Source organism: Aquarana catesbeiana, linkage group LG03 (genome assembly GCF_042186555.1).
Source record: "Aquarana catesbeiana isolate 2022-GZ linkage group LG03, ASM4218655v1, whole genome shotgun sequence".
NCBI lineage: Eukaryota > Metazoa > Chordata > Amphibia > Anura > Ranidae > Aquarana > Aquarana catesbeiana.
In genome coordinates, this window is record NC_133326.1 from 296154544 (window position 1) to 296226632 (window position 72089).

Genomic DNA, 72089 nt, shown 5'->3' on the forward strand with positions numbered 1-72089 from the left:
TATAGATTTTTTATAGAGAATTTTGCAGTTTAGAGATAGTAATGTCTCCATTATTAATTTATGGTTATTACGACATATAGATAACACACCATTAGTTGTTAGAATTGGTGATGTGCGCCCCTCGTGGATGGTGTGCGGGATCACCAATCAGTGAGTGTGTTATTTGTTAGAAATAATGTTGTAGTAATTTCGAGCTATTTTTCTGATCTTTGATGTCCCTCAATTCTGCTTAAAAGCAATGTAGACGTATGGTACGAACGGGGACACAGGGTACGCGCAAGCGCAGTGTCATTGACATTGCGCGTCATGCGGTGGGAGGGTATATAAGAAAGATTGCCAGTCCGTCTAGCCAATCCCATGAATAAGTCCGGTGTGACGAAACATGTCGGGGCGTGGCTATACGGCAATTGAGGAAGCTTGACGTAGGACGCTGTGACAGGCGGCGCCATACGAGTGAGCAGGGAAGTGGCTACGGGAAGCTCCAGGGAACGGGTGAGAGTGTCTGCATTCACCAAATCACCTGGGTCCGCCGTGACCACCATACGTCCAGGTTACCGTTTGAAGTGCTGTTGGTGATGACCATGTGTGCTGTGCTTATCTGCGTTATTGGAAATTGGAAAATGTGAGTTTTATGGTGAAGGAGAGTGTTATTTTTATTAAAGTGTGTTGCGTTACTGCACTATTGGTTCGCTTTTCCTTTTTTTCATGTGGAGAGAGCATTTGCTTATATACTGCGGTTAACTATACGGAAATTGATTGGAGGTTATCACTTTGCCCCTACTGTGTGGGAAAAGCCTGCAAGCCGAACACGAGAGTGTAAGGCAAAAAAAGCTGGTGAGTTTGCTCGCTGAAGGGGAGTGGAAGTCACATTCACAGCGGTGTGGTGGAAGATATCATCACTGAAGATCATACTTTTGATATTGTCACCATTATTTCACTACGTTATCACTTATCTTTTGGACTTTATATATTGAACTTTCTAATTTTAGATTATTACACAAATGGACTGCACGATGGATGTGTATTAGAAACACTTTTTGTTCATTTATTTTGGGCACATATTACTATTTTTAGGTATCACATTGAGCAATCACTAAAAAAATTTTTTTAATAATTTGTTTTAGGTTTTTAGCGCTGCTATTTGATCACACTATTGGTGAGGGCAATTGTATAGTGTATCATTTATTTGTCACATGAGTTTGTAATTTTAAGCAGCTGCTTAGAGTGAGGGGCTTATTCCATAAGCGCAGTGTTTGGCACACAGAAAGGGGCGGATCATCTGTGTACCTCATCAGTAATATATTTGACTACATTTTAAACGCTTGCAGCTATGGAGGTTTTCAATTTTCTCACCAATAGACAAATAAACCCAGATAACATTTTTTCAGCCAATCAAGAGATGGCTGAAATTGATGAAGATGTATCCGGCATGCTTAGAAGTTTAGAAAGTCTACTGGAGAAACAGATTAAGACGTGGTGGGATGTGTTTACTTTTACGCATTATCAGAAAGAAAAGCTAATTTTTAGGAGCCTTAGGTGGGACGTCCCACCGCAGGACGGTCTTGAGGACCAGTGTTTTATGATTGAATGGTTGGAATTTTTTAATAGAGTAGGGAGTGAGTTACAAGATCTGGTATTGACTAGAAAACAAGTGAAACTGGGGAAACTCAATGAACAAATCAGTGTGATTCGCAAGAAACTAGAACCTATGAGTGAGTCCAACCAGATGAAAGAGTTTAATACTAATATGAAGAAAAAACTTGAAAAGGTCGATCGAGACACACAAAAGAAAAAGGTCAGAAAGTATAATAGGGATGCGGCCGATTTTAAAAATAATAAGATTTATACATGGCAAAACCCTATCTCGAGCACTAATGAGGCCCCTGTACAGGTTAAGGGGAACGTCAAACCAAGGAATGGTTCTAAAATGGATCAAAACAAAAAAACTGGTAGTAAGAGGAGTGAAGAGAAGAATCAACAGGGTGCATCGGGACAGAGTAAGTATTACCCCCCTACACAATATAGAGAGGAACAACAGAGGGATTATTACTGCACTCCTAAACCGCCTCAACCAAAAAGAGATGAACAGTATCCTAACTTTAATCAGAGTGAGTGGAATGGCCCCCATATGGAGAATATGAACTATGGAGGAGATCAATATAGACAACAGAATTATGAGGGGTATCAACATTATTCACCATTTAAATATGGGGAAGGGAGAAGTCCCATTCCGGTCCACAACAGGTATCTCCCCTTGGATGGGGATTATTATACGCCCCAGCACCACCAACAAGGACCACCACCTTTTTTAGGTTGGCGAGGGAGGAGGGGGAGGGGAGGAGGAACACCGAGAGGAATGAGCCATCCAAGGAACAACAGGGAGGGGATGAAGGAGCCACAGCAATATGCAAACAAGGAATGGGACCATTCCCAAGAGGCGAAGGGGCTGCCGAGCAGGACGACGGCAACAACCCAAGAAAGAGAATGAGGGACAGGTAAACATGGGCATTTACAATTTGAGTAAAGTAACATTGAATGCTAAAGAGATGAATATTTTGAACTTGGGGCTTAAATGTGCCCCTAGGAAAGTCTTGAATAAGTTCGAAGTATTCATTGATACCCATAAATATATCAGAACTCTGAACATTAAAAAATATTTTTTAAGTCACCCAGTAAGTTCCACTAACAAAACCAGAACATCTGTGTGCAAAGTTGATAGTGGTTTGAGGAACAAATCCACCTTCAACCCCCAAAACTCCAACAACCATTATGTGGAGGTATTTAAGAATCTAGTTTTAAAGGATCTGGATGCTATTAGTGTTAAAGAGGAGGTGAATCCAAAATACATCAAGGAGGGCATTAGATCGCTAGAAAAGCAAAATAACATTATTGTGCGCCCGGCTGATAAGGGGGGAGGGGTGGTCATTTTAGATAAATCCTTTTATTACGGGCAACTGACAAGTATGCTGAATGATCGTTCTACGTATGAGAGACTGACCTGTGACCCTACAGTCAAATATAGGGAACAACTAAACTCACTCATTGAATGGGGATATGCCACCAATGCCCTGAACCTCAAAGAAAAAAGATATCTGGTCCCTAGTGCCTGTAGGATTCCGGTGATATACACACTCCCCAAAATCCACAAGGATGCTAAAACACCTCCAGCCCGCCCGATAGTCAACGGGATAGGGTCAGTTACAGCCAGGCTGGGGGAATATCTTGATAGGTTTCTCCAACCTCGTGTGAAAATCACTAGGGCCTACCTGAGAGACACCACGGACTTGCTTCAAAAGTTGGGGGAGGTATGCTTGGACCCCAATGTCGAAACTTTCTTGGTGACAGCAGACGTGTCCTCATTATACACGATCATTTCACATGAGGATGCGTCTCTATCATTAAATTGGGCTCTGAGCAAGAGGGAGGACATCCCCGGCATGCAGAAGAGATTTGTGGGGCAGGCCCTAAACTTCTGCATGTCGCACAATTATTTTTGGTGGAATGGACACTTCTTCTCCCAGCGGGTTGGCGTGGCTATGGGAGCTAAATTTGCCCCTAGCCTCGCCAACCTGTTCATGGCAGAGTGGGAGGACAGGTTTATTTTCAGCAGACCTCTCCCCCAACTTAAGTTCTATAGGCGGTTCATAGACGATCTCCTATTGATTTGGGAAGGTTCCAGGGATTCTGTTGAGGAGTTTCTTAGGTATCTTAACACTAATAATAACAACATTAAACTGGAGGCTCAAATTAGTGATACATACATTAATTTTTTGGATGTGACGATCCAAAGAAAGGATGATGCCCTGACAACCTGTGTGTACTTTAAACCGACGGACCGGAACAGTTTTTTATCCATCAGGAGTGGTCATCACCCTGTATGGATAAAAAACATCCCGAAGGGACAATTAATGAGAGTCCGTCGGAACTGCACGGAACAAGAGAAATATTATTCCCAGGCAAATGTGCTGAAGGAGAGGTTCCTCCAGAAGGGCTATGCAGAAAAATCTGTAGATGAGGTTATAGAGCAGGTAGCTAATCTACCAAGGGAGGAAATGTTGAAAAACAAAGAAAGAACTAAATCTAATGAGAAACAACAGTGGGGGTTCATATCCAACTATCATAATCAATATAGAGATATTGAGAGGATTTTTAAAAAATACTGGCATATTCTCCGGAGGGATCGCCACCTAGGAGAACTGTTACCTGAAACCCCTAAATTCATCTATAGGAGGGCCCCCAATTTTGGGGATAGGGTAGTGAAAAAAATCCTCGATCCACCAGGCCGACCATCCATTAAAATAAATCTTAATGGTTTCTACCCATGTAATAAATGCGTGTGCTGCAGGACAGTAAGGATTAGGAACAGAAACATGAAAAGCATCACTAATCAAGCGAATGAAACATTTGAAATTAAAGAATTTATAACGTGTAATTCATCATACGTAGTGTACTTGATGTGGTGCCCATGTGGTCTGTATTATGTAGGACGCACGAAAAGGCTATTAAGGGTCCGCATCTCTGAACATCTGACCAATATCAAAAATGGTTTCAAGTACCATAGCGTGTCCCTTCATTTTAGGGAGAAGCATAATCAAGACCCGAGTCTACTCCAGTTTTGTGGAATAGATATTGTATATCCATCGTGGAGGGGGTCTAATAGAATAAGGGACTTATCCCAACGTGAAACTCGATGGATATACTTATTGAAATGTCTTTTTCCCGGGGGTTTAAATATAGAACTGGACCTCAACTGTTTTATTAATGACTTTTGAGTTGACGGTTGGGGGTCCAGAGCTATATGGCACCCAGTCCCAGAAATTGTGATAGGTGGAATATCTATAACACCAACGCAACGGAGAGACCACCTATAGGGAGGGGAACTAGTAGGGGAAGCTATAGGTAGATGATAGTGTCTGTAAACTTTCTGATCCATATAGATGTAGGAGCTGACCTTCAAGATAGAGAAAGGATCTCATGGGAGTAACACGATAGACCCATGAGGTTTATGCACCTAGTCTGGATTTTAAATAATCAAGTTTAATATCTAGATTTCCAACCATTCAAGAATGTATTAATTTTATATTTTTTATATTTTTTATATAATTTTATATGATAAAAAAATTTTTATATATAGATTTTTTATAGAGAATTTTGCAGTTTAGCGATAGTAATGTCTCCATTATTAATTTATGGTTATTACAACATATAGATAACACACCATTAGTTGTTAGAATTGGTGATGTGCGCCCCTCGTGGATGGTGTGCGGGATCACCAATCAGTGAGTGTGTTATTTGTTAGAAATAATGTTGTAGTAATTTCGAGCTATTTTTCTGATCTTTGATGTCCCTCAATTCTGCTTAAAAGCAATGTAGACGTATGGTACGAACGGGGACACAGGGAACGCGCAAGCGCAGTGTCATTGACATCGCGCGTCATGCGGTGGGAGGGTATATAAGAAAGATTGCCAGTCCGTCTAGCCAATCCCATGAATAAGTCCGGTGTGACGAAACATGTCGGGGCGTGGCTATACGGCAATTGAGGAAGCTTGACGTAGGACGCTGTGACAGGCGGCGCCATACGAGTGAGCGGGGAAGTGGCTACGGGAAGCTCCAGGGAATGGGTGAGAGTGTCTGCATTCACCAAATCACCTGGGTCCGCCGTGACCACCATACGTCCAGGTTACCGTTTGAAGTGCTGTTGGTGATGACCATGTGTGCTGTGCTTATCTGCGTTATTGGAAATTGGAAAATGTGAGTTTTATGGTGAAGGAGAGTGTTATTTTTATTAAAGTGTGTTGCGTTACTGCACTATTGGTTCGCTTTTCCTTTTTTTCATGTGGAGAGAGCATTTGCTTATATACTGCGGTTAACTATACGGAAATTGATTGGAGGTTATCACTTTGCCCCTACTGTGTGGGAAAAGCCTGCAAGCCGAACACGAGAGTGTAAGGCAAAAAAAGCTGGTGAGTTTGCTCGCTGAAGGGGAGTGGAAGTCACATTCACAGCGGTGTGGTGGAAGATATCATCACTGAAGATCATACTTTTGATATTGTCACCATTATTTCACTACGTTATCACTTATCTTTTGGACTTTATATATTGAACTTTCTAATTTTAGATTATTACACAAATGGACTGCACGATGGATGTGTATTAGAAACACTTTTTGTTCATTTATTTTGGGCACATATTACTATTTTTAGGTATCACATTGAGCAATCACTAAAAAAATTTTTTTAATAATTTGTTTTAGGTTTTTAGCGCTGCTATTTGATCACACTATTGGTGAGGGCAATTATCTACTATTTACTTTGTCAGGTTAGGTCAAGTCAAAATGTCCATGTAATTTCCATAAACTATTTAGTAGGTAACATGATACAATATGGTCAGCAGTTTCTGACTTATATAACTTGACAATTTTTTACTAATGAATAATTCTCTGTTCTAAAATAGAGCTGCAAAGTTAAGATGGTGACTGTATAGTTAATCATATCCTTACCCCTCAAATGTGTGGTTTGAACACCGTTTTCATATGTGGGCGGGACTTACGTATGCGTTCGCTTCTGCGTGCGAGCTCACGGGAACAGGGGTGCTTAAAAACAATTTTTTTATTGTTAATTTTACTTTATTTATTTTAGCTTGACACTTTTTTTCCCAAAAAAAATGTTTTTGATCACTTTTAATCCTATTACAAGGAATGTAAACATCCCTTGTAATAGGAATATGGTATGACAGGTCCTCTTTACAGTGAGATATGGGGTCAATAAGACCCCACATCTCACCTCTAGGCTGGGAATCCTGAAATTAAAAAAAAAAACGATCTGGCTTCCCAGCTGAATTGGCACCATTCGTTTGAATGCAGAGGCCGGGCATGACGTCATAACATCGCGCCCAGCCTCCGACGAGCATAGAGACTCCGGCAACCATCTGGTCCACCGGAAATCTCTATGATGAACATCCGGGGGCGGTGGATGCTGTGTCCGACTCACCGATCGTAGCGGGGAGTCTGTAGAAGCACCGGAGGGCAGCGGGAGGGGGGGGAGTCCCCTCTCGCCTCCCGTAAGAACGATCAAGCGGCAGAACAGCTGCTATGATTGTAGCTACAAGCATCATTCAGATATGCCCGCTCAAAACTGAGGAGGTCATTTGGCATATGGCGGGCGGGAAGCGGTTAACAAGGTGGCTGGGCTTCACCTGGGCATGAATCCACTAGTATTCCTTCTGGGTATCACTGATAATCTGGCTACTACTAAACATACTAATTTGTTTGTATTTTATGAAGCTCCCTGACTCCCTATAGCTTCGGTCTGGAAGGCCCTGATTAACCATGTGCTACCTTTATATAAGCTTACCTATATGGGGTGTAACTGTCCACAGAAATTTGATAAAATCTGGGCTTCGTGGACAGAGGCTAAGCACATTATTGTATACATGATTACTGGATCTTTGTGTGTTGATCTGCGAGCCTGTGCTACTTTACCAAATCTGTACCCTCTCTCTAGGGTTTTGGCTACCCCTCATGGCTTCCATTGTGTCTTATGGGTGGTGGTACCCAGTTCCTTCCTCTTTTCTCCCTCCCCCCCTTCCTCCTCCTGAGTTTCCTGTGTGGCCATGATCCTGCTGGGTCGCAGTTACCCCCTCCCCACCCACCCCTTCCTCTTCCGTTCCCCCACCCCCCTGCCTTTCTACCTATAGGAAATCTTGGATGATAGTGTGATTTGAGATATCCTTATTCTCTGTTGTTCTGTGCCATATAGACTGCCCAATGTTTGTTGCAGAACCATGACACAGAGCTAGTTTACAAATAATCTGTCACCTGTGTGGTGTACCTTATCTTTCCCCAATGCTAACTAAGCTGTGATGATGTCTAATCAAGTACGATGTATTCTACCTATGCAGTTATTTACAAGTGTAATGTGCTATTATCTCAATAAACACTCCTTCCGTTAAAAAAAAAAGTGACCAGTGAGTGTATATGTGATTGTACTCTTGATACTAATAAATACTGTGTTTATTAGATCTGACTGGGAGCATCACCTGGATCACATCCTGATCAGCATGCCAACAGAGAAGGCTATGCAGCGTTACCACTGCTAGGTGACCGGCGGGGGGCTCAGCTGTCTACAACCAATAGTGCCAGCCCTCCCCCACATGTACCGATCAGCCCCATGATGTAACCAGCACTGGGCCCTAATAGACTGCTGCTGCTGCCATGGAGACCAGCACTGTCAATAGCAGGACATCAAGAGGAGGTTGGGGACACCCATGGTGGCGGAACATCAGGGCCAGTTGCAAGTGTGACCTTTGCAACCCTGGTAGTTCTGCTACTGCATTGGGCCATTAAATGTAGTTCCCTGGTATGCTGGTCACATATCTCTTGTTATCTGCAACCCGGAGTTGGGGCTCAAGATGGTTGGAAGGGGGCCCACTGCAGAACATGTGAAAGAGTCCCACTGCGGGACCATAATAAAGGGCCCCAGGATCAGTTGGGAGTCATGCGGGACCTGAGAAAAGGCCCCTGGGACAGATGAAGGGGGAGTCAGGGGGGCCATTCAAGGTTTCTGGCACCAGGGCCCTGAAGGTTCTAGTGATGCCCCTGAAAAGAATACAATGACAGATTCTGGATGATCTGAATGCTAGCTCAATGCTGATAACTCAGAAAATATAAAAGCTAGTGGTGGTCTAGCACAAGAGCCAGGCAAATAAAATTAGTATATGTATTTCTTTATTTTTCTGAACATCAACATGACAGTACAATTGTTACCCAGCATATAGACAAACAGGACTGTATTCATGACATTATTTCATCTGTCAGACAAATTTAAATCAATGAATATAGCCTAGTCAGACAGTCTGACGATTCAACATTTAAGCAAACAGATATAGCTGTATTTATTGCTTTAGTACAACTGTCCATCATAGTAAAACAATGAGCTTAGAAAATCAATTTGATAGTTTAAAATTGAACTTTATTGACAGGCCAATTGACTGAGTTTATAGAGTTAAAGGCAACACAAAAACATTAAAAAATTACAGTAACTTATACATAATCATAGTAACGTCACCCCCTACTAGTGTAGTGTAGTGTGAAGTAACAATTTCCCCGCTGAATAAAGATTGGAAAATTCCTGTGCACTAAGCATTTAGGTATATTGTCATAATGCTTCTAAGTATCCCAGTGCACCCGTCAGTTTGCGTTGTACCATTTTGTATGCCTACAAATGGCCATGACATCCTTAAGTTGATCTATTGATCACATATAACAAGACAAGTTAAGGTTAGAATTTCTTTTTAACATGGAGGGATTTATACCTCCTAGTGTTCCTTTTGTATAATAGCATTAGTCTAAACAATATTATTGCAATACATGTAAAATCGGACAGGTTGGCTGTACTCAAGTTGATCGATTGATCAACATGGGTACATTCAGCCTGACCATACTTGTTTCGAATCTCAGCCAGTCCCTACTGAACCAGCTGAGATTCGAAACATCTATGGTTGGCTTAATACGTAATGATCAGTTACAGGAAACAGTGTTTTCTTTTGAGATAAGGGTTTTACATAAGTAAATAAAAGCTAATCATTTTAAGCACCTCTGTCAGTGTTAAATGGTTTGTGTCATTCCTGTAACTGCACGAGACTCAAACTCAGGCAAAGGTGCACACTGATCCGACACAAAAGTCGCACGACTTTCATTCTGATTTTGGTCCGACTTCTATTCGACTTCAATGAACGGATGATTGCGACTTGTCTTTTGACCAATCAAAACAATTCCTTTGCTTCTGATCGAAAAGAATAATGTCCCCCATTGTAGCTCCAACGTCATTTACGATGTCTTCCTCTGTCACCGCCGCCAACCCAAAGAAAAACAAAAAACGCTCCTCCTACGATGCTGGCTGCCGCCGTTCTGTCAGCTCCAGTTCTGTCAGCTCCAGTGTCTGACAGTTCTTTTATAGCTATGGGGCAAGGTCATCAGGTGATGTCACCTGGAGACCTCGTCCCCTTGACAGAACAGCAGCAGCCAGCATCGGAGCATCGCAGTGGCAGCAGCAGTGGCAGCAGCGGTGGCAGCGGTGGCAGCGGCGGCGGCAGCAACGGAGGAAGACATTGTGATTGACGTTGGAGCTACAATGGGGGACATTATTCTATTTTAATAAAAGACTTGTCCAAAATCATATCATGTTTTTATTTACACTACACTGCTTTTTTGGGGGGTGAATGATTAGGGGTACAATGTACCCCGTACTCATTCACATGGGGGGCTGGGATCTGGGGGCCCCCTTTTTTAAAGGGGACTTCCAGATTCCAATAAGCCCCCTGCCCGCAGACCCCACAATCACTGGCCAGGGTTGTGGGGAAGAGGCCCTTGTCCCCATCAACATGGGCATGTTGAGGGCATGTGGCCTGGTATGGTTCCCAAGGGGAGGGCGCTTGCTTGTCCCCCCCCCTTTTCTGACCTGCAAGGCTGCATGTTCGGATAAGGGTCTGCTATGGACCCAAAGGGCTTAGTTTGGATTGGGGGGGATCCCTCACCATTTTTGGGGGGGGATTTTACATTTCTAACATTGCATACACTTGATCTCAGAGCACAAGTCGCATGTCACAAGTCAAATCAGTGAAGAGGGTCTTCTGACTTTGATGCGACTTTCATTCAAATCCATGGGCTGAAATTGTGCCCAAGCAAGATCAAAGTAGTGCACAAGTTGGACCAGTTAAGACGGCTCTCATAGGTAATAATTGTTTTTGGGATGTCATGCAACATGTGCTCTCAAAGTCAGAGTGCATGTCGGACCAGTGTGAACCAGTCCTCAGTGGTTGAATCACCAGATAAAAATAAAGGAAAGAAAGTCTAAAAATATTAAACTAACGCAGTGATCACATCTAAAAATTGGAAAACTGCAATATAATAAATGCTTGCTTTTGTGTTGAATACCGCTTTCAGGGATCAGGATGTGTGGTCTATTAGGGCTTGATTTACTAAAGACAAATAGGCTGTTCATTTTGCAAGAGAATTTTTCCTTAGCTTAGTGAAAGAGGTGAGAATATGCTGACTTCTATCATCCAAACATTTGCAAGAAGAAAATTATATACTTTTTTTTTATTTTCCTTGAACGCGATTGGATATTGTTTGCAAGGTGAATTTTCGCCACATTAAATAATCTAAGAAAAAATACCCATGTAAAATGAATTACCTTGCCTTTACTAATGCAGCCCCTTACTGTCCAAAGAGTGTTCACAAACCTAAAGCAGTAACATCTTTAGTGTTTGTCTCAGCTGTCACATAGTACAGACTGATATATTTATTTTATTCCTATATTTAAATAGATACTGTGTACATGAGTGCCTGATTTATTTATGCCTGTGTGACCGAGAGACACAATCAGTTCACGCTTACTGCAGCCTTTCAGCAAAAAAACAAATACAGAGAAAATTATCCCTGCTATATGAATTAGCCCTCCTATATAACAAAACAATTCCATTGTGCTATTATTTGTTTAAAAAATTGGATATGCTACAGTATTAGAATAAAGTTATGAGTTTGTATACTATAGTAGGTGCTGGTTTAACTTTGTTTGTTTCATAGTCCCAGGTGAACTATGGAAATATAATTAATAAATATATTAAGATCTTCATAAGTAGATTGCAGCAATGATGCATAGTTAATATTAGGGCACATTGTTGGAACATTTTCAAGCATTATTGATTTCTGATTTGTGGCTCTCCCTGCAGTTCTCTTTTAGAATTATGACCTTGACTGGCATCTCCCTGGTAAATGTATATGTCAGACTGATTATTCACTGTTGACAGGTCTCAGTGGCACAATAAGCAGTGATGCATTTCTAAAGGAAAATCAATTATTAACAACAGAATGTCCTACTTAATATTAATAGGAGTTAGATTTTTTATTCCAGCTAAAATGAATGCACACTGTATTCAGAGTTCTGATTTGTGGACCGAAGTCTTACTTTTCCTGTGAATTGTTCACTGTATATTTAACAACATAAAGTCCCCAAAGTCTAATAATAAATTTGTAAGAATACTCAGTGGAAGATTAAACAGAAAATTCAGTTGATCAATGACATAGCACAAAGTGAATTCGGGAAGATTACATATGGAAGCTTACAGAAGTGCAATATAATAAAAAAAATGTATGAAACATAATACTGTTAATAAGGATTCATCAAAACAAGAGAGATTATGGAATCAACAAACAAATCTTAGAAATTAGACTTCCTAAAACTTTTTCACTTTTACTGGATGTTGGCCCTCATCCAGCACTACAAGTGGGGTGGATTTTTATTACTGGAGCTTGTAGGCATTCAACAATTGGTGCCCAAATAAACATACCTCTGCTATAATCACCTCTTTTTTATAAAATATTTTCTTGGTATAGTAGTCCCTTTTATAATGATGATGGGAAAAAAATTAGCATCCAATCATTATACAGGAGAAAGCAAGCTCTCTCTAATGTTGCATATGCGGTTCAATCTGTATACCAAATTAGCAGTTAATCCCAGATTTAAAAAATCATCACATGAAATACTGGCAACAACTGAGGACTGGATCTGAGAAATACTGGGAAATCTATGTTTACTATACATACCCTAATCACGTGCTAACAAATATTCTGTTTTGTTTTTTAATTTCCTTCCTATCTGAGTGTTCAAAATGGACATAGGTTATTGACTGACATTCACGTTGCAAAGTAAACATATGCTTTCCTATGTGAACAACCTCAACCTCATTGTGTAAAACCAGTAGTTTTAATTATGTAGTAAATCTACCTTATGGGTACTCTTTTCACCTTCAAGGGTATTCCTTTCGATGTATTTTCATATACCTACAGTATCTCACAAAATTGAGTACACCCCTCACATTCTTGTAAATATTTTATTATATCTTTTCATGTAACAACACTTAAGACATGTTACTTTGCTACAATGTAAAGTAGTGAGTGTACAGCTAGTATAACAGTGTAAATTTGCTGTCCCCTCAAAATAACACAACACACAGCCATTAATGTCTAAACCGCTGGCAACAAAAGTGAGTATACCCCTAGGTGAAAATGTCCAAATTGGGCCCGAAGTGTCAATATTTTGTGTGGCCACCATTATTTTCCAGTACTGCCTCAATCCTCTTGGGCATGGAGTTCACCAGAGCTTCACAGGTTGCCAATGGAGTCCTCTTCCACTCCTCCATGATGACATCACGGAGCTGGTGGATGTTAGAAACCTTGGGTTAGAAACCCTCCTCCAGCTTCCATTTGAGGATGCCCCACAGATGCTCAATAGGGTTTCAGTTTAGAGACGTGCTTGGCCAGTCCATCACCTTTACCCTCAGCTTCTTTAGCAAGGCAGTGGTCGTCTTGGAGGTGTGTTTGTGGTCATTATCATGTTGGAATACTGCCCTGCGGCCCAGTCTCAGAAGGGAAGGAATCATGCTCTGTTTCAGTATGTCACAGTACACGTTGGCATTCATGGTTCCCTCAATGAACTGTAGCTCCTCAGTGTCGGCAGCACTCATGCAGCCCCAGACCATGACACTCCCACCACCATGCTTGACTGTAGGCAAGACACACTTGTCTTTGTACGCCTCACCTGGTTGCCATCACACACACTTGACATCATCTGAACCAAATACGTTTATCTTGGTTTTATCAGACCACAGGACATGGTTCCAGTAACCCATGTCCTTAGTCTGCTTGTCTTCAGCAAACTGTTTGCGGGCTTTCTTGTGCATCATCTTTAGAAGAGGCTTCCTTCTGGGATGACAGCCATGCAGACCAATTTGATGCAGTGTGCAGCGTATAGTCTGAGCACTGACAGGCTGACCCCCCTACCCCTTCAACCTCTGCAGTAATGCGGGCAGCACTCATATGTTTATTTCCCAAAGACAACCTCTGGATATGATGCTGAGCACGTGCACTCAACTTCTTTGGTCGACCATGGCGAGGCCTGTTCTGAGTGGAACCTGTCCTGTTTAACTGCTGTATAGTCTTGGCCACTGTGCTGCAGTTCAGTTTCAGGGTCTTGGCAATCTTCTTATAGACTAGGCCATCTTTATGTATAGCAACAATTCTTTTTTTCAGATCCTCAGAGAATTCTTTGCCCTGAGGTGCCATGTTGAACTTCCAGTGACCAGTATGAGAGAATGAGAACGATAACACCAAATTTAAGACACCTGCTCCACATTCACACCTAAGACCTTGTAACACCAATGAGTCATATAATCCCCGAGAGGGAAAATGGCTAATTGGTCCCAATTTGGACATTTTCACTTAGGGGTATACTCACTTTTGTTGCCAGCGGTTTAGACATTATTGGCTGTGTGTTGAGTTATTTTGAGGGGACAGCAAATTTACACTGTTATACAAGCTGGACACTTACTACTTTACATTGTAGCAAAGTGTCATTTCTTCAGTGTTGTCACATGAAAAGATATAATAAAATATATACAAAAATGTAAGGGGTATACTCACTTTTGTGAGATACTATATGTGAAAGGTTTATCAATACTTAATCTCATTCAAAACAAGGGAATATGCTTTTAAAAGCATCTGATATTGCTTGGAGTGCACTGATAAACTTTCAATGGGTATAGGCAATAACTGTGCATACTTTAGAGAGCAGCTGAAATAAACTGAGGTACTTAGTAGGTTTTTGTTGTAATGAAAAGGTATGCAATATAATAAAATCAAAAACTCTACATTGAAGCCCATACAAGACAGTGCGCTTTTTTGGGGCACATGCTGGTACTTTATTGACACACACTTAAGGGTAAGCCCAGTTTCACATTATATAATATTACATTACATGCCATTTCTATCTTGAGCTTATAGTTTGCATTATACATCACTATGTATTATGCATTTATGACTATTATGTTTTTTTTTCTTTACTGCGGCTCCACCCTTCTTGTTAGGGGGAGGTTTTGGTGTGTGTGCTTGTATTTATGCATTGGCATATTGTAGTGCTGGTTAGCACAGCTCTGAGGAAGGGAGTGCACCCCCAAAAAGTGTCAGTTGCTAGTACATGGGAGGTTGTGGAAGCATTTGAACCTTGCACCATATGGCATCTTCCGGCTTACATGTTTCTTTGCACTACACTTTTGTGAATATGCATTCTATTGGTTTTATTGTCTCTGAATAAAACATGTTTTTGGGTAATGTACAAGGTCTTTGCGTCTTCTTCGTTTGTTGTCTTTGTAGTTTCACATTGGTTTCCTCTATCTGTGGTGGGTTGTTTTCGCCAATCATTGGGCAGTTTTTGGACATCATCGTCTGTGTAGCCATTAACCTCTGTGGAGGACCTCTGTGCTCTGGGAGTGACTGCTTTTCTTTTCTTACGTTGAAGCCCATACTGGCTGTCAGAAGCCTGTTGTGGGGCCCTCTCTGATAGACTGTCACCTGCTCCTCATCTGTAATGAAGTTGGCTGGAAATAGTCTTTCATAATTGTGTTCTAATGTTGAGTTGTCTGTTGTTTCCTGCTGTTTTTCCTTTATAGGTAATGCTGCTGTTCCTTATGTCCTTCCTGCATTATGTTCTGGGCCTGTTTCTGCTTCTCTGACTGCTACCTTTACTGTAATCTTTTCTGGCTCAACCTCTAGAAATACCTTCCTGTCTCCAGACATGAACATGTCCTATTTAAACATTTGGGTGAACCTAGCACATGGAAGAGTATTGACGGGTATATAACTCCTGACTGGCCATACTCCCTCAAAAGGGCACCATGGTCCATATGCTGGCTACCTTTTTTTTACCATTTAGCCTTTACTCTTTTTCTTGCTTCTGTTTTCATTGCCCCATTTCTGTATTTCTGACTCCTAGGTCATATGAGCTCTGGTTCTTGACTGCTCTATATCTACAGTATCTGGATCCTGCTACCTGACTGCATCTAGGCTACTAGCACCTGATTTCTTCTGATCTTTGACCTACTGGATTACCAGAAATGACTACTTTTTTGTCTGGATTGTTAGTACTCTGCATTTCCTGTCCATTGCTTCAATATACAAGCATTTTTTTATCTACTACTACTGTACACACCCATGTGTATTTGAAACATGTCGCGCGAACGACAAAATTATTCTTTCACACCGTACAAGACAAAGGACAACAAGAGATACAGCAGTAAAAGGAAACTTGCCATCATGATGCTTGACATTGTGGCAATAGAGGAGGAGAAGGGTTCCATGTTACATACACAGTAGCCTCCAGACACTCTAGCTTCCTGTTGCAATACCAGAGAACAGCGCCCTGATTAGACTTCATTTGTCTTCTTCTTTTTACATGTAAACACCTTGCCTGTGTCACGTCACATTCGGCTACCCATACCACTTTTTGCTGGAGTGAACATGCGCAACGCCGCCATATGCGTTCCAACACTGTTGTAAGACCACTTTGCCACAGGGCCTCTCGCGGGCTCTCTTCACTCGCCACGCTTCGGGCATGGCATAATTTTAATCTAACTCTATGTCCACTTGGATGGTAGGGTTTGAACCTGGACTCAGGAGTGTGGCCATAAAATTCTGCGTGAGCACAGATCGCCACAGTGTTGGCACGCATATGGCGGCGTTGCGCATGTGCAATCCAGCAGGTAGCCAAATGTGATGGGTCGCCATATGTGACGCTACACCTGCATTGTTCCATTCAATTACCATCAAATTTGGATTCCACATAGAGGCAAGCTGATTACATCTTAAAAAATGAATATATATGTTTTAATATGACCATGCCATCCTATTCATAAATATATTTTCTTTGCAAGGGGATAGTGAATGGTGTTCACGAAATTTTGTAGCAGAGAACGTTCTTTGTATTTCACGTCACAACTTTTCTGGCTCATGCGCATTTCTTTTTCAATTTTTTTTTCCTCAAACAAATCTCCCATCAACTATTAGAAAATCGTTCATTCTCTAAAAAACTTCCAACGTGTTCGATCATTCATTTTCGATGGGCACACGAAAATTGTCGGCCGCTGTGGACACACTAATTATTTGAAAATTTAACAATCCTTTTGACATTAATTTTCATTTGTTTTTCGACCCATGTATTGCAGGCTTTGCAGTACATAATGATAATAAGTAATTTATTAAGTGTAAGTAATTTTTAAAAAGACCCAATTTAAGATAAAGGGGTAATTTATGTGATGCTGCCATATGTCATACTAACAGCAAATTTTTTTTATTTTCCTGTTCATCCCATAAAGTTAGGTGCAAATTTAGGGAAAGATTAGAGAAACATGAAAATCTTTTATTTAGCTGAGAAAATAAACATAAAAATTCCATGACTATCTGAACAGACTTTGATGTTGTATCTCCAGAGAATTCCATTGTTTGCTGCTTTTAATTAAAAAAAAAAATGAAGGCATCATCTATTGTGTAAATTGTCTGAATGCCAATTATGTACTTACTATTCATGGGTGGCATCATGCGCAGCTAAGATGGCACCCTATATTTTAATATGTAGCTTGTGGTATTCTTGAGTCTGTAGTACTACCTTTATAAAGTGCAAAGAAAAACTGTTCCAACTATTAATATTTAATCAGTTTTATTTTGCATTGATACATTTATAAATTCCATTTATTTAAAAATATTTTTAGAACTATTTTTTTAGACAGATACAGATATAGTATGCATATTTAGCCCACACAGTGAAAATATTGATATGTATTATAAACTTCCCTGCTTACTAATAACTAACCCTCATAGATCACTAAGATGACCTGTCATACATTACACTGATTACCTAAGCCACTTGTGCATTTGTTTGTCTAAATTTAAATAATAATATCTATAGGGGGAGCAGGAGGGAGTGTCTGTGCCCAGTTATTAACAGCACAAAGCTTTCTATTATTAGACCTTATCAACGTTTTTACTATAGCATAAAATCTTTAGCGCCAATTACCTTCAGGCTTAACAGAGCTGTTCTTCTAGAACCATAACTCAAAAATATTTCCTGCGGTGTCATTTTAATAATACACCTGGCTGAGACTACCCTGTCATTATCTGCTCAAGATAGCTATAAAATGTATGTCAATTATCTTCTAATGTATTCAACAAGTATGCTGGAAGTCTGATTTTCCTTGAGCATTATCACAAATCATTATAACTCGACATTATTCAGGAAACACTTGATGTATTTGCTCCTAACGTCATTCATGTGCAGATTATACTTTGGTGTTTTGGTAAAAAAAAAAACTGTAATGTTGGTGATGTCCATTTTCTGCAGAAGAAAATGTATTTATCACATTAGTTATTTTTCATAAGAAAAAGCTTTAAGTATTGTTTTACCTTTTTAGAAACAAAAAAAAATGTAATATTTAATCTTTTTACAATGGCATGCAATTCTCCAGAGTAATGAATTTTACAACAAAGCCAAATGCATATATTTCTGATAGCATCAGGAGCATGCATTCTTAAAAGGGACCTTCAGGCAAAACACAAAACTAAGTGATAAATATGAAATGAAAAACTATTTACCTGTGCCTGTTTTTTTTGGTTCAGGTTTGGAAATAAAAATATTGTATAAAGATTTGTGACTGTAGCATTGTAACATATCTACTGTAAAGCCAAAACTTGTTTTTATTTTTTTTTTTATTTAGGTTTTTAGATATACTAGAGAAGAATTTAACCCCTTACCAGGTTTTTATTGCTATCTGCATCCCGGGTAGTAAGATTCACCCTGTCTTTTTGATTAGACCATTGTCTATGGGACACACCGTGGTCTATTTATTAATGTTTTCTCCAAAGATTCACATAATCTTTACATAAGATTCACACATTTTTCAATTCAATTTGAAAAATATGGAAATCTCTGGTAAAAGTTGTTAGAATTTTAGGTAAAACTATAAATAAATAGACCTTGCTTTTTTAAAAAAAATGACACAATATTATAGTTTTTATCAGGACAAGAAAGGGGAAACTCCTCCAAAAAGCTTACTAATTACAGTGTCAACCCTACAAGGGAATATTCCCCTCACATTGATGATATCATTTCTGTCTCTATTGTAGGAAGCAGAGGGAAATAACTCTGATGGGAGACATTAAAAAAAACTGACAGGTTTAAACTATTTTCTACTGTATCAATAAAAAACAGGGTGTGAAAGAAAATGTTTTCACTATCGGTGAAGTAAATCCCTGCTTATGAAGCCATTTGCCAAAGAAGTTTGCTTTTTAAAATTGTACCGTGTACAAGTTTTCTTCACCAAGAAATAGTAAATCATTAAACTTGAAATTTAATGACATTCCAGTCTTAGTCCGTAGGGTTCAATATTGAGTTGGCCCACCCTTTGCAGCTATAACAGCTTCAATTCTTCTGGGAAGGCTGTCCACAAAGCTTAGGAGTGTGTCTTTGGGCATGTTTGACCATTCTTCCAGAAGTGCATTTGTGAGGTCAGGCACTGATGGTGGACAAGAAGGCCTGGCTCGCAGTCTTCGCTTTAATTCCTCCTAAAGTTGTTCTATAGGCTGGAGGTCAGGATTCTGTTCAGGCCAGTCAAGTTCCTCCACCCAGAACTCGCTCATCCATGTCTTCATGGACCTTGCTTTGTGCACTGGTCTAAATCATTTGGTGGAGGGGGGATTATGGTGTGGGGTTGTTTTTCAGTGGTTGGGCTTGGTCCCTTAGTTTCAATGAAGGGAACTCTTAAGGCGTCAGCATACCAAGACATTGTGGACAATTTCATGTTCCCAACTTTGTGGGAACAGTTTGGGGATGGCCCCTCCCTGTTCCAGCATGGTCCATAAAGACATGGATGAGCAAGTTTGGGGTGGAGGAACTTGACTGGCCTGCACAGAGTCCTGACCTCAACTCGATAGAACACCTTTGGGATGAATTGGAGTGGAGACTGAGAGTCAGGCCTTCTCATCCTTCTCGTTCACATCAGTGTCTCACAAATGCACTTCTGGAAGAATAGTCAAACATCCCCATAGACACACTCCTAAACCTTGTGGAATGCCTTCCCAGAAGAGTTGAAGCTGTTATAGCTGCAAAGGGTGGGCCAACTCAATATTGAACCCTACAGAGGAAGGATGGGATGCCATTAAAGTTCATGTGTGTGTAAAGGCAGGCATCCCAATACTTTGACTGAAGAAATTACACTTTGCTACAATGTAAATTAGTGAGTGTACAGCTTGTATATCAGTGTAAATTTGCTGTTCCCACAAAAAAAACTCAACACACAGCCATTAATGTTTAAACCGCTGGCAGCAAAAGTGAGTACACCCCTAAGTGAAAATGTCCAAATTGGGCCCAATTAGTCATTTTCCCTCCCCGATGTCACGTGACTCTTTAATATTACAAGGTCTCAGGTTTGAATGGGGAGCTTTGGTGTTATCGCTCTCACTCTCTCATACTGGTCACTGGAAGTTCAACATGGCACCTCATGGCAAAGAACTCTCTGAGGATCTAAAAAAAAGAATTGTTGCTCTACATAAAGATGGCCTAGGCTATAAGAAGATTGACAAGACCCTGAAACTGAGCTGCAGCACGGTGACCAAGACCATACAGCGGTTTAACAGGACAGGTTCCTCTCAAAACAGGCCTCACCATAGTCGACCAGACAAGTTGAGTACACATGCTCAGTATCATATCCAGAGGTTGTCTTTGGGAAATAGACGTATAAGTGCTGCCAGCATTGCTGCAGAGGTTGAAGAGGTGGGGGGTCAGCCTGTCAGTGCTCAGACCATACACAGGACACTGCATCAATTTGGTCTGCATGGCTGTCGTCCCAGAAGGAAGCCTCTTCTAAAGATGATGCACAAGAAAGCCTGCAAACAGTTGGCTGAAGACAAGCAGACTAAGGACATGGATTACTGGAACCATGTCCTGTGGTCTGATGAGACCAAGATAAACTTGATTGGTTTAGATGATGTCAAGCGTGTGTGGCAGCAACAAGGTAAGGATTACAAAGACAAGTGTGTCTTGCCTACAGTCAAGAATGATGGTGGGAGTGTCATGGTCTGGGACTGCATGAGTGCTGCCGGCACTGGGGAGTTACAGTTCATTGAGGGAACCATGAATGCCAACATATACTGTAACATATTGAAGCAGAGCATGATCCCCCCCTTCGGAGACTGGGCCGCAGGGCAGTATTCCCACATGATAATGACCCCAAACACACCTCCAAGAGGACCACTGCCTTGCTAAAGAAGCTGAGGGTAAAGGTGATGGACTGGCCAAGCTTGTCTCCAGACCTAAACCCTATTGAGCATCTGTGGGCCATCCTCAAAGGAAGGTGGGGGAGCGTAAGGTCTCTAACATCCACCAGCTCTGTGATGTCATCATGGAGGAGTGGAAGAGGACTCCAGTGGCAACCTGTGAAGCGCTGGTAAACTCCATGCCCAAGAGGGTTAAGGCAGTGCTGGAAAATAATGGTGGCCACACAAAATATTGACACTTTGGGCCCAATTTGGACATTTTCTCTTAGGGGTGTACTCACTTTTGTTGCCAGCAGTTTAGACATTAATGGCTGTGTGTTGAGTTATTTTGAGGGGACAGCAAATGTACACTGTTATACAAGATGTACACTCACTACTTTACTTTGTAGCAAAGTGTCATTTCTTCAGTGTTGTCACATGAAAAGATATAATAAAATATTTACAAAAATGTGAGGGGTGTACTCACTTTTGTGAGATACTGTATATATATATATATATATATATATATATATATATATATATATATATACTGTATATAAATATATTAGTTAAATTGTTAAACATTATAGATCAATCCCAAAATGCAGTTTGATTCAGCACTTAAATGTGTGGAATCTGTGTAAAAAACATTTATAAAAACACCCCTGAATGTTCCCAATGTTTGACTATAGAAACTTTCTTTTAGCAGCTCTAAACAGCATAAAACCCATATGCAGTATAATATTAAACCACTTCTGATCCAGCTTAATTGTGTGGACATGTGTCCTGATCAGAAGCCTTAGATTATACAATTTACTATAGTCACCATTGATAGATTTGTATATTGCAATCATATCCCTTATTAAGCTCCTCTTTTCCTGACAGAATATGTTAAAATTATTGTAGTCATTCCTTATTATTGTCATTATTATTATTACTTATTATCTAAGTTCCCTTAATCATTTTGTTGCCCTTCTCTGAACTCTGTGAATTCTCTGAACTTCGTGATCAAAACTGAACTACATACTTGAGTACTGTATATACTCTTGTTAACTCATGATAGTAGTCTGCTACCCTTGCTAGAAACAGCTTTGGATTGCAGATCATTTTCCATCCTCAATTTTGCAAGATGATTTCACCCTAATTGATATCTTACATACAGTAGTTTCTGCCAATTGATTGGTATCATTCCAATGAGTAATGTGTCAATAAAAATCATAAACAATGTCCTGGCTATAACATAGCTAAGTTCTTAGCACATTATAAAAGGCACACACTTCTGTTTTATATACAGTATTTATATACAGTATCTCACAAAAAGTGGGTACATCCCTCAATTTTTGTAAATATTTTATTCTATCTTTTCATATGACAACACTGAAGAAATGACACTTTGCTACAATGTAAAGTAGTGAGTGTACAGCTTGTATAACAGTGTAAATTTGCTGTCCCCTCGAAAAACTCAACACACAACCATTAATGTCTAAACCGCTGGCAACAAAAGTTAGTACACCCCTAAGTGAAAATGTACAAAATGGGCCCAAAGTGTCAATATTTTGTGTGGCCACCATTATTTTCCAGCACTGCCTTAACCCTCTTGGGCATGGAGTTCACCAGAGCTTCACAGGTTGCCACTGGAATCCTCTTCCACTCCTCCATGACGACATCACGGAGCTGGTGGGTGTTAAAGACCTTGCGCTCCTCCACCTTCCATTTAAGGATGGCCCACATATGCTCAATATGGTTTCGATCGATTCGTGCCTCTGTCATGGCAAACAGTTCATTCATTTCACTGTCACATACGATTTGAATCCAGTGGCATCCAAGATGCATCGATTCGTCTCGGCGTGCCCCAGTTGGCTTGGCCTCATTTCATTTTCATTTCATTTTCATGTTCCACAGTTTGATTACTTGTTTGTCGCAGTTGCGGCACCGGTTCGTGCCTACATCCAGGCAAAACATTTCACTCATTTAATTTCATGCAACAGTCGCATCAAGTCAAAAGACTCAAAACCACTCCAAATCGACAAAGTCGCATAAACACACTGCAAAGTTACACAAATCAGTCATTTAAGTCACCTTTTCAATTCAGATAGTCAAACCCCTCACCAGTTGTCATATGTCATTTCTCATTCCAGGTCAGTCAAGTTCAGTGCATAGGATGTATCCCCTTAAGTGCATAGGATGTATCCCCTTCAGTTCTCCCACATAGAGGAGTTTGGCTCCCATGGTTGAGACAAAGGATCTTCCATTCTATTACTAGAGTAGGACCCACTAATTCGGGGTACTTTGTCGCAGTAAGTGGGCTTAGCACTATATGACCATATAGTGTGACCAAACCCCCGTATTTTTTGAATATGTTCAGGTGTTTTTAACTAGCCTTGCAGGAAATGTCATTCTTGAATGTGTGCGCTCTAATATATTTTGTACTGTTTGTAGGTCTTATAGCAGCACCATCTTGAATTTAAACGCATTGTAGGGTGTGCCCCCCAAATATGTTTTTCTGTATTGTAAAAGACCTTGACCAGGTTTTTTGGGCTGGAGCACCCCTCCCCCTCCTCATTACCTCTTATTTAGTGGCCACCAGTGCATAGGATGTATCCCCTTCAGTTCTCCCACATAGAGGAGTTCAGCTCCCACGGCTGAGACAAAGGATCTTCCATTCTATTACTAGAGTAGGACCCACTAATTCGGGGTACTTTGTCGCAGTAAGTGGGCTTAGCACTATATGACCATATAGTGTGACCAAACCCCCATATTTTTTGAATATGTTCAGGTGTTTTTAACTAGCCTTGCAGGAAATGTCATTCTTGAATGTGTGCGCTGTAATATATTTTGTACTGTTTGTAGGTCTTATAGCAGCACCATCTTGAATTTAAACGCATTGTAGGGTGTGCCCGCCAAATATGTTTTAGTCCTTATGCACCGATTGGTCCCTGCGTGCCCCAGAGTTTTTTGGCCTCATTTCAGTACATGCTCCAGAGCCCATTTTCATCGTTAGTCGTAAAAATTCAGCTCGCCGATTCGAGTCTCTGTCATGGCAATCATTTCACTGTCACATATCACGTTCCGATTCGAATCCAGTCGCATCCGAGATGCACTGATTTGTCCCGGCGTGCCCCAAGGTTTTTGGCCTCATTTCAATACATGCTCCAGAGTCCGGTTCGTAGTCAGTCGCAGTTGCGGCCGACCGATTCGTGCCTCCGTCGAGGCAAATCATTTCATTCATTTCACTGTTACATACCGCACTCCGATTCGAATCCAATGTCATCCAAGATGCATCGATTCGTCTCGGCATGCCCCAGTTGGCTTGGCCTCATTTCATTTTCATTTCATTTTCATGTTCCACAGTTTGATTACTTGTTTGTCGCAGTCACGGCACCGATTCATGCCTATATCCAGGCATAAACATTTCACTCATTTCATTAGATGTAACAGTCGCATCAAGTCAAAAGACTCAATACCACTCCAAATCGACAAAGTCGCATAAACGCACTGCAAAGTTACACAAATCAGTAATTTAAGTCACCTTTTCAATTCAGATAGTCAAACCCCTCACCAGTTGTCATGTGTCATTTCTCTCTCCAGGTCAGTCAAGTTCAGTAGGTCCACCCTGCACCAGGTTGGACAGTATTCCCCCAGGTAAAAAAAAAAACACACCCCTCTAAAAAGGACAGGAGCTGGGTACGTATACTGATACAGAAAAAAGAAACAATCTAGACTTACGTCACCCTCAATAGGTTTGAGTCGACCATCTTGTGACCTCAAAAAGACAGGACATCACTTCCAGGGCAGCCACAGCTGGGCCCAGTACCCAACAGGCTTCCCTCCAAACAATTTCCGCTGCCATATCCCAACTTCACACCATGGTGTCATCTTTGTCTACAGTCATGGATGTCCAAGCCAGAGTAGCACTCTTGGAGGCTCGCCCGACCACGACCATCCCTGACCTAGCCACAGTGCAGGTTCTGACACCCCTTCCTGCAGGTATTACAGGGACAAGTCCTACTATCTGCCCAGCACATTTGGTTCCAGCCAGCATTAGGAAGGACATCCTCGACGGCAAGGATGTCAACCTCACCTCCCTCCTCATTTCAGTGCACGACCTGGCAGAGAACAAAGCCTATATCTGGGGAGATGTGTCAGTTGTCTTTAAGGCCAAAGATCCTAAACTCAACCGAAAGTTGATCGTCCCAGAGTTTGCGCTGGCTTTCAGCATGGTAAGGGATGTCTTATGCTCAGCCTCCCCCAGCAGAAGGGAAGAGCTGGATTTATATCTCCACACCATGGTGGACTTGGGCTACAAATACGGAGGTTTTTCGTTCTATGATTACCATCATTCCTTCTCCGCCAAAGCAGCAGCCAGGCTGGCACAATTTCAGACAGGCACGGATTGGAGCCTTATGGACACTGAATTGTTCTGCCGTCACTTTGCTGGCTTGTCCTCACCATTGGCCGCTATTTGCCAATCCTCCCCCAACACCGCTGCCTGGAGTGCCAACGCAGCAGTTACTCGCCCATTCGAGTTCCCCTCCACCAGAGAGAGTTCAAGGCCCATCGGCCCCGGTACAGACATCCCAAGTGGACAAGTTTGGACGCTCTGTTCGGACCATAGGAGGAGCAGCTATCTGCAACAACTACAACTATGACTCATGTAATTTTAGCCAATGCCGCCTGCTTCATATCTGTATCATATGCCAGAGGGCACATCCCAGAAATGTATGTGAGACAAGCAGCAGAAGAAGGCATGACTAGGCCAAGTTAATGTGCTATGGCTGGGGCTCTATCTAACTTCACACCCCACTCCTTCCCTGGCCACCTTCCTTATCCAAGGATTTACAGCAGGGTTCCATACCGGCCTAATCTCTCTGCACCACACAACCTATGAATGCAGGAACCTCCACTCAGCGGCCACCGACGAGCAGGCCATAGACCAACTATTACACGCCGAACTGGAGCGAGACTTCATCATAGGTCCCTTCACACAGCCCCCTTTCATCACTTGGAGAGTTAGCCAAATTGGGCTGGTCAAGGGCAAGTTCTCGAATAAAGCTTGCTTGGTGTACGACCTGTCTGCGCCTCATTCTTCTCACGTGCCCAGCCTCAATTTCCTATTTCCCTCTGAGGAGTTCTCCCTGAAGTATGCCTCTGTAGATATGGCAATTCAGGCCATTATCAAAGCAAGCACAGGCCCCTGGCTCTCCAAGGCCGACATCTCAGACGCCTTTAAGCTCTTGCCTAACCACCTGTCCCTCTGATGTTGGCATGGCATTAAGTGGAAAGAGGCATACTACTTTGCTACCAAGCCAATATATAGTGTGTAGCGCTACCCCTGCGTCCGAGAAGCTGGCCGTCGCACCTTAGCAACAAGTGAGTCATCAACTGTTAGCAGGGAAGTTTGCTGACAGCTGAAAGAAAAAAAGTCCTGGCAATACAAAATAAAAAGAATGGCATGGGGTCCCCCTCAAGGAAATGAGTGAGTGGCCTCCCTGCTCCTGAACCATACCAGGCCACATGCCCTCAACATGGGGGTTTGGGTTTTTTACCAAAAAATATAAAAATAAATACAAACAGTAGAAATGCTTTTGACAATTCCTTTATTAAAAAATAAACAAACATTGTCCCCAGATGTGGATCCATTGTGAATCACGACACCCGCCACACTGCCGGACCCAAAAAAAAATGCTCCTCTGTCAATGAAGGCTGACCGCCTACTGCAGGCTCTGCTGTTTGACAGTTCTCATCTAGAAAAGGGGCAGAGCCACCTGGCGACATCACCTGGTGGCACTGTCCCTTTGTGATGTCACCAACCTAGCATGCACTGGTCGGTGACAGTTTTTTTTTCTTTTTTTGGGTCCGGTGGTGCGGCAAGTGCCATGATTGACAATGGATCTACATCGGGGGGACATTGTTTGTTTATTTATTTTTTACTTTTTTAATACAGGACTTGTAGTGTTTTTATTTATTTATATATTTATTTATTTATTTATTCAGGTCAGGATCTGGGGGCCCCAGGCTTCCAGATTCCGATAAGCACCCTGCCTGCAGATCCCCACAACCACAGCCCAAGTTTGTTGGTAAGAGGCCCTTGTCCTGATCAACATGGGAATAAGGAGCCCCCCGCCCCAAAGCACCCACCACCCCTATGTTAAGGGCATGTGGCCTTCGCTCATCCCCCTCCCCTTTCCTGGCCTGCCAGGCTGTATGCTCAGATAAGAGTCTGGTATAAACTGGTAGGGGGGACCCCATGCCGTTTTTTTTTTTTTTAATAACCAGGTGCCGGCAATTGCTACCATGAGATTTAATGTGATTTGACTCATTTTTTTCTTTAGAAATGTCATTTGTGCTGCAGCATGTTCTATACATGCTACAGATGCACCACTTTGCAGGCTGACAAAGGGGACCCCCAGGCACTAAAAAGAAAAAAATTCATTTTCATTTTAACCACTTTCTACCCGGCCACTGCACATAAACGGCCGGGTGGGTGCTCTCTCCTTCTGAGTGGACCTGAGTGTCCGGGTGACACAAGCGCATTGGGATCATGCACAGCGGCATGATCCTAATGCGCTCGTGTCACCCAGACACCGCGCATCTCCGATCGACAGGAAGGCTCTGTGATTTGCCCTCCTGATCACATGACAGCCGTGTCCAATCACAGCTGTCATGTGATGTAAATACAGAGCCTGTTGCTAGGCAATCAGCTCTCCTCTCCTCACACAGAAGTTGTCAGTGAGGAGAGGAGAGCGGATCACTGCAGCCGGCTGGTCATCAGTGAGTATGAGCGGTTTTTTACAGCTTTTTACTCACTGATAACCAGTCTAGTGTCCCCACGATGTAAAAAACACAAAGTAAACACACATGTCCCCAACACACATGTCCCCACATAGTAAAAACACCTGTCCCCCACATATGTAAAAGTAAAATCACATGTCCCAATGATTACCTGCATACATATGTCCGTGATCACCTGCGCACATCTGTACACGATCATTTGCTTACATCTGTCCGTGATCACACGAACCAATTATTATACACTTAACGGGATTTTTTTTACCAAAAACATGTAGCAGAATACATTTTGGCTTAAATTTATGACAAAATTCAATTTTATAGGATTTCTTTTGAAATAGAAAGAAGAAAATATTGTTTTATTTTTCCAAATTTCCGCTCTTTTTTCACTTATATCGCAAAAAATAAAAAACAGAGTCATGAATAAATACCATCAAAAGAAATCTCTATTTGTGTGAACAAAATGATAAAAATGTCATTTGGGTACAGCATTGCATGACCGCGCAATTGTCATTGAAAGTGCGAGAGCGCTGAAAGCTGAAAATTGGTCTGGGAAGGAAGGGGGTGAAAGTGTCCATCACTGCATTAAAATCACTGCTCCTTTAAAACAATCATTTAAAAAAAATGCATTGATACATGTCCCCCAGGGCAGTACCTGGGCCCCCATACTCTGTTTATGGCCAATTACTTGCTTATAAGCCTTCAAGCCTTTGATTTCTCATGTTCGGCTCCTATAGACTTCAATGGAGTTCTTGGCTTGGGGCCGAACTTTTCCCCTGTTTGGGAGTTCTGCTGCGAACCGAACAGGGGGGTGTTCGGCCCATCTCTAATTGCAACATTACATTTGTGAACAGCGTATTACATTGATCCTTGATGGAAAAAGCCCCTTTACATTGACAGTCAGAAGTGACCCCTTAGTTCCCTTTCAGATGAGAAGCCGGAGAGGAGGTAGAAACAGGCAGCTGAGTGTCTTACCACCCTCACCCAAACGTCTGCCAGAACTTTAACCACTTGCTTACTGGGCACCTAAACCCCCCCCCCCCGCCCAGACCAATTTTCAGCTTTTAGCGCTGTCACTCTTTGAATGACAATTGCGCACAGTCATACAACACAATACCCACTATACCCAAATTCAATTTTTAGCATTTTTTACCACAAATAGAGCTTTCTGTTTCATATTTTGTTAATAAATTTAGCAAGAAGGTAATTTTTCTCCTTCATTGATGTACGCTGATGAAGCTACACTAATGGGCAATGATAGGCACTGATAGGCTGCATTGATGGGCACCGATAGGCTGCATTGATGGGCACTGATAAGGTCGACACTGATGGGCACTGATAAGGCGGCACCAATGGGCATTAATAGGCGGCACTGGTGGGCACTGATGAGGTGGCACAGGTGGGCACTGATAGGTGGCATTGGTGGGTGGCACTGATGGGTGGCACTGAAGGGCATTGATAGGTGGCACTGATAGGTGGCACTGATAGCTGGCACTGATGGGCACTGATGGGTGGCAGTGATGCGCACTGATCGGCACTGGTAGGTGACACTGATAGGAAATCCATACCAGACCCTTATCCAAGCATGCAGCCCAGCAGGTCAGGAAAGGGGGACAAACAAGCGCCCCCCATCCTGAACCATACCAGGCCACATGCCCTCAACATGGGGAGGGGGTGGGTGCTTTGGGGCAGGGGGCAACCACTGCCCCGGGTTGTCGGAAGTGGCCCTTGTCCCCATCAACATGGGGACTAGGTGCTTTCGGGTGGGGGGCACAGAGCCCCCCTGACCCAAAGCACCCACCCCCCCATGTTGAGGGCATGTGGCCTGGTATGGCCCATGAGAAGGGGCGTTCATTTGCCCCCCCCTTCCCTGACCTGCTGGGCTACATGCTCAAATAAGGGTCTGGTATAGATTTTGGGGACCCCATGCCGTTTTTTTCTACTTTTTGGCGTGGGGTTTCCCCTCAAAATCTGTATCAGACCGAAGGGTCTGGCATTGTATTGGAGGCCATGCCATTTTTTTTTTATTTTGGCGTGGGGCTTCCCTTTAAGATTCTCAGAGCACAAGCCGCATACCACATTTCAGATCAGTTAAGATGATGAACCGACTTGGATGCAACTTACATTCAAATGAATGGGCTGAAATCATGCCCAGGTCAAAACAGAGTAGTGCAGGAACCTTTTTTTAATGTTGGACCGACACAGTCAACAGTTAAGACAGCTCTCCAAGAGAACCATTCATTTTGACATGTCATGTGACTTGTGTTCTGGAAGTCAGAGATTATGTTGGACCAGTGTGAACTGGCCCTTATTTGTACGTCTCACAAGTCCACAGAGCAAAATTGTATCAGTGGGTCCCTCATACTTTCAAATTTCTTTTGGGGGTTGTAGAGTACACTGGTCAGTCTGTCATTGCATGTTGTTTTTTAAACAGGTTGTTTCACATAATTCATTTTCCGATATTTATTTTCCCCCATTACATGTCTCTTTATAATCAATACCAATCTTTTTTTCATTACTTGGCTCATTTGTCATTTGTTGCTTTTTTCTTTGTCTGTTACCAAGGGCCCTATTACTGCCATGCTCTGCTACAAGTCTGTTATCAATGACCGTGACATTGCCCCACTATGCTACATTTTACTGATCACTGCTCTGTTCCATACACATCTCCTGGCTGTGTTCTAGGTACTGAGGGAATCCTTTAGTAACATCTGAATGGCAGATCAGAATACCTGTTTTGTAACAGCTCTGTGTAGGCATGCAAATTGCAATACTACATAAATTATATTAGATTTTCATTTTTTGACTAAAGTTTCTCTTTAAGGCTGATCAGTTGGAGTCATAATATTGTCTTCTATGTGTGGTTATGATGGCTATTAATGCTGTACCCAGCTTCGGTGCTTAGCAAACACACCTCCTCTTTTCAAATAATCTCCCCTCAATCATATAACAGTGTTAGTTCTAAAGGGTACTAAAGTTAATGTATTATGCAGTTTTTGCTTGGTTTTCCATTTGTGCAGTAAGGATATTATCAGGAGAACAGCTTACACTACACAGGGAGTCATTTAAAAAAACTACATGTGTTATTTTCCTTGCAATTATGATGGCAAATATAGATCTAGCATACTGTAAGAAAGAGGTATATGATAATTTTGCTGTCTTTCAATAATGTAGTTTAGAATCAAGGGAAAAAAGCTAGGTCATTATTGTGTAAAGTGTACCATTAATAGGGCTTAGTATCAAGGAGAAAAATTGGAACCATTATCAGCTACAATAAAAAAATTTTAGTATTCAGTACAGTCCATATGTTAGTTTGCATGTAATTTCAAACACACTGGGGTTTGATTTACTAAAGGAACACTCTGCACTGTTTTTTTCGTATTAAATGTACTGTGGTGAAGCTTTACTTTGTAAAGATTTCCCAATCAGGTGCTAGAAAATTTTTTTTTGCTTGCACATGATTGGATGATGGAAATCAGCAGAGCTTTACCAAATGTACTAAGCTTTGGGGAAAAATTGCACTTGCAAAGTGTACAGTCTATTTGTCTTTAGTAAATCAACCCCACTGTTTTTTTGCACGTGCTAAAAGAGCCAAACAAAGGAGTCAGATGAATATTTTTAGTGAAAATCGTCTTACAACTTTTACCTTGGCTCTGCTTACATTATTGCTTACTTACTGAAAATATTTGTTCATTATGTTCTAAAATAGATTAACAAAATCACAAATCTTTGTGCACTTGTTTTAAATTCTATCATTCATTATTACTCTTGTTTACTGAACAAGAAAGCAAGTGAACTGGCATATTTGTTTAAATATTTGCAAGCATCGTATTTTCAGTCTACTTCGGCATTCTGTTATGACATGGATGGTTTATTTCCATATTTTGAGGCACAGAATATGTGCCAGACTTTACACATCTGCTTGAGATAGTGTTCCAGTCTTTCTTGAACATTGTGTACTCTTTTTGCAGTCTTGAGATTTTGCCAGTTCTATTTCAAAGCAATGCAGTGCAAATTATACACATTTTCCTGATACCAAGAAGAGAACAGATGGAAAAATAAGTAGCAATATTGTATCTCTGTTAACAAAACCTAAAAATTGTTTATTTCTAATTTCCAACTTTTACAAACATACCCTTTTGTGTGCATAAAATATGGGGATGGAATGAGTTGGGTCGCTAAGTATTTGTATAGTACAAGATAAGCAACCAGAATCAGAAGTGTGGCTCAAAGACAGACTACCCTACACTGGCCATCATTTTCAGACCATTTAACTTAAACATTGATGTTTCTCAGCTCTAATTGTGTGGTGCTGACCACCGATTCCGGTTTACCTACCTATCATTGAAAATGAGTTACAATGTAAATGGAGTGCACTGAATTTATCACTGCACATATTTTTATGTAGCTAAATCTTTACGTTGTATTTAGTTTGATATAGGACTTCAGGATGACTGTCTGAACTTGCTTCATCTCCTTATGCCACGTACACACGACCAGACTTTACGGCATACTTGGTCCTGTGGACGGGAGTCCGTCGGACAATTCGATCATGTGTGGGCTCCAGCAGAGTTTTTTTCCCCAAAAGTTTGAGGGACCTAGAAATGAAACATGTTTCAAATCTTTTCGATGGACTCGAGTCCGGTCGAAAAGTCTGCTCGTCTATATGCTAGTCCGATGGACAAAAACCGACGCTAGGGCAGCTATCGGCTACTGGCTATGAACTTCTTTGTTTTAGTCCGGTCGTATGTCATCACGTACGAATCCGTCGGACTTTGGTTGATCGTGTGTAGGCAAGTCCGTTCATTCGGAAAGTCCGTTGAAAAGTCCGCCGGACAAAGTCTGCCGCAGAGTCCGGTCGTGTGTACGCATTACATGTATAAAGATTTTTAGCTTATACATTCTATTTATCGGGCTTGTATTAATCAGCTTCTAGGGCTGTGACTGAGCTTTCGACCACACTCAGCTGGCCATCATTATCAGAACATACACCCTATGCATTTATGTTTCTCAGCTCATAATTGTGCAATAAAGATCTATGCTTCTAGACTTACCTACCCATGATTGAAAATTAGTTCATTGTGATACATGAATTTATCGCTGTCCATATTTTTTCTTGTTGCCAAATCTTTTTTTGATGCAGGACTTTAGGATAACTGAGCTTGCTCCAGTAGCATTTAACTTTCATTTTGTTAGATGTATAAAGACTTTTAGCTTATACATCCTATTTATTAGGCCTGTATTAACAAACTTTTAGGGTTGTGCCTAAAAGCTTAGTCACATTCAGCATATTAAAAAAAATGCACTTAGCTGACCCAAGCTCAATTCAAACTTTTGCTACAAGTCACAACTGGGTCTAAGCAGATTATAGCTTGGGCTTGGAGGATACCAAAACTTTGAAACTAAACTCCTTGAAACCAAAAACAGAATCACTGAAGCCATGATTCATAGCAAAATTAAGGTGACTTTATTAGATAAAGTACCCAAAGTTTGGCATTCATGGATGGACCAATTCTCTGTTGTGCTTTGACTCCTCACTATTCAAACTCTTAATAGGTAATGAATAAGCGCACCTGTGTGTGCGAAACGCGTCTACCATTTGAACTGTTTGTAACACTTGGGATGTTCATTTATTAACCGGTTCAATACAGGGCAATTTCACCCCCTTCCTTCCCAGGCCAATTTTTAGTTTTTAGCGCTGTCACACTTTAAACGTCAATTGCGAGGTCGTGCGACGTTGTACCCAAAAAAAATTGACGCCCTTTTTTCACCACAAATAGAGCTTTCTTTTGGTGGTATTTGATCGCCTCTGCGGTTTTTATTTTTTGCACTATAAACAAAAGAAGAGCGACAATTTTGAAAAAAACACAATATTTTTTAATTTTGCTATAATAAATATCCCAATTTTTTTTTTTAAAAACAAATTTTTTCCTCAGTTTTGGCCGATACGTATTCTTCTACATATTTTTGGTAAAAAAAAACGCAATAAGGGTATATTGATTGGTTTGCACAAAAGTTATAGCGTCTACAAAATACGGGATAGATTTATGGCATTTAAAAAATATATATATTTATTTATTTTTTTAGAGGCGATCGCGATTTTTTTTCATGACTGCGACATTATGGCGGACACATCGGACACTTTTGACACATTTTTGGGACCATTCACATTTATACAGCGATCAATGCTATAAAATTGCATTGATTACTGTGTAAATGTGACAGGCAGTGAAGGGGTTAACCACTAGGGGGCGGGGAGGGGTTAAGTATGTTTCCTAGGGAATGATTCTAACTGAAGGGGAGGGGACGCTCAAGGGGAGGAGACCGATCAGTGTTCCTCCATTCTGGGAACACAGATTGCTCTCCTCAGAGCTGACAGGCTGTGGATCTGTGTGTTTACACACACAGATCCACATGCCGGCCCGGTTAACGGGCAATTGCGGGTGCCCGGGGGACATCGCGGCTGCCGGGCACATGCACCGGGTCCCGAGCAACGCAGCGGGCGCGCGGGCACGCTCCCGGCGGCGCGCGCGCGCCCCCTAGATGGCCGGGAATCCCAGGACGTCATATTACGTCCACCCAGGATGGCAGATCCCATCTGTGGACGTCATATGTCTATAGCTGGGTAATGAAGTGGTTAAACAAGAATTTTGATGGATCTTGGAGTGCAGCCATTTCTTCAGTGTTGTCTGAATAGGTAGCTATCCTGATAGTCACTGGCTCTGCTACCTTGATATTTCATTTCCAACAGTTCGAGGGAGACCCTGTATCCCCAATACCCAACCTTTACCCCCTTTTCTTTCTTTTAAAATTCCCCTCCTTTTACTTCTTTGCTTCACAACTTGGACACCAGTTTCTAGGATATGTCACTTGATCTGAGAATATGAAGGCAATGTTCTACTTTTTTATATGTCCAAAGTTGATGTTTATTTAGAAAAATGTAATTTTAGTATGCCTCTGCCTATAAACTATGTATTCGAATTGTCTTGACTTTGCGGGTGATTTTGTATATGACCCAGTATAGTGAATAATGTAATTCTTTTCTCAATAAAAATCATTGAATGAGAAAAAAGATGCAATGTTTTATCATCATAATCTTTGCCTTTTATATCAACTGGTGAATAACATAACAGAAAAGGTTTTCCATCTTTATCTTTGGTTAATATTGTGACTATGTCCCAAACCTTTTTGTATACAAAGACTGATGTTGCGCAAACTCTGAAGTATATGTGCATCAACAAATCATAATAATTTCATAACCTGTGACATATATTATAAACAAAATAAATAGCATATAAAGTGCATAACAATATTGCAGTCCATTTCAAGTTGCATCTGTATATTAAGATGTAGAACAGTTAATTCTCCAGCGGCGATGTGACAACTATAATCACTTGCTTCCAAATAAAGTGCTTCTTGTGTGAATATGTGTAAACAAAATAGTGTACTTTCACCTCCTTGTGACACCTCTGTGCTCCCAGAACTCTCACCTTACTGAGTAATCAAAAGAGCCTTTTGATTACAATGCTCAGGGTGATGTTCCATCGATCCTAGCCTGGTTCCAGGTCACCAGATGTGTTTAGATAACACTAAGTAGTGGTCTCTTTAAGACTCCGTTCACCACGTAAAGCAAAGTAACCATAGTGTAGTAGTTCAAATCGCTATATTTAAAAAGAAAATAGTAACTCTTACATTCAAATTGATAAAAACACCTTGTAATGTTAACCATTTCAGCCCTGTAAGGATTTACCCCCTTAATGACCAGGTCACGTTATTTTAACTGACAATTGCATGGTCATGCAACGTTGTACCCAAACAAAATTGATGTCCTTTTTTCCCCACAAATAGTGCTTTCTTTTGGTGGTATTTAATCACCTCTGAGGTTTTTATTTTATAAACAAAAAAAGAGCAACAATTTTTAAAAAAATAATATTTTTTACTTTCTGCTATAAAACATATCCAATAAAAATATGTAAAAGATCTAATTTCTTCATCAGTTTAGGCCAATTTGTATTCTGCTACATATTTTTGTTAAAAAAATCCCAATTAGCATATATTGATTGGTTTGCACAAAATTTATTGCGTCTACAAGCTATGGGATAGATTTAGGGACTTTTTTCTTTTTTTTACTAGTAATGGCAGCGATCAGCGATTTTTTTTTTCTTTTGCGGGACTGCGAAATTGCGGTGGACAAATTGGACACTAAGTGACACTTTGGAGACCAGTGACACCAATACGGGGATCAGTGCTAAAAAAATGCACTGTCACAGTATACATGACACTGGCAGGGAAGGGGTTAACATCAGGGTCGCTCAAAGGGTTAAATGTGTTCCCTATGTGTGCTTTCTTACTGTGTGGGAGATGCTGACACTAGACAAAGATAGAGATCGGTGTTCCTGATTAGTAGGAATTTCAGATCTCTCTCTTCCTCTGTGACGGAATGACGGTCTGCTTTGTTTACAAAGGATCGCGGGTGGCCGCCGGCCATCGCAGCCGCTGGACCTGCTGATTGGCTCCCACTGTGTCCAATCACAGTGGGAGCGGATCAGCGGTGGCACACGCACCCCCCAGACCAGGGAGCGCGAACAACGTACAGGTACGTTGTTTCACACAGCCGGGCCGTCCTGCCGCAGTATATGTATGGTGGGTGGTCCAAAAGTAGTTAAAACATAAAGCGGCATACAAGTTTGCAAAATCACTTCCAGTCTGGAATGCTCTACGCATTACGTCACATCTCGTGACTTCATCAGGGGACAAACCTATTGTTTTGGTTCTGTGAAAAACTCTGTTATTTCAGGTTCTCACATGACAGGTAGTGTTTCTACCAACATCAACACCTCTCCTTACTCTGACATCAAGTGATAAGTGTCTCCAGGGAGCACTATCAATGGGATTTCTGTCTCTCATATCAAGAAAACAGCATGTCAATATTTGCTGCCAAAGATGTGGGCACAGCTTACTTTATTTGGCAAAACTGTTCATGGAGCATGAAACAGAGCAAGCCTCTTTTTATTCTCTTTCATGTCACTAAATCTATGCGTCCATTGGTTCTACCATGGTAATGCCCTGTACACACGATCGGAATTTCAGACGGAAAAAGTGCGATCAGATTGTGTTGTCGGAAATTCAGATCGTGTGTGGGCTCCATCGGACTTTTTCCGTCGGAATTTCTGACACACAAAGTTCGAGAGCAGGATATAAAATTTTTCGACAACAAAATCCGATCGTTTAAATTCCGATTGTGTGTACACAAATCCGACGCACAAAGTGCCAGGCATGCTCAGAATAAATTAACAGACAAAAGCTATTGGCTACTGCCCCGTTTATAGTCCCGACGTACGTGTTTTACGTCACTGCGTTCAGAATGATTGGATTTTCCGACAACTTTGTGCGACCGTGTGTATGCAAGACTAGTTTGAGCCAACATCCGTCGGAAAAAATCCAATGGATTTTGTTGTCGGAATGTCCCATCAATGTCCGATCGTGTGTACAGGGCATAAGTCTTAAAATTTCTTACTCTTGCATTTTTTTTTTCACCACTACCAGGCCTTAGAAAGAAATCACACATAATTGAAAAATTATTTCAGCATTATTAGCCCTCAGCTTAAGGTAATATTAAACCCCAAAACAAAAATGTATAATATCATAGCATGCCAATCCTTAAATGTGGCACCAGAATTGTGTTTATTTTTTCAGACTTTTTTCTTTTATTTTCACCTACTTACACTACACTCTCCCCAGATTTTTCACCTACTTACACTACCCTCTCCCCAGATTGGCAATGCTGCTATCCAAAGGTGTCTTCATTGCTGCTTTATCGAAAATGGAGACATCCAGAGAGTAACACACTACCTTTCTTAGGATGTCTCCATTTTGGATAAAGCAGCAATGAATACACCTTTGGATAGCAGCATTGCCCATCTGGGGAGAGGATAGTGTAAGCTGCACCAGCAGATGTCGATTTATTTGACATCGTATGACATCCTCCATGTGCAGGTCTTGTGCATGCCCTAGGGGCCACACAGTGGCGCTGTCACCCACTGTGCCCAGTCACAGTGATCACATGTCAATAGTACACAATGGCTTTCATTCATAGGCATTCACTGTGTATTATTGTGATTAGTCACAGTGATCACATGGTACAGACAGGACCAATCACAGCGCCCCTGTACCATGTGATAGCCGTGGCCAATCATAGCTATCACAATTGTACACAATGGCACATGAATGGATGCCATTCATAAAAATTATTGCTTATAATAGTGATCATCACTGTAATAGGCAATCATAGTTTTTTTTTAAAAAACACCTCCCCAGAGCAGTATAGTGTCACTAGGGTGACTGTACTGCTGTGGTCCCAGTATAAAAAAAAGAAAATGTAAAAAAAGAAAAAAAATTCAAAATTTTCACTAAGCTAAGCAAAAATCCACACGGACAGCCTAGTTGCCTTTAGCAAATTGCATACTGTGTACAATACAGACAAAGAGGATCCTAACATGTTAGGCAGACCATTATATTATCTCATATACAGTCTACAATTACCTCATAAATGCTGTGTCATAGCATTGTGGAGGTCAGCGCCCTGAACCTGTTATGCCGCGTACACACGAGCGGACTTTACGGCAGACTTTGTCTTGCAGACTTTCGACGGACTTTATGACGGACTTTCCAAATGAACAGACTTGCCTACACACGATCAATCAAAGTCTGATGGATTCGTACGTGATGACGTACGACCGGACTAAAACAAGGAAGTTCATAGCCAGTAGCCAATACTTGCCCTAGCGTCGGTTTTTGTCTGTCGGACTAGCATACAGACGAGCGGACTTTTTGACCGGACTCGAGTCCGTCAAAGATTTGAAACATGTTTAATTTCTAGGTCCGTAAAACTTTTGGGGAAAAAAGTCCGCTGGAGCCCACACACGATTGAATTGTCCGATGGACTCCGGTCTGACGAACCAAGTATGCCATAAAGTCCGGTTGTGTGTATGCGGCATTAGACTATGGACCCTCTTGTCTGACAAAGGTAGTTTAAAATGACCTCATTCTCAGACTCAGACTTACTGTTTGCTGTAAAATGATGTTTAGTCAATTTAGTCTAAACTGTTCAGATTGGGAATCCTTCATGCTGTATGTCCCTGGGCTCACTAAGACCTCTAGAGAACCCCTTGCCAATTAATGTTTACATTTTAGGAAATAAAGAAATGTAATGCAGTACATAAAAGTGAAAAAACTACAAAAATGGTAATAACTAAACGGTGGAAACTGAGTAGCCTTCTAGGTATCCATGATAATGCTTACAGTATATTCATGTTTGGTAGAATGCACTTAACAACAGTTTCTTAAAAAGTAAATTAATGGTAGATACTGTAAAGTAAGGATGAGCTTCGAGTTCGAGTCAAACTCATGTTCGACTTGAACATCAGCTGTTCGCCAGTTCGATGAACAGCGAACAATTTGGGGTGTTCGCGGCAAATTCGAAAGCCGCGGAACACCCTTTAAAAGTCTATGGGAGAAATCAAAAGTGCTAATTTTAAAGGCTTATATGCAAGTTATTGTCATAAAAAGTGTTTGGGGACCTGGGTCCTGCCCCAGGGGACATGGATCAATGCAAAAAAAAGTTTTAAAAACAGCCGTTTTTTCAGGAGCAGTGATTTTAATAATGCTTAAAGTGAAACAATAAAAGTGTAATATCTCTTTAAATTTTGTACCTGGGGGGTGTCTATAGTATGCCTGTAAAGTGGCTTATGTTTCCTGTGTTTAGAACAGTCTGACAGCAAAATGACATTTCAAAGGAAAAAAAAGTCATTTAAAACTACTTGCGGCTATTAATGAATTGCCAGTCCGACAATACACATAAAAGTTCATTGATAAAAACAGCATGGGAATTCCCCACAGGGGAACCCTGAACCAAAATTTAAAAAAAAAATGACGTAGGGGTCCCCCTAAATTCCATACCAGGCCCTTTAGGTCTGGTATGGATATTAACTGGAACAACGGCCAAAATTTAAAAAAAAAATGGCGTGGGGCCCCCCTCAAAATCTATACCAAACCCTTCAGGTCTGGTATGGATTTTAAGGGGAACCCCGCACCAAAATTAAAAAAAAATGGTGTGGGGTCTCCCCAAAAATCCATACCAGACCCTTATCCGAGCACGCAACCTGGCAGGCCACAGGAAAAGAAGGGGGGTGAGAGAGCACCCCCCCTCCTGAACCATACCAGGCCACATGCCCTCAACATTGGGAGGGTGCTTTGCAGTAGCCCCCCAAAACACCTTGTCCCCATGTTGATGGGGACAAGGGCCTCATCCCCACAACCCTTGCCTGGAGGTTGAGGGGGTCTGCGGGCGGGAGGCTTATCTGAATCTGGAAGCCCCCTTTAACAAGCGAACCCCCAGATCCCGGCCCTCCCCCCTGTGTGAAATGGTAAGGGGGTACAAAAGTACCTCTACCATTTCACAAAAAACTGTCAAAAATGTTAAAAATGACAAGAGACAGTTTTTGACAATTCCTTTATTTAAATGATTCTTCTTTCTTCTATCTTCTTTCTTCTATCTTCTATCTTCATTCGCTTTCTTCCTTCATCCTCATCTTCTTCTGGTTCTTTCTTCCGGTGTTCTCATCCGGCATCTTCCTCCGCGGCGCCGGCGTCTTCTTCCCTCTGTCTTCTGGGCCGCTCCGCATCCAGCATGATGGGATGGGAGGCTCCCGCTGTGTGACGCTTCTCCTCTTCTGACAGTTCTTAAATAATGGAGGGTGGGGCCACCCGGTGACCCCGCCCCCTCTGACGCACAGTGACTTCCCTGTCTGCCCCCCTCTGACATCACGGGGAATGTCACAGGGAAGTCCCCATGCGTCAGAGGGGGTGGGGTCACCGAGTGGCCCCGCCCTCCGTTATTTAAGAACCATCAGAAGAGGAGAAGCGTCACACAGCGGGAGCCTCCCATCCCATCATGCTGGATGTGGAGCGGCCCAGAAGATGAAGTGAAGAAGACGCCGGCACCACGGAGGAAGATGCCGGACGAGAACACCGGAGGAAGAACCAGAAGAAGAAGATGGAGAAAGAAACCGAAGGAAGATAGAAGAAAGAAGATAGAGGATTGAAGATAGAAGAAAGAAGAAGCATTTAAATAAAGGAATTGTCAAAAACTTTCTTTTGTCATTTTTAACATTTTTGACACTTTTTTTTGTGAAATGGTAGGGTACCCCCTTACCATTTCAAACAGGGGGAGGGGCGGGATCTGGGGGTCCCCTTGTTAAAGGGGGCTTCCAGATTCTGATAAGCCCCCCACCCGCAGACCCCCCAGAACCTCCGTGCAAGTTTTGTGGGGATGAGGCCCTTGTCCCCATCAACATGGGGACAAGGTGTTTTGGGGGCTACCCCAAAGTACCCTCCCAATGTTGAGGGCATGTGGCCTGGTACAGTTCAGGAGGGGGGGCGCTCTCTCGTTCCCCCTCTTTTCCTGTGGCCTGCCAGGTTGCCTGCTCGGATAAGGGTCTGGTATGGATTTTTGGGGAGACCCCACGCCATTTTTTTAAAATTTTTGGAGCGGGGTTCCCTTTAAAATCCATACCAGACCTGAAGGGTCTGGTATAGATTTTGAGGGGGACCCCACGCCATTTTCTTTTTTAAAATTTTGTCCGGGGTTCTCCTTAATATCCATACCAGACCTGAAGGGCCTGGTATGGAATTTATGGGGACCCCCACGTAATTTTTTTTAAAATTTTGGTTCGGGGTTCCCCTGAGGGGAATTCCCATGCCATTTTTATCAATGAACTTTTATGTGTATTGTTGGACCGGCAATTCATTAATAGCCGCATGTAGTTTTAAATGACTTTTTTTCCTTTGAAATATCATTTTGCTGTCAAACTGTTCTAAACACGGGAAACATGCGCCCTTTTACAGGCACACTATAGACACCCCCCAGGTACGAAATTTAAAGGAATATTACACTTTTATTGTTTCACTTTAAGCATTATTAAAATCAGTGCTCCTGAAAAATCGTCCGTTTTTAAAACTTTTTTTTGCATTGATCCATGTCCCCTGGGGCAGGAACTAGGTCCCCAAACACTTTTTATGACAATAACTTGCATATAAGCCTTTAAAATTAGCACTTTTGATTATTCATGTTCGTGTCCCATAGACTTTAACGGTGTTCGCGTGTTCGAACACATTTTTTGCCTTTTCGCATGTTCTGGTGCGAACCGAACAGGGGAGTGTTCAGCCCATCCCTACTGTAAAGTAAGAAAACATGACAAGATAGGAAAAGACGTGTAACAATATCAAAAAAGTATACAGTATCTCACAAAACTGAGTACACCCCTCACATTTTTGTAAATATTTTATTATATATTTTTATGTGACAACACTGAATAAATGACACTTTGCTACAATGTAAAATAGTGAGTGTACAGCTTGGATAACAGTGTAAATTTGTTGTCCCCTCAAAATATCTCAACACACAGCTATTAATGTCTAAACAGCTGGCAACAAAAGTGAGTATGCCCCTACGTGAAAATGTGCAAATTGGGCCCAATTAGCCATTTTCCCTCCCCTGTGTCATGTGACTCATTAGTGTTACAAGGTCTCAGGTGTGAATGGAGAGCAGGTGTGTTAAATTTGATGTGATCACTCTCACTCTCTCATACTGGTCACTGGAAGTTCAACATGGCACCTCATGGCAAAGAACTCTCTGAAGATCTGTAAAAAATAATTGTTGCCCTACATAAAGATGGCCTAGGCTATAAGATGATTACCAAGACCTTGAAACTGAGCTGCAGCGTGGTGGCCAAGACCATACAGCGGTTTAACAGGGCAGGTTCCACTCAGAACAGGCCTCGCCATAGTAGACCAGAGAAGTTGAGTTCATGTGCTCAGCATCATATCCAGAGGTTGTCTGTAGGAAATAGACGTATGAGTGCTGCCAGCATTGCTGCAGAGGTTGAAGGGGTGGGAGGTCAGCCAGTCAGTGCACAGACCATACGCAGCACTGCATCATGATGCACAAGAAAGCGCTCAGTTTTCTGAAGACAAGCAGACTAAGGACATGGATTACTGGAATAGGGTTTAGGTCTGGAGACATGCTTGGCCAGTCCATCACCTTTATCCTCAGCTTCTTTAGCAAGGCAGTGGTCGTCTTGGAGGTGTGTTGTTATGTTGGAATATTGCCCTGCAGCCAAGTCTCTGAAGGTATGGGGGATCATGCTCTGCTTCAGTATGTCACAGTACATGTTGGCATTCATGGTTCCCTCAATGAACTGTAGCTCCCCAGTACCGGCAGCACTCATGCAGCCCCAGACCCTGACACTCCCACCACCATGCTTGACTGTAGTCAAGACACACTTGTCTTTGTACTCCTTACCTGGTTGCCGCCACATACGCTTGACATCATCTGAACCAAATATATTTCTCTTGGTCTCATCAGACCACAGGACATGGTTCCAGTATCTCATGTCCTTAGTCTGCTTGTCTTCGGCAAACTGTTTGCGGACTTTCTTGTTCATCCTCTTTAGAAGAGGCTTCCTTCTGGTACGACAGCCACGCAGACCTATTTGATGCAGTGTGTGGCGAGCAGTGATTTTAATGATGCTTAAAGTAAAATAAAAAGTGAAATATTCCTTTAAATATCGTACCTGGGGGGTGTCTATAGTATGCCTGTAAAGTGGTGCGTGTTTCCCATGCTTAAAACAGTCCCTGCACAAAATGTCATTTTTAAAGGAAAAAAGTCATTCAAAACTGCTTGCGGCTTTAATGTATTGTCGGGTCCTGGCAATATGGATGAAAATCAGTGAGACAAACGGCATGGGTACCCCCAAGTCCATTACCAGGCCCTTTGGGTCTTGTATGGATATTAAGGGGAACCCTGCACCCAAATTAAAAAAGGAAAGGTGTAGGGCCCCCAACAGTATACAGGCGGTGCAAACAAGACAGGGACTTTAGGTATGTTGTTAAGTAGAATCTGTTTAATTTTGAACTGGTACATTTTTAACGTGTTTAGCTCCAGCCAAAAAATCTATTTTAAGCTTTTTGGAAAACCTAGGGAAGGGTTATCACCCCTGTGACATTTGTTTTGCTGTCTGTGCTCCTCTTCAGAAGATTTCACCTCACTTTTTGTCCCAATGACAAATGTTTTTTGAAAATTTGGGTTTTTTTGTGAAACAAGGATTGGTGATAAAGCATCAGTGGAAAGGAGAAAAGTTTTTTCCCATATTAACTCTTACAGGAGAGAATTTCCCTTCCTAGGGGTAGATTTCATCTCACGTCCTGTTGTCTCCTTCCGTTTGCAAGTAGGAGTCGTTTGTAAGTTGGATGTTTGAAAGTAGGGGCCTGCCCTATATACTCAGCAGAAATTTGGGCCTTATGTGTTGTTGTGGCCACAACACTTAAGCCCTCACAGGGCCCTGCTGTGAAATATTAGATCAAGAATTGTAATTACATGCCCCTGTTGAACAGGGGCAGAAAAATTCGGCCTTTGGTGGTGGTGGTGGTGGTGGTGCCATAACACTGTAAGTCCTCACAGATACTCTTGCTGGGTGCAGAAATGGGCCCTGCTGTGAAATATTAGATCAAGAATTGTAATTACATGACCCTGTTGAACAGGGGCAGAAAAATTGGGCCTTTGGTGGTGGTGGTGGTGGTGGTGGTGGTGCTGGTGCCACAACACTGTAAGTCCTCACAGATACTCTTGGTGGTCGCAGAAACGGGCCCTGCTGTGAAATATTAGATCAAGAATTGTAATTACATGCCCCCATTGAACAGGAGCAGAAAAATTGGGCCTTTGGTGGTGGTGGTGGTGGTGCCACAACACTGGAAACCCTCACAGATGCTCTAGTTGGAACGCAGGAACTAGCCCTGCTGCAAAGAATTGCATCAAAAATTGTAATTACAGGCCCCTGTTAAACAGGGGCTGAAAAATTGGGCCTTAGGCACTGGTGCTGGTGCCACAACACTGCAACACCTCACAGATACTCTAGTTGGAGCACAGGAACTAGCTCTGCTGCAAAGAATTGCATCAAAAATTGTAATTACACGCCCCTGTTAAACAGGGGCTGAAAAATTGTGCCTTAGGCACTGGTGGCGGGACTGGCGGTGCCCACAACCAAAAATGTTCTTACAAGCTATCATCATGATCATTGAGGAGGAAGAGGATAATTACTCAGTATAACAGGATAGTCACTCAGCATCAACATAGGCAGTCTTTGAAGGGATCTGACATTTCAAAAAAATGTATTCGGTTACATCAGCATCAGGTGCTTGGTAGCTGGTGGTGATCCAAGACTGATTCATTTTTATGAAGGTCAGTCGATCGACCGAGTCGGTGGACAGGCACACCCTGTGATCAGTTACAAAGCCTCCAGCAGCACTGAATGTACATTCCGAAAGAACGCTAGATGCAGGACAGGCCAGTAGCTCAATTGCATACTGTGCAAGCTCTGGCCAGTGATCCATCCTCAAGACCCAGTAACCCAGAGGATTTTCAGTGGGAAAGGTGTCCAAGTCAGATCTTGCCCCTAGGTATTTCTGCACCATGTAAAACAGATGCTGGTGATGGTTGCTGGAACCGATCATACCTTGGGGCTGCGGACTAAAAAATTGTCTGAACACAACGGTCAGACAGCCACCTTCTCCACCGCTCCTTCTTTGACTGACCGAAGCCTCAGCAACACGTTGTCCAGAAACAGGAGTTTGTAACCTCCCAGTCTCTGGGAACGCATTGCACAGACCTTTCTGCAAGGCCTCCCGAAGATGTTTCATTTTCTGCTCCCTCTGCGACGGCAAGATAAGGCCCGCAACCTTACCCTTGTAACGTGGATCAAGGAGGGTTGCCAGCCAGTATTATTCCTTCTCCTTGATACCACGAATACGAGGATCCTTCTGCAGGCTTTGCAGGATCAGGGAGGCCATGCAGCGTAGGTTTGCTGAGGCATTCGGCCCGGAGTCCTCTGGGTCACTAAGGACAACATGATCTGAAGCCACCTCCTCCCAGCCACGTACAAGTCCATGTGTTTCTTGGGACTGTAAATGATCCCTTAAAGACTGCTGCTGATGCTGGGTGCCAGGCTCCACCTCCATACTGACACAATCCTCCTCCTCCTCCTCTTCCTGTGTGATCGGCGGGCACACAGGAACACTGTCTGGATAAAGGGGGCCTTGAAAGCTAAGGAAATCCTCCTCTTCCTGCCTCTGTTCTGCCTCAAGTGCCCTGTCCATTATTCCACGCAGCGTGTGCTCCAACAGGTGGACAAGGGGCACAGTGTCACTGATGCATGCACTGTCACTGCTCACCATCCTTGTGGCCTCCTCAAATGGTGACAGGACAGTGCATGCATCCCTGATCATGGCCCACTGGTGTGGGGAAAAAAAACCAAGCTCCCCTGACCCTGTCCTGGTTCCATAGTCGCACAGGTACTCATTGATGGCCCTCTGCTGCATGTGCAGCCACAGCAGCATGGCCAACGTTGAGTTCCACCTGGTGGGCATGTCACAGATTAGGCGGTTAAATTCCTTTTAGAGGTCTGCCAGCCGAGCACTGGCATTATACTGGAGGAAATGCACACAGACTTTCCTTACCTGCCTCAGGACATCCTGTAAGCCCAGGTACCTGCCCAAGAACCGCTGCACCACCAAGTTAAGAACGTGAGCCAAGCAGGGCACATGGGTCAGTTGTCCCTGTCAGAGGGCGGAGAGGAGGTTGGTGCCATTGTCACAAACCACCATTCCTGCCTTAAGTTGGCATGGCGTCAACCACCTCTGAACCTGCCCCTGCAGAGCTGACAGAACCTTTGCCCCAGTGTGGCTTCTGTCCCCCAAGCACACCAGCTCAAGCACCGCATGGCATCTTTTGGCCTGCATAATTGCGTAGCCCCTTGAATGCCTACTGAGCACCGCTGGTTCCGAGGACAAAGCACAGGAAGAGGCCATGGAGGAAGAAGAAGAGGAGGGGGTGGAGAAGAGAGGTGTGTCAGAATGATTAGTAGTGGCATTTTGGAGGCGTGTTGGTGGAACAACCTCCAACACTACTGCACCTTGTCCTGCATCCTTCCCAGCTGCCAGCAGAGTCACCCAATGCGCGGTGAAACTTAGGTAACGTCCCTCTCCATGCCTGCTGGACCATGAGTCAGCGGTAATATGCCCCTTACCGCTGATCGACCTGTTCAGTGAGGCATGGACATTGCCTTCCACATGCCAGTAGAGAGCTGGAATCGCCTTCCGTTAGAAAAAGTGGCGTTTGGGTACCTGCCAGAAGGAAGGGAGCAGAGTCTACCAACTGAAAAGGTAGAAGTTAAAGTGCTAGTAATTTTGCCAAGCTAGCATTCAACCACTGGGCATGTGGATGGCTGGGAGCGAACTTCTTTCGGCAATGGAGCAGCTGGGGCAGGGAAATTTGCCTGGTACAATCTGATGTCGGTGTACAGAAAGCAGATTGCCCACAAGTACTTGGCTGTGACACACCTAATTCTACACCTTCATTCCTCTCAGTGCAGGTCTCAGAGAGGACTGAAGGTAAAGTGGGGTTGTAGATCTCAGCTGATGAGGAGCAAGGAGAGGTCCTCTTTGTTTTTTGGTGTGGGTCCTTTAGATACGCTTGCCAACAAACTGCATGTCAGGTCAACATATGTCTGGTCAAGCATGTGGTTCCCAAGCGGGAGATGTTTTGGCCATGTGAGATACGCTTGAGACATATGTTGCAAATAGCAGCGGTGCAATCTGATGCACTCGTCTCAAAAAAGGCCCAAACCAAAGAACTTTTGGAATAACACGCAGAGACAGCAGCGCCCTGCACATGCGGAGCTTTGCGGTGTGATGCAGTCAGTGTGCTGCCCTTAGGCTGGCCCCTGGAGGGCATCCTGCCTCGTTGATGATGTGCCTCCTCCTCCTCTCTCCTATCAGGCACCCACGTTGAGTCAGTGACCTCATCATCCCCTCCCTCCTCATCACTGGAGCAAACCTGGCAGTATGCTGCAGCAGGGGGAGCATGACTGCCAGATTGCTGTCCTTCTTGGGCACCCCCTTTGTCCGTGCTCACGTTACTGCCTTCATCTAGCTCAGTATCATCATCAGAGCCTTCTAAACGCTGGGCATCCTCCTGCAGCATGTACCCAACACTGTGGTCAAACAGTTCGGGGGACTCCTCAGAAGGACATGGTGGGGCAAGGGAAGGAGTCACTGATGCCATTGAGCCGAGGGAAGAGGACGCGTTGGCAGCTGCTTTGCCAGACAAAGTACCCTGAGCATGGGTGAGAGAGGATGAGGAGGATGAGGACGGCTTGGTCATCCACTCGACCAAGTCTTCCGCATGTTGCGGCATAACACGGCCAGCTGCCAAAAAAAAAGGCCAAGCGCGTCCCACGGCCACGTCTAGACAGAGCCTGCTTGCCCTCTTTTATTGGCTTGTGACTGTCTGCCTCTCCTTGTTGGCCTTCCAGACATACTAATGGCCTGCAGTGAGATGTAGCTGCACTAAGCTGGGATATATATATATATATAGATATATATAGATATATATATCTATATATATCTATATATATCTATATATATCTATAGATATAGATATATATAGATATATATACTGATACTGCAGCTAGCATAATCAACTGCCTGCCTGTAGTATGAGTATACCACCATTCTTCTACAGGTAGCTTTAGATGAGCACTGTGCAGAGGTCGCACTACACCAACTTGTAGCTTTAGCTGAACACTGTGCAGAGGATGCACTACACTAACGTTAAAATAATGTAGCTGCCTGCAGTAGTGATAGGATCAGGAAAACACCACCAACCTTCTACAGATAGCTTTAGCTGAACACTGTGCAGAGGACGCACTACACTAATGTTAAAATAATGTAGCTGCCTGCGGTAGTGATAGGATCAAGAAAACACCACCAACCTTCTACAGATAGCTTTAGCTGAACACTGTGAAGAGGACGCACTACACTAACGTTAAAATAATGTAGCTGCCTGCAGTAGTGATAGGATCAGGAAAACACCACCAACCTTCTACAGATAGCTTTAGCTGGACACTGTGAAGAGGACGCACTACACTAACTTTAAAATAATGTAGCTGCCTGCGGTATTGATAGGATCAGGAAAACACCACCAACCTTCTACAGGTAGCTTTAGCTGAACACTATTCAGAGGACGCAATACACTAACTTGTAGCTTTAGCTGAACACTGTGCAGAGGTCGCACTGCACTAACTTGTAGCTTTAGCTGAACACTGTGAGGAAGACACACTACACTAACTTGTAGCTTTAGCTGAACACTGTGCACTACACTAACTTGTAGCTTTAGATGAACACTGTTCAGAGGATGCACTACACTAACTTGTAGCTTTAGCTGAACACTGTGAGGAGGACGCACTACACTAACTTGTAGCTTTAGCTGAACACTGTGCAGAGGTCGCACTACACTAACTTGTAGTTTTAGCTGAACACTGTTCAGAGGACGCACTACACTAACTTGTAGCTTTAGCTGAACACTGTGCAGAGATCACACTACACTAACTTGTAGCTTTAGCTGAACACTGTGAGGAGGACGCACTACCCTAACTTGTAGCTTTAGCTGAACACTGTGCAGAGGTCACACTAAACTAACTTTTAGCTTTAGCTGAACACTGTGAGGAGGACGCAATACACTAACTTGTAGCTTCAGCTGAACACTGTGCACTACACTAACTTGTAGCTTTAGATGAACACTGTTCAGAGGACGCACTACACTAACTTGTAGCTTTAGCTGAACACTGTTCAGAGGACGCACTACACTAACTTGTAGCTTTAGCTGAACCCTGTGCAGAGGTCGCACTACACTAACTTGTAGCTTTAGCTGAACACTGTGAGGAGGACGCACTACACTAACTTGTAGCTTTAGCATATATATATGCTGATACTGCAGCTAGCAAAATCAACTGCCTGCCTGTAGTATGAGTACACCACCATTCTTCTACAGGTAGCTTTAGATGAACACTGTGCAGAGGTCGCACTACACTAACTTGTAGCTTTAGCTGAACACTGTGCAGAGGATGCACTACACTAACGTTAAAATAATGTAGCTGCCTGCAGTAGTGATAGGATCAGGAAAACACCACCAACCTTCTACAGATAGCTTTAGCTGAACACTGTGCAGAGGACGCACTACACTAACGTTAAAATAATGTAGCTGCCTGCGGTAGTGATAGGATCAAGAAAACACCACCAACCTTCTACAGATAGCTTTAGCTGAACACTGTGAAGAGGACGCACTACACTAACGTTAAAATAATGTAGCTGCCTGCGGTAGTGATAGGATCAGCAAAACACCACCAAACTTCTACAGATAGCTTTAGCTGGACACTGTGAAGAGGACGCACTACACTAACTTTAAAATAATGTAGCTGCCTGCGGTAGTGATAGGATCAGGAAAACACCACCAACCTTCTACAGGTAGCTTTAGGTGAACACTGTTCAGAGGTCGCACTACACTAACTTGTAGCTTTAGCTGAACACTGTTCAGAGGACGCACTACACTAACTTGTAGCTTTAGCTGAACACTGTGCAGAGGTCGCACTGCACTAACTTGTAGCTTTAGCTGAACACTGTGAGGAAGACACACTACACTAACTTGTAGCTTTAGCTGAACACTGTGCACTACACTAACTTGTAGCTTTAGATGAACACTGTTCAGAGGATGCACTACACTAACTTGTAGCTTTAGCTGAACACTGTGAGGAGGACGCACTACACTAACTTGTAGCTTTAGCTGAACACTGTGCAGAGGTCGCACTACACTAACTTGTAGTTTTAGCTGAACACTGTTCAGAGGACGCACTACACTAACTTGTAGCTTTAGCTGAACACTGTGCAGAGATCACACTACACTAACTTGTAGCTTTAGCTGAACACTGTGAGGAGGACGCACTACCCTAACTTGTAGCTTTAGCTGAACACTGTGCAGAGGTCACACTAAACTAACTTTTAGCTTTAGCTGAACACTGTGAGGAGGACGCAATACACTAACTTGTAGCTTCAGCTGAACACTGTGCACTACACTAACTTGTAGCTTTAGATGAACACTGTTCAGAGGACGCACTACACTAACTTGTAGCTTTAGCTGAACACTGTTCAGAGGACGCACTACACTAACTTGTAGCTTTAGCTGAACCCTGTGCAGAGGTCGCACTACACTAACTTGTAGCTTTAGCTGAACACTGTGAGGAGGACGCACTACACTAACTTGTAGCTTTAGCATATATATATGCTGATACTGCAGCTAGCAAAATCAACTGCCTGCCTGTAGTATGAGTACACCACCATTCTTCTACAGGTAGCTTTAGATGAACACTGTGCAGAGGTCGCACTACACTAACTTGTAGCTTTAGCTGAACACTGTGCAGAGGATGCACTACACTAACGTTAAAATAATGTAGCTGCCTGCAGTAGTGATAGGATCAGGAAAACACCACCAACCTTCTACAGATAGCTTTAGCTGAACACTGTGCAGAGGACGCACTACACTAACGTTAAAATAATGTAGCTGCCTGCGGTAGTGATAGGATCAAGAAAACACCACCAACCTTCTACAGATAGCTTTAGCTGAACACTGTGAAGAGGACGCACTACACTAACGTTAAAATAATGTAGCTGCCTGCGGTAGTGATAGGATCAGGAAAACACCACCAAACTTCTACAGATAGCTTTAGCTGGACACTGTGAAGAGGACGCACTACACTAACTTTAAAATAATGTAGCTGCCTGCGGTAGTGATAGGATCAGGAAAACACCACCAACCTTCTACAGGTAGCTTTAGGTGAACACTGTTCAGAGGTCGCACTACACTAACTTGTAGCTTTAGCTGAACACTGTTCAGAGGACGCACTACACTAACTTGTAGCTTTAGCTGAACACTGTGCAGAGGTCGCACTGCACTAACTTGTAGCTTTAGCTGAACACTGTGAGGAAGACACACTACACTAACTTGTAGCTTTAGCTGAACACTGTGCACTACACTAACTTGTAGCTTTAGATGAACACTGTTCAGAGGACGCACTACACTAACTTGTAGCTTTAGCTGAACACTGTTCAGAGGATGCACTACACTAACTTGTAGCTTTAGCTGAACACTGTGAGGAGGACGCACTACACTAACTTGTAGTTTTAGCTGAACACTGTTCAGAGGACGCACTACACTAACTTGTAGCTTTAGCTGAACACTGTGCAGAGATCACACTACACTAACTTGTAGCTTTAGCTGAACACTGTGAGGAGGACGCATTACCCTAACTTGTAGCTTTAGCTGAACACTGTGCAGAGGTCACACTAAACTAACTTGTAGCTTTAGCTGAACACTGTGAGGAGGACGCACTACACTAACTTGTTGCTTTAGCTGTACACTGTGCAGAGGTCGCACTACACTAACTTGTAGCTTTAGATGAACACTGTGAGGAGGACGCACTACACTAGCTTGTAGCTTTAGCTGAACACTGTGAGGAGGACGCACTACACTAACTTGTAGCTTTAGCTGAACACTGTGAGGAGGACGCAATACACTAACTTGTAGCTTCAGCTGAACACTGTGCACTACACTAACTTGTAGCTATAGATGAACACTGTTCAGAGGACGCACTACACTAACTTGTAGCTTTAGCTGAACACTGTTCAGAGGACGCACTACACTAACTTGTAGCTTTAGCTGAACCCTGTGCAGAGGTCGCACTACACTAACTTGTAGCTTTAGCTGAACACTGTGAGGAGGACGCACTACACTAACTTGTAGCTTTAGCTGAACACTGTGAGGAGGACACACTACACTAACTTGTAGCTTTAGCTGAACACTGTGCAGAGGTCGCACTACACTAACTTGTAGCTTTAGCTGAACACTGTGAGGAGGACGCACTACACTAACTTGTAGCTTTAGCTGAACACTGTGAGGAGGACACACTACACTAACTTGTAGCTTTAGCTGAACACTGTGCACTACACTAACTTGTAGCTTCTGCTGAACACTGTTCAGAGGACACACTACACTAACTTGTAGCTTTAGCTGAACACTGTGAGGAAGACGCACTACAATAACTTGTAGCTTTAGCTGAACACTGTGAGGAAGATGCACTACACTAACTTGTAGCTTTAGCTGAACACTGTGAGGAAGACACACTACACTAACTTGTAGCTTTAGCTGAACACTGTGCACTACACTAACTTGTAGCTTTAGCTGAACACTGTGAGGAGGACGCACTACACTAACTTGTAGCTTTAGCTGAACACTGTGAGGAGGACACACTACACTAACTTGTAGCTTTAGCTGAACACTGTGAGGAGGATGCACTACACTAACTTGTAGCTTTAGCTGAACACTGTGCACTACACTAACTTGTAGCTTTAGCTGAACACTGTTCAGAGGACACACTACACTAACTTGTAGCTTTAGCTGAACACTGTGAGGAGGACGCACTACACTAACTGTAAATAGTCTAGCTGCCTGACTGTGGTACTAATAGGATTAGAAGAACACCAGCAATTTTCTTCAGGTAGCTGTAAATACTGTCACAACACAAGCCTGCCTGTCCGTAGGAAGATAACAGGAATGGATCTAGCTAAACTGAATACAGTGTATATATATATATATATATATATATATATATATATATATATATATTTACACAACACCTGGGATGCATATATATACACAATACACTGTAAGTGCAGCTAACTCACTGACTTTCCTGCCTAATCTATCTAACTTAAATCAAATGACACTGTCTCTCTGTCTCTGTCTCTCAACGCCAGAACACACACTACACAGGGCCGCTGTGCAGGCGGCCTTATATAGCGTGGGGCGTGTACTAAACCTCCTGATCCATAATTGGCCAAAGCCACCCTGGCTTTGGCCAATTACAGCTCTCTCTACAGACGACGCTGTGATTTGCCAAGCATGCGGGTCATAGTGCATGCTTGGCCAATTATCAGCCAGCAATTGCCTTGCAATGGCGCAGTGAATGTGTATGGGCCGTGAATCGCCACACAAATTTGGCGCGAATGGCCCATATCGTTCGCAATTCAGCGAACGGGCGAACAGACGATGTTCGATTCGAACATGGGCTCGACTCGAACACGAAGCTCATCCCTACTCACAGGAGGTATCAGTCAGCGAGTGTCCCCACCCCCATACTATCACTGCATAGAATGCACCCCACAATCATACAAAGGGACCCCAGTTTTTACATATACTTCTCCCCTCTCCAGCTTTACAGGGATGCTTCAGATGAATATCGGGGGGGAGGGTATGAAATGACGGCTCAGGCTATCATTCTTACTGCCTCCCTCCCCCCTGAACATTTCTCCACCCTTCACTGTACACCAACTGTAACCCCACCATCCCCCATCTCTGATCCCTCAACAAATTCCTATATTATATTCTATTAATATCACACTGCCCCCCGGCTTCAATCACAGGGATCAGGAGTGTGTAGTGTACAGGGTGTAGGGGTCAGGAGTGTGTAATGTACAGGGTGTAGGGGTCAGGAGTGTGTAATGTACAGGGTGTAGGGGTCAGGAGTCTGTAATGTACAGGGTGCAAGGGTCAGGAGTGTGTAATGTACAGGGTGTAGGGGTCAGGAGTTTGTAATGTACAGGGTGCAGGGGACAGGAGTGTGTAATGTACAGGGTGCATGGGGGGACTGAATGACTGCCACAGACATCACCAGTGACACTAATACAGTGATCAGTGATAATAATATAAACTGTCACTGTAATAATGACACTGGCTGGGAAGGGGTTAACATCTTGGGTAATTAACAAGTGTTAATTAGTGCAATGGATAAGAGATAAAAAACAGAGACATTGTTCCCTCTGTACAGAACCCTGTGTTGATTGTCAACACGGGGCTCTAGGCTGTGATTGAACGGAGCAGCATGGCAGGTCCCGCCCATTAATCAAACCCGTAGGCAGGCAGTGACGTACCAATACACCCCTTTGCCTGCATGGGCCACCCGGCTTCAGTACATTGCAGGTGGGCTGTCTTCAAGTGGTTAAGGAGGGGTTGCCTATCAAACACACCTATTGCTACAATTGTATTCCAAACAGAAAGCTAATCCAGTATCCTTTAGTCTAGATATGCATAGTAAACCTCAGACATAAAATATGAACAAGGCATATCTCTCTATAGTGTGTACTTGCCTCAATTAAAGGCACCAAGTGTCATTTCTGTCTGCTGTTTTGTTCCTCTGCTATCAGCATGAATAGCTTCTGACAATTTTTCCTGACACCAAGAAAAAAGGGTGACGGGAGGAACCTCCAGCTGATTGACAGCCTCAGCTCTGTTCCTATGTGATGTGTGAAGGGGGTGTGTCACTTCCCTCCAATCAGCTCTCAGAGCTCTTCTCACTGAGCTCTGCAGAGTGTAACTTCAGCTCTCCAGTCCCCTTTATTCTGACCTCTCACCAAGCTTATAAATTCTGCACTTTGAATGGATGTAGAGAAGACAGACAAGTACAACCTATGTAGGAGGATATGCTTGATCTCTGTGTATCACATGAGGATAGTCCCTTCATTGGGTATATGTAAGGGTTTATAACAACTTTAACTAAGTCCATCACAAACAAGTAAAAATACAGCAGAGAATTTAAGAAACCATTGATGTAGCATTCCATGTATAATATATTTTTATTGAAATTGCAGAAGATAAAAATAGACCTAATTAGGATATTTTCTTCTAGTGCACTATATCTCTGTTTCCCATGTTTTATCTGTGCCTTAAAGTGGTTCTAAACCTTTACATATACCCATTGAAATGACTGGCCTCCGGTCATATGCAGAGATGAAACAAATCCCTCTATATAAAATGTACCTGTTATTTGCAGTCTTCTCTTCTTTACAGCTGTTCAAAGTGCAGAGTTTATAGAGCTTATCTGAGTTCTCAGAAAGCAGGGGGCGGGAGGCTGAAGTGACACTCTGCAGACCTCACTGAGGGGAGTTCTGATAGCGGATTGGAAGAAAAGGACACACCACTCTTCACACAGCACACAGAAACATAGCTGAGGATGTCAATCACAGCGTGTTGGAGCTCACTCCCCTGTTAACTGTTTTTCTCTTTGTGTCAGGAAAGCCTGTCAGAAGTAGCTCATGCATGTAGCAGAGGAATGAGGCAGCAGACAGAAATGACACTTAGTGCTCTGGATTAAGACAAGTATACACTATAGAGGGACAAGTTTTTTTCATATTTAATCCCAGAGGGTTACAACTCAAAATTTCAGGAGTAATATTCTTAAATATCTTCAACGTGATAGCAACAAAGTTAGTAAGGGGGCTGGATGACCTCAGTTACGAGGATCGACTACAAACATTAAACCTATTCTCTCTGAAATATGACACTTAAGAAGAGATATGATAGCAATATACAAATATCTTAATGGTGATTCTAGCATAGGGAATAAACTATTCAGTCTCAGAGAGTATAAGAAGACACGGGGCCACTCAATGAAATCAGAGGAGAAGCGGTTTAACCTTAAGCTGCTTAGGGGGTTTTTCACTGCCAGGATAGTAAGGATGTGGAACTTATTTCCACAATTGGTGGTGTTAGTGGGAAGTACTGATAGTTTCAGAAAACTCTTGGATGGGTATCTTAGTGAATACCGTATACAGGGGTATGGGTTATGATTTTTGACATGAACACACACACACCCACACAGGTTGAACTGGATGGACTGGTGTCTTTATTCAACCTTACCAGCTATGTAACTATGAAAATCTATCACAATATCAGTTATATTGTGAAGTTATATAGGTTGTCATTTTGGTTAAATGTCTATCCTTGTACATGCTTTTTTTGTTTAATTTTTATTTATTTTTTTAGATCAGCCCGTACTAGACTGTTATGCCCTGTACACACGGTACACACGGTCGATCCGAACCCTCTGTGATCGGAGCTTGTTGTCTGAAATTCCGACCGTGTGTGGGCACCATCGGACTTTTTCCATCGGATTTTCCGACACACAAAGTTTGAGAGCAGGCTATAAAATTTTCCAACAACAAAATCCGATCGCGTCAATTCCGACCGTGTGTGGCCAATTCCGAGGCACAAAGTGCCACGCATACTCAGAATAAATTCCGAGACGGAACTGCTCGGTCTGGTAAAATTAGCGTTAGGAATGGATATAGCACTTTCGTCAGGCTGCAATGTTTTAAATTGTTTAATGCAGCACACTCTCTTCTTCTTTATAATGCTAGAAGAATGAAGTAGTTTTGTTGCTCATATTCACACAGAGTTCTCACAAACTTATTTCTTTATTATTTATCATGATTTCATCAATATATTTTGATTTGTTTTAGATTTTAGTTTTTTCTTCATCAATCACACAAAATTTTCACCTCATGACTGTTGCAAATTGAATGTTAACAAGTATAACAGACTATAATTCTGAGCCCAACATTTTTCATTCTTGTCCCAATTATTTTATTTATTAATTTATTTTTGCCCACTACTGTCTATTGATATGTAAAACACTTTATTAAATCAGCAATTAGTGATCAATAATAACAATAATAACATCCAGTAAACATCATTTATTTATTGACCAGAAATGTCGGAAATTCCGATCATGTGTACATAAATCCAACGGACAAAGTGCCACGCATGCTCAGAATAAATAAAGAGATGAAAGCTATTGGCCACTGCCCCGTTTATAGTCCCGACGTACGTGTTTTACGTCACCGCGTTTAGAACGATCGGATTTTACGACAACTTTGTGTGACCGTGTGTATGCAAGACAAGTTTGAGCCAACATCCGTCGTAAAAAATCCTAGGATTTTGTTGCCGGAATGTCCGAACAAAGTCCGACCGTGTGTACGGGGCATTAGGGGGTCATTTACAAAAGGCAAATCCACTTTGCACTGAAAGTGCACTTGGAAGTGCAGTCACTGTAAATCTGAGGGGTAAATCTGAAATGAGGGGACGCTCTGCTGATTTTATCATTCAATCATGTGCAGGCTAAAATGCTGTTTTATATTTTCCTTGCATGTCCCCCTCAGATCTACAGCGACTGCACGTCCACGTGCACTTGTAGTGCAAAGTGGATTTTCCTTTTCGTAAATAACCCCCTTAGTGTTGTAGCAGTGAAAGATTTGTAGTTCAGTAAAAAAAAAAAAAATTGTTATGACTGCCACATTGTGCAGGATATCTCATCGGGGACTGTATAAACCTGGAAAGCAAAAGCAGATCATAAGGTTTTCTCAAGCTTTATGATTAACGCTAAAGTTTATCCTCAGGGACATCTACATTTACCTTCAATTCCCTAGCTGCAGTTTTATATGTGTTTAAAGCCAGAATGCAGCACAATAAGAGGCACAGAAATGGGGATATATGATAGTATTCCAGTTTGGAAAAAGGTTTTATAGGCAACACAAAAGTCTGCCCTCAAGGGTATGAACATCTACCATCAACTCCCTTGGTGCGGTTTTACTGTGTGAAATCAGAATAGAGAGCAATTATAGACACATTTAAAGTACACTGTATGGCAATGTTACAGCCTGGAAGGTAACTTTATTACAGGACATAAGCCAATTTCTTAAATCACTTTAAATTATTTATTGTAGCAGAAAACATCACTCGCAAAAAAAATACCAAAAACAAACTTATAATAATCATCCTATTAAAATGTTCTACAAATCTTTAAAACAAATGTAATACCGATACATGTACAATTGTTCTACAATGCAAATTGTTCAATTAATTATACTTTATTATAAGTTAAATCTCTATTCATTTTACTGTTAAAATTAGCTATATAAATATCCACTGAAGCTTAAAAAATGATTTTCACACTGGCTGCTCTCAAATGGTTTTCCCTCACTGTCTGTGCTTTAGTAAGCCTCTTATTGCTATTCTCCTAATAATAATAAAAAATTATCAGAGGCAGTATGCAATATCTCAGCAAAATTAGTACATGGAAAGAAATGAAAGGGCTAAAAGTACATTTCAAGTTGAAGTTGTTCTTTTGCCAAGGCCTACCGCATTTGTTCTGTGTTGTATCTTTGAAATAATTTTTCCTGTTCCTAGACCCTGCCCCCTGATGACACTATCAGTGTAGTCCAGTAGTCAAAAAAAAAAAAAAAAGGTGGCACTGGAATTTGCTCTGCACAGCATTTGTGGCTGTCATGCGGGCTGAGTTTCCAAAACTAGAGCTAGGACCTTTTCCCTGCATTTCAGGAGGCATGGCACTCTATTCACATGAATGGGCTGCTGTGCCCAAGCAAAATGCAGCTCGCAGAGCCCCAGCAGTGTGAATCAGGCCCAAGGGTAATTTTTTTTTACTGATTTAAATAATGCTAATGAATTCATGATAGACAGTCAATCTTGTGTAGGTCCACTTTAACACGCTGTCCAAAAGTAATGGTAGAAGTTTTGTCTGGACTTCCATCATTAAAGATGAACTTGCCCTTATTTTTTAAATAAAGGTCAGCAGCCACAAACACTGTAGCTGTTGACTTTTTTTTTAAATCAGGTACTTATCAGTCCATGGAGTCTAATGCTGTCTTCTTGTAGCTCACTTTTATCACTGCTCTGGGTTCCAGGCATTATTAACATTTTGCATTTGAGAGTTGGCTGTGACTTTCTGAGGAATCATAGCTGATTCCCCACTGATCCTACAGCCTCCTGGGATGTATGATGTCTCTTGGGAGGCTTTGGGTAGGGAGAGGGGTGAGACTAGCAATGTCCTTCTCACCTAGACAATTATTAAGGAAATAGGTGTGACTAGGGGGGTTATTTACTAAAGGAAAATACACTTTGCACTGCAAGTGCACTTGAAAGTGTACTGAAAGTGCACTTGGAAGTAAAGTCGCTGTAGATCCGAGGGGGACATGCAAGGAAAAGAAAAAACAGCATTTTAGCTGATTGGATGATAAAATCAGCAGAGCTTCCACTCATTTCAGATCTACCCCTTAGATTTAGAGCAACTGCACTTCCAAGTGTACTTGCAGTGCAAAGTGGATTTGACTTTCGTAAATAATCCCCTAGATGTCATAAAAGCTACCCGCTCTCATATAAAAGCTCAAATGTGTTAGGGGTGGGAGTGGGAAAGAAGATGAGCAGTACTTTCACTTTTGAGTGAAAGTTCAATTTAAGCACCTGAAACGGTGAGCATGGAAAATAGCTACAGCCAGCTCAGAGAAGGAAGGGCTGAACCCAGCCCTGACAGTACCCCCTCAGCGAACCCTCCCCCTCGGAGGACCACCAGGCTTGAGGGAAAAACGTCTATGGAAATCACGAAGGAGGACAGGGGCATGTATGTCCGAGGATGAGACCCAAGAGCGTTCCTCTGGACCATACCCTTTCCAATGCACCAGGTACTGTATGCGTCCACGGAACCTAAAGGAGTCAACAATGGACTGTACTTCATACTCCTCCTGGTTCTTAACATGTACAGGGTGAGGAAGTGGCACCGAGGCGGTAAAGCGGTTGTAGACCAAAGGTTTTAATAAGGAGACATGAAATACATTTGAGATGCGCATATTAGAAGGAAGGTCTAATGCCTAGGCCACTGGGTTAATCCTGCGAAGAATACAGAAAGGCCCAATAAACCGAGGTGCGAACTTCAGAGAGGGCACATGAAGTCGGAGGTTGCGAGATGACAGCCAGACTCTTTCCCCAACCTGGTAGGAAGGCGCAGGCAGGCATATGCGGTCAGCATGGAGTCTGTACCTATCATTAGCATATCGCAAAGCCACCTGGACTTATGCCCGGGTGGAACGAAGACCATGGAGATGCTCCTCTAATGCAGGAATACTCTGCGGACTAAATGAGTCAGGCAACATGGAGGGTTGGAAACCACAGTTCGCCATAAACTGGGAGAGGGATTGGATTTGCCACCCTTTATCTGTCTTTGGATAAGGGATGTTTTGGTCCATCTCTCACAGGTGGTCAAATTGGATAAATTTGTTTCTTCCAAGCGAGAAATAAGTACTGGAGCACCGCAGGGTTGTGTTTTAAGTCCCTTTCTCTATGCACTGCACACACATGACTGTACCCCCTATTATGAGACCAATAGTATAGTTAAGTTTGCCAATGACCCTACCGTAATTGGTTGTATCACTGGAGACGATGAGGAGCAATACAGGAGAGAGGTTGATAGGATAGTGGAATGGTGTACAGCGAATAACCTGATCCTAAACACAGGGAAAACAAAGGAACTGATTGTAGATTTCAAAAGGAAGAGGCCTGAACCAACACCGCTTTTTATTAAAGGCGTGTGCGTGGAGCAGGTCTCTACCTTTAAGTTTTTGGGAACATGCATTTCTGAAAACTTATAGTGGACAATCAATATTAAAGCCATTATTAAGAAATCGCAACAATGTTTATATTTTTTGTGACTCCTTAAGAAGAATGGCTTGGGAAGGAAGGTGCTAGAGACCTTCTATCGCTCTACCATTGAGATTACATTAACATATTGTATTCTAGTTTGGTATCCTAGTTGTACGCAGGCAGATAAAAATGCTCTAAGGAGAGTGGTTCGAACAGCGCAGAAAATTGTAGGGTGTGAACTTGTTTCTCTAGAAGAAACATATGAGACTTGTTGCCTTTGTAGAGCATGAAAAATAGCAAGAGACCAAGAGACCAGACTCATCCTGGTTGTCATTTCTTTGAATTATTGCCATATGGGAGACGTTTTAGGGAGATTCAAAAAAGGATAAATAGATTTAAAGAGAGCTTCTTTCCCAGGGCTGATAAGGCTATCAATGCAGGAATAAAATGAAAGAAATTGTTTTATTTTATTGTCTTGTTTAGTTTTTTTTAATATAAGGGCACTTTTTATACTTCTATAATATGGGGACACGTTTATATATTTTTATATATTATACACTTTTTGGTATAATTAAATCCTATGTGGTAAATGCATGGTTGGAAATTGTGATGTATGAATATGTGTGGAGTAGAAATGTTATTTCATTGTGATTTCTTTTACAATGACAATAAATATTATCTTATCTTATCTTGGGGGGGGGGGGGGTATTGTTAACATTATTGTTGTGCTTAGAGTATTTTTTTCATTAGTTACTATGATTAGGGATGGCCCGAACACGTCCCGGCTCGGTTCGTACCAGAACATCTTGAACAAGCAACAAGTTCTAACAAACATGCAAACTCTATTAAAGTCTATGGGACATGAACATTAAAAATCAAAAGTCCTCATTTTAAAGGCTTATATGCAAGTTATTGCCATAAAAAGTGTATGGGGACCGGGTACTGCCCTAGGGGACATGTATCAATGCAAAAAAAAGTTTTTAAAGGAGCAGTGATTTTAATTAAGCTTAAAGTGAAACAATAAAAATGAAATATTCCTTTAAATATCATGCCTGGGGGGGTCCCCTTAGTCTACCTGTAAAGTGTTGCATCTGTGCGATGTATAGAACATGTCCCCCAAAATCCATATCAGACCTTTATCCGAGCATGTAGCCTGGCAGGTCAGGAAAAGGGGGGGTGAGCGAGCGGCCCCCTCCTGAACCATACCAAGCCCATGTTCTTAACATGGGGGGTGCTTTGGGGCAAAGGGGGCTCTTGGGGCAAGGGTTTTTTTTCTGGAGCAGTGATTTTAATAATGCTTATATATATATATATATATATTCAGTTAGCTGCAGTGTATTTAATATATATATATATATATATATATATAAGCAGCGAACTGAATAACCTGCCTGCCTGCCTGCCTGCTCAATCTAAATTACATTCTCTCTCCAGCCATGCCAACGACACACTACATGAGGCCGACGTGCAGGTGGCCTTATATAGTGTGGGGCGTGGACTTAGTCCCCCTGAGTCATGATGAGGCAGGGTGCCTTTGGCCAATTATGGCTCTCTTAGCTGAGGGCGCTGTGATGGCCAAAGCATGCAGGTCATGGTGCATGCCTGGCCAATCATCATACAGCAATGCACTGTGCTCCCGCAGTGCATTATGGGCCATTACGTGCCACTCGAATTTGGCACGTACGGCCCATAATGTTCGGTTTTTGACGAACGGTGAACAGCCAATGTTCGACCCAAAGAGAAAGCTCATCCCTAGTTATGAACTATTATATACTGGTGGGTGAAGTTGAAGTACCATACAATTTTTGAAGAGGGCACTGGCGAGGTTAGATTGTTCGGCAACGCCGAAGGCGGTTGTTGGCAGGAGACAGAGGAAACGGGCTGTGCCCTAGGAGACAGGGAGAGCTTTAAAGCCATAGGAGGGGAAGGAAAAAAAGGCTAGAGAAGGAATGAGTAGAGAAGAGAAAGAGTCCACAAGGTTGACCTGAGAGCCAGCATGAGGTGTAGTAATAACAACTGGATGTCAGCTACCACGTCAAGAGGACAGTGTTGTCAAAAGTCGGTGGTAGGCAGTGTGTTATCCAAGGGTGCCATATTTTGTCAAATTTGGGGACCCGATCTCTTTCTATAGCTGCCATCTTGGCATGTATCATGGTACTGTTCATCCTGTGCTTTGCCTCAGCTACTACCAAAGAGGGGGATTTCCAAGCTTTCGCAGCTGTGAAGAGTTGATCAAGAAGCTTGAATTGGGTGCGTGATAAGCAGTTCAGTCTTAAGTTAAGAAGTGCAATGGTTGGCTCAGGCTGCACCGACGTTTCAAGCATTTTGGAAGCAAGGGTGAAAATATTGTACCAGAAGGTTTGGGCTATTGGGCAGACCACCAAATATGTAGATGATTGCCCTGTCCCAAACAGCCATTAAAGCAAAGAGCTGAATACGAGGGTACATATTTAGATATTCTGAATGGTACCAAGTACCAGCGAGTCAGCACTTTATAGTTGGCTTCCACCGCTAGGATATTAGGGGATGATGATTTGGTTGCCGACCAGATCTCAGACCAATCCGCAATGTCAAGAGTGTGCCCAAGGTCCGTCTCCCATTTCTGGATGTAGGAAGGTTTGCCTGAGTCTGGCTTCACTAGAAGTTGGGAATAGAGGGATGAGATCAGTCCTCTAGCATGTGGATCTCTTTTACATGAAGATTCTAAGCTAGTGAATTGGTTTAGAGGAGTGTCTGTATTCATTTTGGGCGTGTACACTATTTTTAATTTGGAGGTATTGGAACAGTTCTAATTGGGGAAGCCCGAAAGTCTTGCAGAGAGTCGGGAAGGGGAGGAAAGTTGTAGTTGTGACAAATTTGTGCAGCCCAAATAAGCCCGAGGATGCCCATGCATTGAATGCAATGGGGAAGTCCCAGGCTGGGTAGAAGGCAGGATTTTGGAGAATGGAGAGGAGAAGGTTGTGGGGGGGGTTGCAGATGGTAGTTAAATTTGAGCATATCCCAGAGGGAAATAAAGTGTTTGGTGACGGGGTTGTGTAGACTAGGGCAGTCCGTGAGATGTAGCCATAGTAATTTAGAGACCGACAGGGGGTCACATTCTGCTGAATCGATCACTACCCACAAAGGAATTTCCTGCGTGGCATGGTTTTTGGGTAGGCTAGCATTTTTTCCCCCTCTGTAGTAGGTTGTGAAGTTGGGAAAGCCGAGGCCCCCTCAGATTTTAGGGAGGTAGAGTGTGTTTTGAGGTATGCAGGGTTTAAATGACCCCAGACGCAGGCAGCAGCACGTTTTTGCACAAGGCATGTGTAATAGGCAGGGATTGGAATAGGTAGGACTCTAAACAAATATAGTAATTTGGGTAGGATCTCCATTTTTGTTACATTGATTTTACCTAACCATATTGAACGAGAGGACCATTGCTCCATCAGGTTCATCACCTGCCTCAGGATTGCTGGGTAGTTAGTAGAAAAAAGCTCAGAGATAGAGACCGTGAGGTGGATCCCTAGATACATCATTGTTTTTGCCGCCCAGGTAAAGGGGCGTGCTGCTTGTGCAGCCTCTAGCTCTATATTGGAGAGGAATATATTTAGTGCTGGAGACTTCTTAGGGTTAACTATTAGGCCTGAGATGGTGGCAAACCTGTTGAGAGTGGATAGAGGATTTGGGCCTGAGACTTGTGCGTGGGATAGTGATAGCAAGATATCATCTGCAAATAGGCAGAGTTTATGTTGATAGCCTCCTAGTTCTATACCTGTTATTGTCAGATTTGATCTAGTTAGATGAGCTAGTGGTTCAATTAAAAGGGCAAATACAAGGAGGTGGCAACCCTGATGTGTGCCACTTTATATATTAAATGAGTCAGATTTGTAGCCTGCATATTTGATTATGCTCGAGGTTTGTCATATAGTGTGGCGATCCATTTCATAAAGTGAGGGCCGGAACCCAATTTCTGGAGGGTGTAGTGTAAGTAGGGCTAGGAAATAGAATCAAAGGCCTTCTTAGTGTCAAGAGAAAGAAAGCAGGAAGGTATGCCGCAATTTCTGGCTATGCGTGCTAAGAGAACCGCCGTGCATACATTGTCGCTTGCTTGGCGTATAGGCATAAAGGCCACCTGATTGCGGTATATAAGACTGCCAATCATTCTGTTTAAACGAGTTGTCAAGATTTTGGCTAAGATTTTAATATCAAGGTTTAGGAGGGAGATAGGGCGATAGTTCGTGCAGTAGGTGTCGTTGAAATGGGGTTTACAGATCATACAAATAATGATCGTCACTGTTTCTTGCCTGAAAGAGTGTCCATCTAGGAGTACGTTGAAGGCTTTGGCAAGAATATGAGAGAGGATCTCTGAGAAGGTTTTATAGTATATGGAGTGGTAAAAAGGAAGGACTACCGCGCTAAATAAACACACAGAAGTGGAATTTAAATGAACAAACCCCTCAAAAATCAAAAACAAAACATGTGAAGAAATATAAATAAATAAAATCAATATATGACAATAGAGCAGCCGCTAAAAGTGGGATACACACACTAAATAATCAAAATCAAAAAGGGAGCAGCGCTGTGAGATTAAATAACTTAAGGGTTGACCTATAAGTGAACAAATATCAAAGTGAAAATGCCTAATATGTGATGATAAAAATTATTTAACATGTAAATTTGAAAATTAGTCCCATAAAATTAGTCCCAAAACCAGCAAAATAAAAAGACAGTCCTGATATGAGTCCCAGCAGATGAATGAGATGATGAGAGGAGATAAAGGTACCAATCCCGGTTGGCAAATAAAAGTGCAATTGGATAAATGAGACCTTCACCGCACCAATGTGACAGATTGATAAAATTGTGCGCTTACCAAAAGGCAAGCTAATATAAGCTTGCGACCTTAACCCGGTCGGGGCCTTTTGTGGATGGAAAACAGCAACGCACCACTTCAGCTTATGGATGGGTACACTGTCCGTCAGATCCCAGGAAACAATCATATGGGGAGATATTTCCTCCAGCTAAGGGTTGTTCTCACAGGGGGTATTTCAAAGGAAAAGAAAGGGCAACATAGTGTAATCCTGCTTGATGGTTTATTAAAAAGTTGGTTTAAAATCACACTTACATTTAGTAGGTCAAATAAGAGCAAAGAATAGCCGGCCAGCTAAAAGCGAACACCCGTCCGAGACGGAATCTGCAGCACGTCAGCAAGTCAGCACGCCCGACGTATGTTTCGTCACACTCTGACGTCGTCTGGGGCACGCAAGACGACGTCAGAGTGTGACGAAACGTACGTCGGGCGTGCTGACGTGCTGACATGCTGCAGATTCCATCTCGGACGGGTGTTCGCTTTTAGCTGGCCGGCTATTCTTTGCTCTTATTTGACCTACTAAATGTAAGTGTGATTTTAAACCAACTTTTTAATAAACCATCAAGCAGGATTACACTATGTTGCCCTTTCTTTTCCTTTGAAATACCCCCTGTGAGAACAACCCTTAGCTGGAGGAAATATCTCCCCATATGATTGTTTCCTGGGATCTGACGGACAGTGTGCCCATCCATAAGCTGAAGTGGTGCGTTGCTGTTTTCCATCCACAAAAGGCCCCGACCGGGTTAAGGTCGCAAGCTTATATTAGCTTGCCTTTTGGTAAACGCGCAATTTTATCAATCTGTCACATTGGTGCGGTGAAGGTCTCATTTATCCAATTGCACTTTTATTTGCCAACCGGGATTGGTACCTTTATCTCCTCTCATCATCTCATTCATCTGCTGGGACTCATATCAGGACTGTCTTTTTATTTTGCTGGTTTTGGGACTAATTTTATGGGACTAATTTTCAAATTTACATGTTAAATAATTTTTATCATCACATATTAGGCATTTTCACTTTGATATTTGTTCACTTATAGGTCAACCCTTAAGTTATTTAATCTCACAGCGCTGCTCCCTTTTTGATTTAGATTTTTTTATAGTATATGGCTGAGTAACCATCAGGGCACGGTCTTTTGTTCAATTTTAGTTCCTTGATTGCGTTAGATACCTCCTCTACTGTGACGGAGTCTTCGAGTTGATTTCTTTGAGCTTGGGATAACTCGGGTAGGTTTATACGGGAGAAGAAGGTGTTGGCTTCAGTAGGGTTAGATTCATTCGCTGCTGAGTATAAGGAAGCTAGGTGAGAGCGGAATTTGTGAATGATCAGCAGGGTTACTAGTGTAGATATCATTTTAGAGTTTGAGTCAGATTGGCTTGGTTGGCTTGTTTAGGGATTTAAGTGTGCGTGCTAGTAATGTGTCTGGCTTGTTGGATTTCATGTAGAAGACATGCCTAGATCGGCGCAGAGATTTGTCAGCAGACTCAATGAGGAATAGGTTGTATTCCAGATGGATGTTTGTTTCAATGCTTTGTGCAGCATGCACTCTATCTGTTTTAAAAGAGCTGGGGGAACAGAGGATTTATGTACTGAGCCTTGAGAAAGAGATATTTCAGTTTCCAACTCACCTGGGAAATCATTGTTAGCTTGTGAGGGCATGCTGTGCTGCTAAAGGAGGAGGGAGCCAGCCCCATCTTGGCTGGGGCTCATGCCAGCACCTCAGTGCAAGCCATTTCCCTTGACAAACTCATATATCTGTTCCCGACAGGTACATGAATGTCTCAAGCAGTGACATTTGTGGTGCAGAGGTGTGGCACAATTCTAATAAGTATCTGCGACACTGTTTTTGAAATCCAGGTTATATCTTCCACCAGGGTTGCCAACGGTCCAAAATGGCACATAAAAAATATGGCTGCGAGCTGACATTAAAACTGTGCATGTGCAGTTCCAAAGCTGACTGGGCTAGGGTAAGTTCATAATCCTTACTCATTTTCAGGCAGGTGGGCGTATGCGCATTGAGACAGCGATGTCATAGCGCCGGCTGGCTCCATTTTTGAATAGACAGCAGTCGTACTCGGCATCACATCAGCGGGCACGCCTCCCGACCCAGAGACCTGGTGAGATTTCAAAAAATCACAGGTTATGCTCTGATTATCTCCTGTATCATGTCCGTAGTCTTTAACCATCTCCTGTTTCATGTCCACAGACTCTAACCATCACCTATATCCTGTCCAGAGCCTCTAACCATCTCCTGTATCATGTCCGCAACCTCTACCCATCGCCTATATCCTGTCCGCAGCCTCTAACCATCTCCCATATCATGTCGGCAGCCTTTACCCATTTTCTGTATCATGTCCGCAGCCTCTAACCATCTCCTGCATCATGTCCGCAGCCACTAATAATCTCCTGCATCAAGTCCTCAGCCTCTAACCATCTCCTGTATCATGTCGACAGCCTTAAACCATGTTCTGTATCATGTCCACAGCACATCTCCTAAGCCTCTAACCATCTCATGTATCCTGTCCACAGCCTCTAACCATCTCTTGCATCAAGTTCGCAGCCTCTAACCATGTCCTGTATCTTGTCCGCCGCCTCTAACCACCTCCTGTAATATGCCCACAATCTCTGACCATCTCTTGTCTTGTATTATGTTTGCAGTCTGTGAGGAGGAGCCTGGAGAGGAGTCAAGAGTGGGAACACCACCAGGATGGGGGTCACGGGAGGAGTCAGACATGTGTGGACTGTGTATAGGATAAAACCAGAGCTGCCAAGCTGGAGCCCAGGGAGGACCATCTAACTATGCCCTGCTTGGTGCACCTGGGAGGAGGTAAGTGACCATACCGCAAAGCCAGTCTGAGGGGGGGTTACCGATAGGGTTGCACCGATACCACTTTAAGACCGAGTACAGGTACAGATACTTTTTTTTTCAAGTGCTCGCCGATACCGATTATCGATACTTTTTTATGTCATGTGACAGTAGCACTGATGGACACTGATAGGTGGCACTAATGAGGTGTGGACTGTGTCAGTAGTTTTTATTTTATTTATTTTTTATAATTTTTTGTATTATTATTATTTTACAATTTATATATCTTTTTTGTTGGGGGGGGGGTGTCAGTGTTTTTTGTTTGTTTTTTTTAATTATTTTTACAATTTTACTTTTAAATATTAATTACAATTTTTCCTTTTTTAAAATTTTTTTTTATCAACCCTGTTGGGGGGGGGGCTTTGGTGAGATATCAGGGGTCTAAATAGACGGAGGAGAACATGGCGGGGGACCTAAGGAGCACGGAGGAGGAAACAGAGGAGGACACAGGGGATAGTCGGGGGTCTTCGGTGCGGCGGTTGGGGCCATTACAAGCACCAATCTCCTTGTATAGATTTCAATAAAGCAGCTGAAAGCCACGGGAGGAGGAGAAGCGGCAGTAAGCTGCTTTATTGAAATCTATATAGGGAGATTGGTGCTTGTAATGGCCCCCACTGCCACACTTATCATGCCCTAACTGCCCAGGTATCGGATTGGGCATCGGAGCATTTGCATGAGTACAAGTATCGGTATCAGTGCAACCCTAGTTACTGATATAAGAGGGGAGTGAATAAAGTAATGTAAGTATGGCACTGATATAAAGGTTCCCCCCCGCCCATATCAGTAACCCCCCTTACCTTAGTGTATTCACTCTGTGGAAAGTGGTCTTTGGTCACCAGAGTCACCCCCCCCCACATCAGAGTTCCCAAATAAAGGGGAACGCAGTGGTCACCAGAGCCCCCCTTACATTAGAGTTCTCCTTTACATCAAAGTTTGCAGCATTCCTATTTACATCATGATCTGCAGTGTTCCCCTTTGTACTGTAAGGGGGAATCCTGCAGACTCTGATATAAGGGGGGACTTTGTGCTGGATGGGTTATATTACCCTGACCTTCCTGTTAAAGGAGAATCATGTTTTTTTTTTACTTTTGTTTTAACTTAAACACAATGCTAATAGCAATAGCTACATATCTGCAGCTTAAATATTGGTATTTGCACTGTTTTGCACTTAAAATGGCCATTTTATGTACTTCTTTGAAGTGTGAGTAAAAATATGGATTTGTCAGTAAATTTCATGATTCTGATCAGTAAAAAATTGGTGCTGTTTGTAAATTTTGGGCGTCCTGTTGGTAAATTTCACTTTGGGGGGTTGGCAGCATTGTCTTCCACCCCTGACATTTGCTATCTGTAACCCTTGGTATGAAATTTTAAAGGTAAGAGGTGTAAAAAATGCAACTTTTCTATTTTGTAGGCACCTTTGCTCTTTATATAAATTGTTTTTTAAACAAAAGCATGCATATTTAAATAATTCCAACAAAAAGGAGTGCTTTACTTTAAAAAAATGCATTCCTTTACCTTCATCTGGTACTTTTCATTCTGTAAGTCAATCAGTGCCTCCACAATAGTCAAAAGCTTTTTGCTGTGTCAATGTAAACACTGATCAAGTCATAAATAAAATTTGAAATTCCTGCTAAACAAAATGCATTGTATTTTTTTCTTTATATTCTAAGTAATGTAATATGCTGTTTTTTGCATCTGGCACCTTTTTTATGTGTGGTGACCTGGATTTGATTTAGTTGAAAAAGAGGTTGATTAAACTATATTAATGTAAACTTTAGCAAGAATGAAAATTGAGCTGCCACCGGAGACCTTATTTTCTTTCGGCTTTAACCTACAGAGCACTGTCATAATCATGTCCTAATTTGTATGACAGAAACTCTCCAGACAAGTTATAATGCCACAACTTGGGATACTGCAGTTGACTTTGAATCTGCAATGAAGCTTCACACAGCTGGCTTTCTGGCTCTCATCAGAAAAAGTCTCTGGCTTTATTAGAGACAGCACAACCTCTGTCTGTCCCGTAAAATTCAAACTGAACTGCCAAATATTTCCTTAACCATCAAGGTAACATAGAAACCACAAAAAAATATTCCCCTGTTGAAGCATGTGTTCCGAGATCTGAATCAGGCCTATTTTAAGTCATTCTCTTTTTATAGATATCTTTCTTTACCTGATCAACTGCAGTGTGCTAATGATTTAAATGATAACAAATCCAAAGCACGTTTCTTTGGCTTAATTTTCCATTTGGAACTGAAGTTGATGATATCATATATTGACTTCGGCTCAAGCTGCAGCTGTTCGTCTTTTCCCTGTAACCTCTGTTTTCAATGAACTTTGGTCACTTGTTACTACAGCTGGTCCACCTGCAGCTGCTGGGCTCTGGAGACTTTTGTAGGCTTCTCTGCCCAGCTGAAACTCTTGTTTTGTGCTTTTCATCTACATCTGGAACTGTGATCTTGGCTACAATTCTGCCAAACTCCTATTTAACAAACCTGACTAAAATATTGTACCTTCAATGTAGCACTTACATGCAGACTACTGTGTGCAAGTACTTACAGTAGCTTGAATATTACAGTAATCGTTGGATTTGGGAACATTTTTCTCTGCACTATTGGACTAAACATACAATATTAAACAACAAGGGACTAGTTAAAAGACATACACACTGTAACCAATTCAATAATAAATACGAGTACACATATTCAAAATTTTATTGCAATCTCTTGCTGCAGTCTTTAGTGGATTTAATGTATCCGTGCCAGCTATTTCAGTCTTCCTTCTTTGTTTTCCACTAAAACACAAACTGCAACGCTTTTTTTTTTTTTTTATTTAAACAGAAATGTGTTTAACTGAATCAATCAGGCTGGAATATGTACATCCTTAACACCTTCAGCTTTACAAGGACATAATCATATTAAGGTGTGAATTTTGTCAACTGCCTGGTGCTAGTAGCAACAGCATCTCAGGACACAGTTTCACAAAGTTAGGTACAGAGCTTGGCTCAGAATTTATGTGCACTTAATTTACAGGGAGAGTTTATTTTGTTTTTTAAGCTTTACAAAAGAAAAGAAAATAAGCACAAGATGTACTGTACATTTCAAATGTAAAGTTATGGTATACAGATGGAGTAAGAACATCTGTGATAATAAATAGAGCTAGGCAATACCCATACTGAATACATACT